The following is a 70665-nucleotide window of genomic DNA, read 5'->3' as shown; positions in this document are numbered from 1 at the left end:
AATCTCTGCCTCAAGCATGATGAACTAAGGGAGGAATCTGAAGGATTTGTGTGTGAAAAGGAGCAACTTTCTCTCCTATTTATGTTAAAAGATAAGGTGGTGGCATTTAATTCGCGCAGCGTCCCAAGAAACGCTACAGACAAAACGTCTCTGGCTCGACTTCCAACGTCGTCTGCAACCCTGAGGTTAAAGGAGTCTCGAGAAGGTGCACCTCGAACACTGGGACGCCAAAAGGTACCGCGTGATCAGAAGTTATGGAAACACCTCTTAATTTGTGGGCCCAGTAAATTCGCGGCCCAGGCTCGTTCGGCATATGGGCCCAGGGACAGAACCAAGGCCTTGTATGGTCCTCGGACTCAAGCCTATGGGGAAACCAAGTACGAAAAATTATAAAAATTACAAGTTTTTGGGCAAAACCAAGGCCTTGTATGGTCCTCGGACTCAAGCCTATGGGGAAGCCAAGTACGAAAAATTATAAAAATTACAATTTTTTGGGCAGAACCAAGGCCTTGTATGGTCCTCGGACTCAAGCCTATGGGGAGGCCAAGCACGAAAAATTATAAAAATTACAAGTTATTGGACAGAATCAAGGCCTTGCTTGGTCCTCGGACTCAAGCCTATGGGAAAACCAAATACTTGGATAAGAAAAGGTTTGACTCTCATAAGAAAGGTTACTTGGTCAAAATGTCAGGTCACTTCATCCACGGCTTAAACACCATAGAATGTTAAGGCCAATAAAGGTGTAAGGAAAGGGGTGGAACGCCCCAGTATTTAGTCGTATAAGAGGGCTATTCATTTGGTAGGGGATATGTCCTCGGACGGCTATTTCTCACACGGCATCAAGCCTTCGGTTCTCTCCTCGGCTAGTTCCGGGTGAGTACTATTTTTTACGGGTCGGCCTTATTGTGCCAAGCACTTCTATTAAAGCTATGGCGACATCATTTTATTATCAAATATTTTGGTCTTAGTCGTCATTGATTTAGATGCTATATTATTGTGCCGAGCAGCGCTTGCAAATTTATGAAAACATAGAGACATAACATGCGAAATAAGGTAGACAACAATTTTTATTAATATAAAAAAAATCATTACAACATACAAAAAGGGGCTCAAACGAGCCTATACAAAATGTAAACTGCCTAAGCAACCATTACATCTGTAGTACAAAAAAGTAAACTGTCAAGCGTCTTTTAAACTCGTCTTCAAAGTTTCTCCAATCTCTGCCTCATTGCTGCTCATACTGAGAGAGGGACTCACTTTAAAAAAGAAAATGAATGAAGAAGAAGGAAATAGTAAGGAAGAAATCAATGACGAAGATGAGGGGGATGAATAAAGAAGATGGAGGACATGAGTAAAGAAGGAGGAGAAGAAGAGAGAGAGATGAAGAGACAAAGAGAGGAACAAAAGATAGAAAAGAAACAGCACCAGGGCGGAACTGGTGCTGGGAAGACAATAAGAAGAGGGAGGGGAAGGGCACCAAGGAGCAAAAGAGGGAGAAGCAGAAGCACTTAGCCCCTGCCTCCGCCCTGACTCCTAACACGCCGGTGCCATATTAGGTACGCTCGTGAGGAGCCGGATGGTAACGATCTTGGGTGTTCTCGACTCAGTCACGTCGAAAGTTTGACGTGACGAGTCCCTGCTTCGGATTTTGACTGAAAGAAGGATGAGGTTGATTTTGAGTCTTCGCCATCCTTGTCCCGATCGAGCCATGATAAGCTTTATCGGAACGTGGCGTTTTTGGGAGGGGTGGGACTTTTGCATCCCTTGTTGTTATGGTAAAGTATTTTACGATTAAGTGTATAAACCGGCGAGTAAATCGAATCTTAAGGGAGGCTAAGTATTCCAGAGTCGCAGGAGAATGAAAAGGGATTTTTGGTAAAAACAATCACCTCCTCCTGTCCTACTTATACAGAGGGCGGAGCGGGGGGCATTTAATAAGTTCAGATCTCCAAAGGAATCAGCAAACCCAAACACGCCGGTTTCGCTTCTCCACCCCATCAAAATAAACCGTCGAATTAAAGTAGTCTCGTAAATAGTGATTATTCAAAGCGCGTTTTGAATACCCCAAGCGATAAGAATGCATCAAGCGCGAAATTAAAAACTATCTCGTAGACCGGTGAATCTCTTGGGCATATGAGGAACCGCCAGCATGTTTAATAGGCCGAATAGATTGGGCCACAGGAGAGGTTTGGCATCACCAAAACCCCCCTTTCCAACCAAGAGGTTGGACAGCCGGGTTTTGAGGGGCTATTGTGGGGCCCAAACGATTTACGGGCCGGGCCCATTTACCTGGGGAAAATCCAAAGGCCCAAGCCGAGGAGGGCTATGGCCCAAACTCGACCAAATAGCCTATGAACATCGCCGAGGACGGCTCAGTCCTCGGCAGACCCAAAGTTCCCCCTCTGAAAGGAGGGCAGAAACGGTATAGGACCGAAACCAGGACAAAAGATCTAAAATATCCAGGGAAAGCTGCTGTTATTGCCATTTAATGCTCTGAACCTGACAGAGCCGCATTCTTTGGCTTTTACAACCATCCCCAACGACTTTGGGGGATAGGCTGATGGGACAAGTATCAATTTTGGAAAGATTGACCCTATACGTGGACGAAGGACAATGAACGCAGGCGAAGATAAAAGGAAAAAGAAGTAACCTAAAAGGGGGTTGGGAAAAATGGCCAGAAACCAGGGCCTCCCAGCCCACCTCCAGGAGAAAGACTCCAGGGGTGTAGGAAAGCTTAAGTTCATACGAACACCGCGAAAAACCCACCGCCTATCGAACAAGGCCTAGCCTTCCAAACCCACGCTCTACAAATGATATTGTTAGGGGCCTTTTCACGTGCGAACCCGACACTGTTACGGTCCGTCACGAATCGCGTCCTTACAATATATATATATATATATATATATATATATATATATATAACTTATTAAAAGAGTGCAATAAATATGTTTGTTTTAGAATGCATAAGATGATTTATTCTTCTTTTTTTTCGTATATTAGTTTTTGCCAATATTATGAAGCAAAATTTGTAAGCTTTGCTTCAAACTTATGTGGATTTGAATTTGTCATTATTTTTATTTTATTTTATTTTTGCAAAATTTGTCATTATTTTAAATTTTTAGTAATTTAGATTGTTCTTAATTATTGTATTGAAGTTTTCACTTAAATATGATTTCAATTATTGTTTTGGATAGTTTTTAATTATTAAATTCAAGTGTTTTTCTATTTAAATATATGTTGGTGATTGATTGAGCCTTAAAGCTCAAAAAATATATATATATATATATATATATATATGTATGTATGTATGTATTTTACAAAGTCTTAGTTTTACACAATAAGCATTTATTATATAACTTAAAAGTGAAATAACAATTTATTTTTATTACCTATTCTATTATCTAATTTTAAGTAAATTAATAAAAAAAACTATTTATATATGAATTTTGATTAAACCTTGCATCGCACGGACATAATGCTAGTATTATATAAATTTATAAGCTTATTTGAATGTGTCACGATGAGTTATCTACTTTTTTTTGGAATGGATTTCTAAAGTGATATTATTTATGGGGACAACTACAAAACTTTATGGTTTGAACTTTTATTTATTTGACTTAATAGTTAAAACAATTTTTTTTTTAGCTTTAATATTAAAGATGGAAAATTTTATTCTAAGGTTATTTTGGGCCTGTGAACCCATAAAACGGTTCATCTTATTGGTTTTTTTTTTTGAGAATCAAACGGTTCATCTTATTGTGGTTTTACATTTATCTCAATTTCCAAGTCCATTCACGAACTTCAATAATAATAAATAAATACTAGCCTCTAAGCACGCGCGTGCTCAGAGGTTCTTCTATTTTTTGGATAAGGATTAATTTAGAGCATTTATTATACTTTGGAATTACTACATTTTTCAATCACAAAAAAACCTAGGGGTGTGATGAGTATTATGTTTGGTGAAATAATTTTTCATCACACTCCTAGGTTTTTTTTGTGATTGAAAAATGTAGTAATCCCAAATTATAATAAATGCTCTAAATTAATCTTTACCCAAAAAATAGAAGAGCCTCTGAGCACGCGCGTGAGCGCATGCTTAGAGGCTAGTATTTATGACAGTTGTCAAGTTTTGTTCAATTCTAAAATATAGTGTTTTAATCCTAAAATTTAGCCATATATTATACGTTCATAACAAAAAACTAAAAAGAGCTTAAATTTAAAATTTAGTAACTACCATTTTTTTTCTTTTACGGTAAAAGCTCAAATTTTGGTTGTTTTGATTTTTTTTTTTTGGTTAAAGGAAAGGCTCTAGGATGCTTAAAAAGAGCTTAAATCCTAAAATTTAGATCAATGCTGCATCCACGTTTTTTTTTTTTTTTTTTTTTTTTAGGTGGTGTTGTTCCCTTTTTTTTTTTTTTTGGTTAAAGGAAAGGCTCACAGTTATCAATTTTTGTTTAATTCAAAATTTTAGTTTTTTAATCCTAAAAGTTAGCCACTTACTACACATCCATAACAAAATTTAAAAAGAGCTTAAATTTAAAATTTATCAACTACCTTTAAATTGAGAAAAGGTACGTAACATTTTTGATGGAGTAGTAAATTAATAATTAAAAAATATATATAAATTGAATTTCACAAAGAATTATACAAATGATAAATATAGTTTTTGTTACAAAAGAAATTTTTTTACAACAATTTCTTAGATAACAACCACTTCATGTGAGGTTTGAATCACACCCGAACTTTTCTAATATTCCATTCCAACGCTTCCTCAATGCAATCCAATAAATTTGTGCATACATCAACCCGACTTATCAAAGAATTTTGGAACTTTTTCATAAGACCCAATATTTTATTTTACATCTTCTTTCTCAAAATAAAAATGATATTAAAAATAGGAAATGGACAAAGTAGAAGTTTGCAAATATCTATATTCTAACCTGGAATCTGATTACAGAAGCCAAAGAGTTCTTAGTGTGTGCAATCTATCTATCAAAAACAGACTCTTAGAGAAGTAATGGTTCCAAGGGTTAAGGTACAAAGACACAAACTGAGGGCTGCAAATTAGTCTATTTAGTAAGAATTTTGTTTTTTGTTTACAAAGACGTAAACCATTTGAATTTTTATATAACTCTGTTTTTAGAATCTAATTTATAATAACTATGTGAGCAGGGTTTACTATACACTCTTCTGCGCTTTGGTTGACCTTAAATCATTCCAAATGTATTCCACTTTCTTTGTTGCACTTCGGGCCCTTCTTCCCTTATCTAGATTGATACCACTCCTGATAGCATGAGTATCTTGAATAGGGAATATATTAAAAGGATTGGTGCACGGAACATCAAACACATCACCCTTATCTTTCAAACCCAACTTATTACTTAAATCTTAAATAAACTTGCTGATGCAGTTAACATATTTGTTTTTTAGAGCTCTTCCATTTTTTTCCCAAAGTACAATACTTTCAATTCAACATATTTGTTTTTTAGAGCTTCATAAGGACTAAGAAATTGTAACAAAGAGAGAAGATGTTAACAATAAAAAGTAAATCTCAACAAATGCGCGCTAATAATCAGATAGAAACAACCCAGTTTTGAAAAATTTTCACATCAAGATTTTTTATAGAGAAGCAATTCAACTACACTGTTTATCACAAAGAAAGAGAGGAAGTGCAAATATTTATAAAAACCGGCTAAGAAACACATCAAAATCATAAAGTAAATACCTAAAATCAATAATTTAATTTTCTCACCTCTATTACTTAGATTCTTTAACAAATTAGCACTGGGGCAATTCATCGAAAACTTACCTCTTTTTCTGTCTTCGAATAAGCAAGGAATTTTAGCTTTGAATTTTGATTGATATACTGCAATCGTCTTTTATAGTAGAAAATGGTAGCTTGGTTGGATAATGTTTTGGGAGTTAATTTTTTTTTTTTTTTAATTTTGAAATTAACAAAAAAAAAAACTGTTATAAAAAAGAGTGGTAACTGTCTATTAAATCGTGGATGAGAAACTAATTGTAAGTGGATAATTCAGGGGAAAAAAATGGAAGTGGGAATGTGGGATAACCGGATAAGGGGATTGAGGGAGAAAACCTAGACATGGATTTAGATGGCTACTAAAAAAAAAAAGACATGAATTTAGACGACTATAAAAAAGAAAAAAGAAAAAAAAAGTTGATTAAAGAAAGAGCAGAGAGAGCAGAGAGAGAAATCACTGCATGATAACATGATCCATAAATAAATAAAAAATAAAAAAAGATAGAAAGTTAAAGACAGAATACCATAAGGACAAAGTACATCATGATGTATATATATATAGCAGAAGCTGAGAGGAAGTAGATTCCTATAATTAAGGAGGTGCTGACAAATAGAATAACTGTCTATTTAAAATTCAGATACGTATAACTTAACTAGCCTCTGAGCATGCGCGTGCTCAGAGACTCTTCTATTTTTTGGGTAAGGGTTAATTTAAAGCATTTATTATAATTTGGGATTATTTTATTTTCCAATCACAAAAAAAACCTAGGGGTGTGATGGCCAAATAGAGAGAGAAATTGAAGTCAGAAAGAGCTTAACTCAAATCTATCTGCTGTTGTTATTGTTGTTTGTAGTGAAATCTAAAGCAAAGAGGTGAGTGAGAAGAGTTTCTTAACAATGATGATAATGGTGAAAAGAAGAATAACACAGAATTGAGAGAATTGGAGAACTGAAGAAGAAGCAATTTGAATTTGAAAACCAACGTGAGTATACTGGGAGTGTGTTCCTATTTTGTAGATAGTGTTTTACGTGGAAGTTAAAAAAGTATTTTTATCAAGTTTTGCCCCTACTTAAACATAGACGGTAGGGGTATTTTGGAAAAAAAAAATCGAATTAGCAATTTGAAAACTAACAGGAGAGTAGTAGTGTCTAAATTTAAGGGATATGGATGAAAAGTTATAGTAATAATTGTTATAAAAAATAATAAATAAAGAAGAATTGATTTGAAAAAAAAAACGTGAAGGGAGTATGAGTAAGGGAAACGTGAATTCAAAAGAGAAGAGAAAAAGAAAAAAGAAAAAAAAAGAGAGAACGAAAAAAAGAGGAAAAATAATAATAATAATAAAATAACCAACTTAGGGGAAGTTAGACATGGGTTTAAAAAAATGAAATAGATAACGGAAAAAAACAAATTAAAGGATAAATCTTAATAGCATGGTAGATAACTTTTTTTTGATAGATACGTAGGTTTTTATTATTATTAGGTTTTCTATTTTTAATTTTTAATAAAAAATAATAAATAAAGAAGAATTGATTTGAAAAAAAAAAAACGTGAAGGGAGTATGAGTAAGGGAAACGTGAATTCAAAAGAGAAGAGAAAAAGAAAAAAGAAAAAAAGAAAAGAGAGAAAGAAAAATAGAGGAAAAATAATAATAATAATAAAATAACCAATTTAGGGGAAGTTAGACATGGGTTTAAAAAAATGAAATAGATAACGGAAAAAAAAAAAATTTAAAGGATAAACCTTAATAGCATGGTAGATAACTTTTTTTGATAGAAACGTGGGTTTTTTTTTTTTTCATTAGGTTTTCTATTTTTAATTTTTAATAAAAAATAATAAATAAAGAAGAATTGATTTGAAAAAGAAAAAGAAAAAGTGAAGGGAGTATGAGTAAGGAAACGTGAATTCAAAAGAGAAGAAAAAAAAAAGAAAAAAAAGAAAAGAGAGCACGAAAAAAAGAGGAATAATAATAATAATAATAAAATAACCAACTTAGGAGAAGTTAGACATGGGTTTAAAAAAAAATGCAATAGATAACGGGAAAAAAAAAATTAAAGGATAAACCTTAATAACATGGTAGATAACTTTTTTTGATAGAAACTTGGGTTTTTTTTTTTTTCTTTAGGTTTTCTATTTTTAATTTTTAAAAGGAAGTTAAGAAAATAGTTTAAATAAATTGTAATATATATCTTTTTTTTTTTTTGGATAACCTTGAGGATGTTAAAAAAAAAAAATTGATTTGAAGATAACTTTTTTTAAAAAGAAAAAAATAATAATTACAAACGTATAGTTGCTTTGAATAAGTGGGTTAGTGGGAGAATAATCCTATTTTGTAGGAAATGTTTTAGGTGGGAGTTAAAGATATATTTTTACTTTGTTATCCTCAAGTTTTAACCTTACTTAAACATAGATTGTAGAGGTATTTTGGAACTCAAAAAAATCCGGTCCAAACAGGTGCAGCCCCTTAAATAGTAGTATATTATTACTATTTATTACAAAAACAGTTAACCAAAATCACAATACTTACCCCTACCTCTAGATCACATATAAAATTCTTTTTTTTTTTTTTCTTGTTTTTCGATTGTGGAAAGTACCGTCAATGTTGAGGAGTACTGCACCTCCATATTACAAATAAAATTGATTTTTACGGTCGTAGAAAGCGCCTTGAATGTGTGAAGAGGGGTACTTATCATGTGGTTTTACATTTATCTCAATTTCCAAGTCCATTCACGAACTTCAATAATAATAAATAAATAAAAGTCCATTCACGAACATTCAGATGAATCATATTGAATATGTAATTATTTGGTTAAGAAATTGGAGCATTGGTTGAAGGTTTTTAAATTCGTGGCTTGCCTTCCCGACATGGTACCGCAGCAATTTTGGGTTTCAAACGTGACCAGGCTCTCTCCTTCTCTAGAAAGCCCCACAATGCTCGACGTTATGTACCATGTGTCTCCATTCCATGCTTTTCTCTCCTTCTCACGCCAACATGAAACTTCTACACACCACGTGTCACCCAAATAACACACCCAAAAAATACTAGCTCTATATAATCAAAGAAATTTGGTACATATTGACAATTAAGACTAAGCAAAATTGTCAAATTTTGGTAGATATGGCTAGCGATGAGTTCAGGCTGGTATCACCTGCAATAAACCATGAAGGAAGGTTGCCTAGGAAGTACACAGATGAAGGTCAAGGTGCAAAGAAAAACTTGTCTCCACCACTTGAATGGTACAACGTGCCTGAGGGAACCAAGACCCTAGCCCTTGTGGTGCAAGATATTGATGCACCAGACCCCAATGGTCCAATTGTGCCATGGACTGTTTGGGTTGTGGTGAACATTCCTCCAACCTTGAAGGGTCTACCTGAGGGGTTTTCAGGGAAAGAAGAGGAAATGGAAGGTGACTATGCTGGGATCAAAGAAGGGGTCACTGATTTGAAAGTGCCTGGATGGCGAGGACCCAAGTTGCCTTCTCATGGTCATAGGTTCGAGTTCAAACTTTATGCATTGGATGATGAGGTGCACCTTGGTAATAAGGTATGGACATGGTTATATATTTGGTTTCTATAATTCTTTGTGTAGATTATATATTTAGAAAAATTTTTAACCTTTGAAATTTATTTCAAATTCGTTCTTATACTTTAAAAAGTCCCTATCATATTTGATGCATAAAAAAATTTTAACATGGAAAACAAAATTCATGAAATTGATGTCTTTTTTTTTTTTTTTTTTTTTTTGGGATAAGTATGAAATCGATGTGACATTAACAACATGGTGCCTCTAATGTGTTATAAATGGCATGAATTCTGTTTGTCATGTTAGAATTTTTTATCTATAAGTATGATAGGAACACAAATTTTTTATTGAAGGTATAGGGGCTACAATTTTTAAATCAAAGACTACGGAGTAAAGTGAAACATATGAAGTATAATTTTGAAATAAAAGTTAATGTTTGAGAACCAACCATACAATTTAACATGTTTCTTTTAATTGTTGATTAAAAAAAAAAAAAAAAGCAAGTTTATTCTTGATTTTAAATCTTCTGAATTATTATAGGTCACGAAGGACAAGCTGTTGGAGGCGATTGAAGGGCATGTGCTGGGAGAGGCGGTCTTGGTGGCCATTTTCTAAGAGGAAAAGTATTACTTTGGATGCAACAATAACATTTACTAATATGCTCTTCGAATGTGAAATTAATTAGTATCAGTTTTGTAAAGTTCACATTTTCTCTTGCAGATGTTGTTGGTTTCGTTTTTGACATTTTAGAAATCGCAGTCTCTCTTAGAGCATTAGCATCAGAAGATGCTAAAGCCATATCTAAGGGTATTTTAGCATAAATGCACCAAATAACCATTGCATCAGAGAATGCTATCAGTAAGTATTGCAAAAATATTTAGAATTGTGCTACAGTACAATTCTAAAGGTAGAATAGTACTGTAGCACAATTGTATAAGTTATATTAATTTTTTATTCCCTCTCTTCTTACTCTCTCTCTCCCTATGTTTCTCTTTTCATTCCTCTCTCCCCAACGGCTCTCTTCTCTCTCTCATCACGTCTCTCTCTCACCACAACGGCTTCTCTCTCTCATCACGTCTCTCTCTCACGATGGGTTTTTCTGGCGTGGGTCGTGGGTCCGGCGTGGAGGTGAGACTGGGAAGTCCGATCGGCGTGGTATGGTGCGATTTCTGGGTATTTGATTTGCAGCAGCGATTTCTGGGTTTCCGGTGTGGTTTGCAGCGGCGAGATCGGTTTGTAGCTGGGTTTCTGGGTCATGTGGGTTTCTGGGTTTCTGGGTCATGTGGGTTTGTAGCTGGATTTCTGGTCATGTGGGTTCGTGGTGGTGAAGGTGGGGGCTTGCCGTGGAGATGGTGGTGGCCATGGGTTTCTGGGGTTGCCGTGGGGTGGTGGCGTGGTGGAAGGGGGTGGGGTTTTTATTATGGGTGAAGGTGGGGGGTTGCCGTGGTGATGGTGGTGGCCATGGGTTTCGGGTCTGAGGTTTCTGGGTTGCTGTGAGGTTTCTGCGTTGCTGTGTCTGGAAGAGAGCTGAAATGGAAGAGAGGAGAGAGATGAGAGAGAACAGATATAATTTTGATATATATTATTTTATTTTGTAAATATATTATTTTAATGAGTGAAAGAGGAAAATAGAAGTTTGGGATGTGGAGGTATTGTAAAATTAGATGGTATAATGATAAAGTGAGTTTTTAGAATTGTAAAATAGAGTAGCATTAGCATTTCCCAATGCTAATGCTCTTACAGATACTGGCGTTTTATACAACTATATATACTCTTTGTAACTCGTGTAATTGCGATTTGGCTCGATTTGCTGCGACTCTTGTCGAGCTTATACTCTAGCCCAATAATGTATTTCCCACATTAATCTAATACTCCACACAATTTAGGCAGTCCAGTTCAATCTTGCACATAAGCTTGTCTATGGTCAAGCCCAAGAAAGGTTATTATGGCATGCAATCTTCTAGACCGTGACCGTGACCATGAGTTCAATACAAGTACAAGATCACTATCAAGCCAGCCATCTCAACTAGCTACATGCCCCATTTCAAAGCCACTTTGCTTAGTTTATGACAACTTTTTCATGTATATATTTATAATATGGCTTGTTGGATTGAGATTTGCTGCAATACTTTTTTAAATTCGACTCTAACGCCTGACCTAATTTAAGTGTATATATGGGAGTCTCCTTCTTAGAGATTTGAGTTCCGATCTTTGCCTTCCACACCTCCAAATATTTATACTTGTAGAGTGATTATCACGCTAAGGTAAGTGAGCGGTGGTTGCAGTATTGGCTTAGCGCGAGCGGTGGTTGCAATATGCCAATACGTATTAATTTGTGCTGGATTTTTCCCCTAATCTTATTGCATTGGATGTAATAACAAAGGTATTACATACATCCAGCCTCAATTCTTTTTGTGCAACATATACAAGTGTAAAGTATCACTAGTGTCACTGATGAAACACATTTTTACATTTAACTTATATAATCTCTTCTAACATTTTGGTGACATTTTTGCCTTATTGTACTTCCTCGTAAGCAATTGATTAGTAAATAGTGTTATAGGAATTGGTATATAAATACCTTATAGACATTAACTGATTTATTTATTTTATTTTATTTTATTTTTTTCACAATTTTTAAGTTGGAAATTAAGTAGTTCACATGCATGCACATTGAATTTTCTTTAATACTATTAATATCATTTTTATTATCATTTTTGTTATACATCAATCACAATTCATTACCTCATTCACTAACTCAAAAATTACATCAATCACAATTCACTAACTCAAAATTTGTGAAAGTAGTAGTTGAAATTTGTTGTGCATCCATACTCAGTGATGTTAAAATAGCCCTGGCAAATCTTTTAACACTTCATTAAGATGGAAAAGGAGAGAGACAGAGAGGAATGAGAGGAAAGTAATAAAGAGAAAAAAATTCTTTATTTGGTTAAAGTGTAAGAAAGAAGAAAATGAATATGTAAATATTATAGACAATATATATATATATATATATATATATTAATATTTAAGTTTTAGACTGATTAGTACAATATCATATTCACATTTTTTTTATGACAATATCATATTCACATTAAATATTTATTAATATCATTTTTATTGTATATCAATTACAATTTATTAAATCAAAAAAATTGTGAAGTAATTGAAATTTGCTGTGCATCCATGCTTGGTGATGTAAAAATGCCCTGGCACTTCATTAGGATGGAAGGAGAGAGGAGTGAAAGGAAAGGAATAAAGAGAGAATGTAAAATCTTTTCTTTGCTCTACGTGTTGGAAAGAAGATAATGGAAATGGGGGAAACACTTTCAGTTGGACCCAACCAAAATTCATTTTTTTGTTTGTCCCATTTGGTTGCATGGATAGGAAATGAGAAAGAAGATAATGGAAATGGGGTAAACACTTTCAGGTGGACCAAACCAAAATTCACTTTTTTGTTTGTCTGCATGGATAGGAAATGAGAAAGAAAGGGAAAAGAAAACATTTATCTTTGGAAATAAGAAGGAAAAGAGGAAAATAAAAAATAAAAGGGGAAGAATTCCTCCATTTGGTTACAAAAGAAAGGGAAATGGGGGAAAATTGTTTTACTTTTATGTCCTGATCGGGTAGAGAGAGGGATAGAAATTTGTGGGCACAAATATAAATTCAATAATTATGAAAAGTTAAATAACATATTTTGAGGGGAGATTTATGGCTAATTTTCGGTCAATTTTTCTCTACTCCTCTATTCTTCCTTCCATCCAAACTAGTCATAAGATTTTCATCCACTTTCATTTGAATTAGGCGGAAAATAAATGTGGGCCCAATTGAATTTTGCTCCTTTACATTTTTTCCCTATCACAGTAACTTAAACAACATATACCTAACCATTTTCTACCCATAGGTGCTCATTAGATTAGCCTCCTAGTGACGTGAAGGAGAAGAGACTCTTAAGTTATGCATTATTAACATATATTCTATCGTTTGATTTTTTTTTAATATATAAAAAAGGACTATCACCCTTAAAATTTTCTTTCAAATATCAAGCTTGATGGTGTTACAAAAAAGCACAAACTCTTGAACTTGTCCATATGGCTCGTCCAATGAAAGACCGACTAGGGGGAACCAAGCACATGAGGTGATCGTCCCAAGCATCCTTGATGACCTCGTTCGTCTTTGGACGGATGAGGTCCCATGAAAAGTCTGTCCATCCTTAGAATTGTTTGGATGGACGAGTTCTACATGAAATTAAGAAAAAGTGAATGCACGAGGAAAAGTCATCCCTAATAGCCTCGTCCGTTCTTAATAAAGGACGGGCGAGTTCATTGGGTTGAACATGTTAGACTATAGACGACTTTGATCTCCACCAAATGTAAGGGACGAGTTGACCTACCATGTGTCAAGTTCTCCATTAACCATTACGGAACACAAGTCCAAATAAGGTAACTTCCATGGCGGTTATGGAAGTTACCTCCGAATCCTCCGGACTCCTCAACAATAGGAACGGTTATTTAATAGATAACCGCTCCGCGTATGCTATATAAGCATTGATCAATGAGAAGGTAGGGGACACTCAAAGACTTTTCTCAGAAATTACTTCCTTTTTACTGGGAATTGCAAATCCACTGACTTTATCATCGGAGGATTTTTGGCCGGTCCCCTCTGACTTAGTATTTGTTTTCAGGATCAAGCCTGAAGATCATCAGCGCCTGAGACTTTCAATCTACTGATTTCCAAGGAATCATCAAAGCTTTCTAGTGGATTTTAGTTAGCTCAATTGATAAAGTCTGATGATTGAATAAGAAATTTAAGATTCAATTTCTGTCTACACCAAAAAATCTATTAGTTTCTTAGTTTGATAATAAAAACTTATCATCAAGAGTGGATGTTATAGGTTGAAATTCCCTAAAAAAAAACAATCAAACTCTCTATAGACTATTTTCACGTCTCATTATTTTTTTCTCTTTCATATATTCATACACTTATAGAATTATAGTTCTATATTTGTAATTAATTATATACAAATACAAGTATCATTAATATTAATTTATTCCAATCAATAAAAATTACTCAATAATTTTTGAAGCATCTTTCATAGTTCAATTTTACAATTTATGTTTTGTGACATGGTTTTTTTTTTTTTTTTTTTTTTTTTTTTTTAGTATTAAAATTTTTAAGCCCATTAAAAACTTGTTAAAAGTCTAAAACTTCTTAAAAGCTCAATAGGTTCGGGTCATCTGTCCAGTTCATTGAAGGCCCAATAGACATTGTTTATGGGCTGGGCCATTGCCTACCCTTAACTGCGTACTTGTTTTCAACTCCTAAACCACAAGTTTCATCAGAACTCGAGAAAAGTGTAGTAAAATTTAAATGACAACACCACAAAGTACAAGATGTATATGAAAAAGAAAGGATAAAGTACAAGATGTAAATACTTCGAATTTTCAAAAAAGATAAAACAGTAAAAAGGATTTTATTTTTCATTAAAGAAAAAAAAAATTATCTACTTCAAAAAGTAAATTAAAAATTAAATTAAGAGACGAGAATATACTTAGTTTAATGCTTTGGTATAAATTTATTATTCTTTTTTTTATTTTTTTATACAAGATAAAATTTTTACTTTAGCTTAATCTAAATGTATATGTGTATGAAACTCCCTCTTGTAAACTTGAATTCCGGTCCTTACCCCCCACACTTCACAAATATTTATATTTGTAGAGTGACTATCGTATTAAAGGTGTGCGGTGATTTTTTATTTATTTATTTATTTTTCATTAGGAAGACATGTAATTGTTTTCTAACCTTTTTCCATTAAGAAATTATAATATCTCCTCAAAAAAAAATTATAATATTTCAATAAAAAAATCATTGCTTTCTTCTTCTAATTGTAAACTTCCCTTATCTATGTTTTATTATTATTTATTCATGTCTTATACTTTGCTCGAATGGTTATTGTTTATAAATATGAAAATTTGTTTTGGAAACAAGAAGTACTTGAGATCACAAGTTATCTTTTATAAATTATGGTATTGAGAAATTTAATTTTTGGAAATATGAGAACATGGAGATTTTTTTTTAATTTTTAATTACAATAGGAGAGGGAGGATTTGAATGTTGATTATCTTCATTGAAAACACTAAAAAATATCGCCTGATTGAATTACAAGTCCTTTGACAAGAACGAACATAAAGATAGTTCCGTGAAAGAAATAACTATATAAAAAATAAATTTATAGTATATACATTTTAATATTTTTGAATGTGGCTAAACTTTGGGCATTTAAAATCTATTATTTCTTTAATTTGATTCACCAATTTTCCAAAAGATAAAGCATTTTTTTTTAGAAAAAAAAGGCATTCATTAGAAAAATAAATAAATAAAAGATTTTTTTTATTAAATGTTTGACTTTGTCTTAAAATTCGTAACTTTAAAATATTTTTAAAAAGTCATTATTCTAATTTGATAGATAACAAAAAAAAAAAAAAAAAATACTAACCTAACAAATATATAATTTATGAAACCAAGATAACTTTGTTGACACACGTGGGATCTCCATTTAACACGTAAAACATTATTCATCCGCATGATGATTATAATAACTTTTATTTTATTATTATCCAAAACAAAAACAAAAAAAAATCAAATCAAATATACAATTTTTTTAACTAGGATTTTTCTCTCAATCTCAATAGTTGTCTTTTTCACCGGGTTTGGTGAGAATCCATTATTGGGTCGGAGCCGACCACATTTATTTATTATAATAATTTATATGCGCGGTACAAAAGTACAAACAAAAAGGAAATAAACAAATAAAGGTCATCCACATATTCTCGTTTCTCAAACGACCAACCGTTCCATATATAAAACAAAACGCTTTCAACAATTCTCTCCGATCTCTTTCTCTCTACTCCAGACTCCAAACTCCAAACCCAGTCACTGTTTTGCACAGAAAGCTCTCATATCAACATCCCAAAAAAAGGCCTACACTTTCCTCTGGGATTCTTTGTTCGATTCGAATCGAGATGAGGAAGAGCTCGAACCAGAAGCAGCCAACGGCGTCGTCTCACGTCGAGGAAAATGAGGAGATCGAGTGGGAGATGAGACCTGGCGGCATGTTAGTTCAGAAGCGAGACGACGTCGTCGTTGATGATGGTGCCTCTGCCGCTGCTGTAGCTGAATCCACAGGTGGGCCCACCATCAAGGTCACCGTCTGCCACGGCCCGGCCCACCACGTGCTCCATGTTCCGGCCCATTCTACTTTTGGTAAAAGCTTCTTCTTCTATTCTCTTCCTTTGTGTTTATATTTTTATATTTTTTGTGGGTTTTATTTATTAATTTATGCTGAGAGAATTTGAAGTGTTGAGATTTGACATTATTGTTAGCTCTGATATGTACTCAAGCTCGTATTTGTTGACATTTTTGTGTGCTTTTTTTAGTAAATAGGAAAATTTAACAGATTGTTTTGACAACTTTTATATTTTCTATAAAAGTATTATCAAAATTTTCTTAAAATCTAATGTTAGTAATCAAAATGGTTTTTTTTTTTTTTTTTGGAGAGAAACAAAATGGTCTTTATATGGTCATTTTGTGTGTATGTTTAGAACGAAGAGTTAAACTTAATTTAATCAAAGTTGAAGCACAATCAAAGAGTCCACATTGGTTTCTAATTGTCGTCTAATTTTTGCCAAGATGATCATCTCATCATCATATTTTTTTTTTTTTAAACACGAAAAAATAAGTAAATAAAAAATGTATTCTATGTTGTTGATATGGCACCAATCGCGCTTATTGACACATCAATTTGTAAGGTTTTTGTGGTACAATTGATAGTAGCGTTAGCATTTTCCTTATTTGTATTTAATATGTAATGTTTATGAAGTAAAATTTTCAGTCCCCAGTGGCACTCTTTGTGAAAGGAAAATGTCAAAGGAAATACTAATTGTACAACAAATGACCTACAAACTTAACTGGCAATGAATGTGATGATGCCACAAGGCAACATAAATTAATTAATTACTTTTTTGTTTTGTGTTTAAAAAAGTTGACATATTGGTTTGTAAGGCTTATCTTGTAAGATGTAGTGCTCTTATTATCATGATTTTATTGTATTTTTTCTTGTGAAAACTTTCAGTATCGTACTAGTAATTCTCATAAAGGTAAGAGAGGTGAGAATTGCATACTGAATTCTTCTACACTCATGTAGTCCCTAAAACTGGTGTACTAACAATCGTACACAAAAGTTAGATGTGCCCTTCGACCTGTTTCCATTTATATTTTCTGGGAAAGTTTCTATTCTGCTGCATAATTTTTTTAATGGTTTTCTTAATTTTTAATTGCTAATCTGTATTTTCTTCTAGTTGATTATGGTTTTATATATATCATTATTTTTCTGAGTGCAAATGTTTATTTTTATGTGCTGGTGTATGTCTGTGTAAAACTATAACTTGAAACCTTCTAGGCAACCAGTGTGAACTATAATCTATTCTGATTGAAGTTTATATATGTTTGCGTTAAGTGTTTCGTTAATGACAGGGGATATAAAGAATGCTGTTGTCCAGAAAACTGGTTTAGAGGCTAAAGACCAGAGACTCTTGTTCAGGGGAAAAGAGAAAGAGGATGAGGAGCATCTCCACATTGCAGGTGTGAAGGATAGGTCGAAGATTTTGCTTTTGGAGAACCCTGCAAGCAAAGAGAGGAAGCTTGAGGAGATACGAAAAAATAATGAGATTTCAAAGGCATGTGAAGCAGTTGCAGGAGTCAGAGCAGAGGTTGATAAGCTTTCGGAAAGGGTGAGTCCATATCTCCTTTGAAACCACTTATTGTTGAAGGCTGCATACAACTGAGACTCACTTAGGTTATTTTATTTTGCATAGGTGGCTGTCTTGGAAGGGGCTGTGAATGGTGGGACAAAAGTTGAGGAGAAAGAATTTGTTGTATTGACAGAGTTGCTTATGAGGCAATTACTGAAATTGGATGGCATTGAGGCTGAAGGAGAAGCAAAAATGCAACGGAAGGCTGAGGTTAGTTTTTTATGTTGTTAGTAGAAATGTTACTATGTTTTTACTTGTGGATTACAAATTCTTAAGTCATGATGATAATTTTTTATTTTATATTTTATTGTGATTCAGTTAACATATAAAATGTTGCACTTCATGTGATCCTTGTTGCTAATGTGTGTTTCATCTCATATCCTATATTATGTTGTGCCATGTATCTGAAGATGTGCTTTGAAACATATAGAAAATGTGTGTATATGTATCAGAAGACTTTTATTGAAAGACTTAGGGAAAAAAATTATTGAAAGAATTAATAATAGCCATTTTTGTAAACAACAATGACCACCAAAAAGAAACCTGCACCAGTTTAAAGTTGTTTTGTATTAGTCGTAATTATTTTTTTAATTCAATACTTTTCATTGCATTTTAGAGCTAGTAGTTCTGTTTCTTTAAAATTTGTTGAGAACGGCTACTCCAAGGTTCTAATAATGGGTTCTCCAATCTCCACATTAGTGGAATTATGCATTAATAGTGAACCATTGTTGCATTAAATATTGGAATTAGTTGTAATTGGTGCAACACAAGTGGTGTTTATGTAATTTTTAGGAGAATTTTGTGTAATCATCCTGTGTACATGAAGTATATCCTCCATTCTCATAAAATTTTATTATTTATTTATTTTTAAAAAAGTAATTAGTGCAAGCACAAACAAATTATTACACTTGCTGGAAAATTAGACTGTGAAGATTAATCTTATCTTCATCCTGGGCTAATCCTTTATTTTCTCTTTGGGATGGGGGGCTAAAATCTTTGGATGTGTATTATATATATGCTGTATGTATTCTATTTGTTGCAGTAGCATTTTTGCTTCTTTGCATTTTTTTTATAATGATGATCTGGCAAGAGATCCAATACCTGTCTTCAAGTTCTATGATATGGCTATTGCTTGCGATATATGTTAACTCTGTATTTCTGATTGATTACTTGATGGTCACATTATTAGATTCAGTAAGACTCACTATCTTTCATGGTAGAATTGTGTCTAGGACACATGAAACTGGAAGTCACGTCATTTTTTCTTTAAATGAATGAAGTTTATTGTTGTGAACCAAAGCGACTGTATATTTCTGATAGGTTTGATTCATCTAACACTTTGTTAAAAATTTGATTCTTGCAACTAGTGGACTGGGCATGTAAATCTGTTGTGGCTAGGTTTTAAGCTTTTATGGAACTATGAACTTGCTTGAATGGCCTTGAATTTGAGTATTTGAAGGCTCGAGGAAGACCAAAAATAACATTCATAGAAGCAATAAAAAAGGACATGTCATTTAAGGAAGTATTAGAGAGTATGACTTCAGTAGAATACAATGGAAGAAAAGAATACATGTGACTGACCTTAATTAATCTATTGAGGATCCATAGCCGATCTCAAAAAATTTTGGATTAAGGCTTTGTTGTTGTAAGGCTGCTGCATCATCTCTTAACTTCCTTGGACAGGTACGTCGTGTCCAAAACTTTGTGGAGAAACTTGACAGCGTGAAGGCCAGAAACTCCAATCCAAATATCAACAATAGCAATGCTGTCTCAGTAACAACCAAATGGGAAACCTTTGACTCTGGAGTTGGAAGCTTGAATGCCCCAACCTCATCATCATCAGCAAAAGTAACTGAGGATTGGGAAAAATTTGATTAGGTTAAAATGTGCTTTACAGCATGGTCTATAGAACAAGGTGTGGAACGTAAATTTGAAAGAATATTTTCTTTGGGTGCTTCATTTCAAAGTTCTCCTTTTGCATTGTGTTACAGAACTCATGAATGTAAGGGAACTAAATTTCTTGAAGAACAATTGTAATTTACCCCACCTTTGGTTCATTTGCAATTTCTTTGGCATGGTTAAGTTGCTTTTCTACAAGTTTTGATCTCTGCATTCATTTTTCAATCTCTTATGTGGTACATGTGATTGCCAATGAATGTTTGTACATTTCCTTTAGTCCTACAATAGAATCAGTGTTATTCAATCAGGACAGTACAACTACCATTTTGAATAGTTCGGTCCCTTCGTCCTTGCCCTTGAAGAGCATAAGCTTCTTCTCCATGAACTGCATCATCCCCAATCTTGATATCTTCGTCAGTCATCCGAAGGGGTATTAGAAGTTTAATGACATTAAGTATGATGGACGTAGCTACTACATTCCAACCTATTATAAAAGCTGCCCCCACCAACTGCTTCCAAAATTGAACTCCCCCATCATCACCATAGAAAGAGCCTTTTGAATTGGGGACAGTTAGGAACATGCTACAGAGGTATGGGTGAGCAAAGAGTCCAGTGAGAGCTCCACCCAAGGTTCCTGCAACTGCATGAGTTTGAAAGATCTCAAGGGTGTCATCAACCTTCTGCAGCAATGACAGCTTCTTGCTCAAAACCATCATTGTGTACCATGGAATAGTCCCAGAAGCTATACCCATTACCAGTGCAGCCCAGCCCTGAACAAGACCTGTGGATAGGGGAAAGTTTGAGAATGAGAAAATGAATAAGGTATAGAGTAATGTTAAGGGTGCTACAAATTTTACTATATAAAACTTACAAGATGATGTGCCATCAATCATAAAAAAAGTAATTCAATCATTGACTTGTAGAAAAAAATTAGGTATAGTTTATGTAATGTTATCTTTTCCAAGGACAATTGTATTCAATGCAATTTCGTGTTCGAATTTATTTGGAGAGCCTAATCCACTGCCTCTAAAAGGAATTATATGTAAGTTTTACCCTTTACATTCATCGTTATGTTAATTTATTGTAAAAATTATAGTGAATTTAACATTTTCCTGATGTATATGTATAAGGTGACAAATTTTCTTATGAAGTGTTCTCGCCTGCACCAGGAGTTATACAGACCAACCCAGTCATCATCCCCTGGATAGCTCCAATCACAGAGGGTTTCTTGAAGTATATCACATCCAAGTATGTCCATACCAAGAGACTAGTGGCTGTACAAATGTGAGTGTTGATAACAGCCATGGAGGAAACTACGTTAGCAGCAAAAGGATCTCCACCATTGAAACCAGTCCATCCCCCCCAAAGAATTCCTGCCCCTGTAAGTGCTATTAATAGATTGTTAGGTGGGAATTCTTCTCTGTCCTCCTTCGATCTTGGTCCAACCTACAGGGAAGACCAAGCAAGTCAATGTTACTACTTACTGTGATTGGTGGATACGGAGGTCATCCATTTTATATATAAATGATTTCCATCTCACTTTAAGTGGAGGATACATTTCATCACAGTGAAAAGAGCATTGAAAATACTTTTCATTTCATTAGAATTGAAGAGAGTCTATTTCATGGTTAAGATTTTATTTTTATGGATTTAACCGACAGTCAAATAATTTAAAGTTTTAAATGACATGGTAATCTATACTATTTAAAACTTCTAACATTTAATATTAATCATAAATGGGTTAATTTTAGATATAGAGTATAATTTTTCCCTCTGAATTTATAATATCTAATATTAACCATGAAATTGATCAATTTCAAATGGAGGGAATCAATTTGAAATGGATTTTAAAAGTATATACTGTGCAATTTTATTTAAAATTAGACTGTTACATCCACCAAATAAGATAAGAAAAGGATCTTGTATTGGATCGATTTCCTTACCCAATAAGCTGCTGTGTATCCTGCTGCCCCAGAGGCTACATGGACAACATAACCACCTGAATAATCCATGACACCCCACTGGAAGAGGAAGCCACCACCCCAAACACTGAATGCGCTAACAGTGTAAGAGAAAGTGAGCCACAGTGGTACAAAGGCCATCCAAGCTCTGAAGCTCATTCGACCCAGAACTGACCCACAAAGCAGTATCACAGTCTCAGCTGCAAAGGGATATTGGAAGAAAACCATAGTAGCCATGGGGAACAAGGGTGTAGCTGCTGAAGTTATATTTTTGTACCGTGTAGAGGGTAAGATGGTTTGTGAGATCAAAAAGTCTTCAGAAACAGCAAGCCCAGCTTTGCCCCAAAATGGAAGGAACTTTTCACCAAATGACATGTTGTAAGCCCATAATACCCAACAAGGCATTACAGCTGCAAAGGCAAATAGAGCCATGAAAGCTGAGTTTAGAGCCCATTTCTTCTTTACTAGACCTGCATAGATGATCACTAGCCCAGGCATGCCTTGCATGCAAACTAGTGCTCCAGATATCATCTGCCATGCATTGTCACCCTTGTTTAGCCATTCAGGCACAGCAGGAGTGAGGCCTTGAAGGTATGCCGATGGAACAACCGAAGCGTTTGCCATTGTTGGTTGGTGGGTCTTCAAGCTTGTTGCCTTACCCCAAAACCTTATTCTTCTTTTCTTTTTTGTTGGTAAACACCCAAAACCTTCACTAATGCTATAGATTCCCAAAAGCTTAAGCTAGTGGCTATAGATTCGGGACGCATATAGCTATATAAATTTATAAAAGAATAATACTATGCAAGTATATGCTTTAGTTCCCTTTGTAATGCAATAAAAAAAAAAGTTCCCTTTGTCATGGTGTTTTATTTTATCTGAAATATGTAGGACCCACTTTTTGTAATAAGGTATTGATTCAGTTTGCATGATTTGATCAATGTTATTTAGACATGGCAAACAAGCGGATCGGGTCAGGTTAGGTCAATCAGGTTACGAGTTAAAAACGAGTCATTTTAAGTGAGTTAAAATGGATTCGGGTCAGTTAGGTCGGGTTTACTCATATTTTTCACATGATTTTTTTTTAATAAATTAAACAACGTGTGTTTGCTATTTGGAAAGTCATGCAGCAAATTACTTGATGTAAAATGTATTACTTTGAATTCACCACTTATATCAAGAATGAACTCAATTAAATTAATGAACTCAGTTAAATTTATTAATATTTATTCAATAATTTTAAAATTATACAAATCCCAACATTGCTAACCAAAATAAAATAACATAAAGATAAGTAAAACAAATACACAAGTTTTATTTCTACACATTATCAACATCCTAAAATATAAAACAAAATTACAAATGACTTATTGGATAACTCATTTGACAAAGAATAAAAACATATAAGAAATTTACAATCTTGAAAATTGATTTTATAATTTATTATCAATTGTGGTTGACACTCTATTTTAATTTAAGAATATACATTAAAGTTTGATTATTTAATTATTTATACATAGTCTCTTTTATGAATATCTTATCATTGTTAAGACACACATACTCTAAGAAATATCATAATTTATTTTGACAAGCTGTTTATTTTGGACGTAAATTGTTAAAAAATAGGTTTAAGCATTTATAATTCATGCTAATTTGATACTTTAGCTTCACTATTTTCACACTTATGAATGTTTCTCATACATGTCTACAATTTTAAATCTACATTTTTAACTCTACTATAACCAGATTATCTTGACATGTACTTTGCTATTTGATATCTAAAAATCTTTACTCATTACAGAATGCTCAACTATTTATCTTTCAATTATGGATGGCAATTTAAGCCCAATCTGTGGGTACCCGGTATAGCCTGACCCTAATGGATCGGATTTTACTCGGCCTGATAAATAATAGGGCCGGGTATGGGTTTTTTTAAAAAAAAACCCGAAACGGGTCCAAGGTCGGGTTGGGTTCGGGTTTAGTCATACCTAGCCCGAACCCGACCCGGCCCGAACCCAGCCCGAACTCGGCCTGTATACATATATAATATTAAAAAAAAAAAAAAAAATTAAAACCCTACTACCTTAATATAATTACTCTCTTTCATTCTTTTCAGAATTCATTTTTTTTAACTCTCAACCGCCTCCTTTCTCTCTTTCTCAAGCTCTCAAGATCTCTGCCACCCTCTCTCTCTCTCAAGTTCTCACTGCTGGTTGCCCTTTTTCTCTCTCAAGCTCTCACAGAGGAGCACGGATCTCGTGGTGGTTGCTGTTTGTCATGAAGGAGCACGGGATTGTTAGATCAAATATGAGGACGGGATTGTGTTTTCTATTTGTGATTTGTGTTTATTTTTTTTGAGTAAAAAATTTGTATTAACAGAGAAAGCAAAAAAACAAGCTGATTTGTGTTTCTATTTATGTTTGGGATTGTGATTTGTATTTTATTTTATTTTATTTTATTTTTTTATGAGTGAAAAATCTATATTAACAAAGAAAAGCCAAAAAAAAAAAAAATGCTTTTTGTGTTTCTATATATGTTTGACAATCCAGTATAAGTATATGCATCATGGGTTCTTAATTATGCCATAATGTAAGATTTTTATTTTTTATTTTTTATCATATCATATCATATCATATTTTAAGTTGATTGGGCCTATTTTTGGCATCTGGGCCTTAAAAAAAATAGATTATGATTGGGCCATGATTTGGGCTGAGAATTAGGCCCAAATCTGGCCTAGCTGGACAGGGCTCGTGGAGCTCGGCGAGCTGGATCTGGAGCCCAAATAAAAAATCCGTTTAATAAACGAACTGGGTTCGGGTCACAGGTTTCAGCTCTCGGGAATGGTAAAACCCGGCCCAAACCAGACCCGTTGTCATTCCTACTTTCAATTCATTTGCATGTAGTTATGTAAATGTCTCAATTGTTTCCTTAAAGCTCACAACAAACAATTAAACCAATATTGTCTTAATTTTATTTTTTTTTTAAAATGGGTTGGGTCACGAGTCAACCCGTTTTTGCTCTAAGTAAAAAAAATTGGGTTTGGGTTGGGTATTTTTCAAGCCGGGTTGGGTTTGAAAATTCTAACCCGTTTTCTCATGTCTAATGTTATTCCCTGTCATCATTTGCATGTGAAGGAAAGGGAACCATATCACTAATCCAATTACTTTGTTACTATATATATATATATATATATATATATTCTGCCAACCTAGGTTACCTAATACTACCTCTTTTAAATCATTTCAAGTCTATTAGTCTTTGTTATATGGTAGAAGACAATTGCTAAATCTTGATTAAGACCTATTACTCTATTAGTCTCTTAGTGTCAAGATTAAGACCTCTCATCCTTCATTCCCGGAAAATTATTTACAGAAAATGAGGTGGTAGTGCCAGAAATGTTGCATGGCTTTACAAATCAAGAAAAGTGAAAGATGGGCTAATGGCAGTAAAATTGGACTTGCAAATTAATAGCTTATTTTAAATGATAATTTGGAAACTTTTCTGCAAGTTGAAATGAGGAACTTTGGGTTAAATGAAGCATTTGTGAGATGGATTATGGAATGTGTGACATCTTTGTCATCTGTCGTTCTCATCTATGGGGAGAAGACAAGAGATGTCAAACCTAATAAAGGGCTCCTCTTACCTCTTTATTTTATGTCATGAAGTCCTCTCAATGTTTAGAGCACTCCAATTGAAATAGCAACAATAGCAATGCTGTCTTAGTTAACAACCAAATGTAAAACCTTTGACTCTGAAGTTGGAAGCTAGAATTCCTCAACCTCATCATCATAATCAACAAAAGTAACTCAGGACTAGGAACAATTTGAATTGGTTAAAATGTGCTTTATCAAGGCAATGGTCTATAGAACAAGGTGTGAAACCCAAAATTGCAAGCATGCAGAATATCTTTTGGTGCTTCATTCAAAGTTCACCTTTTGCATTGTGTTATAGAATTCATGAATGTAAAGGGAACTAAATTCCTTGAACAACAATTGTAATTTCCCCACCTTTAGTTCATGTGCGTGTTTAAGTTGCTTATCTACAACATTTAATATGTGCCTTTCATTTTTCAATCTCTTATGTGGTCTATAAAATTGCTAATGAATGTTTTTACATTTCCTTTAGTCCGACAATAGAATCAGGGTTCTTCAAGTTCAATCTGAGCATTGCCATTTCCATTTTGAATAAATTTTTCCCTTCGTCCTTGCCCTTGAAGAGCATAGGCTTCTTCTCCATGAGCTGCATCATCCCCAATCTCGATCTCTTCATCGGTCATTCGAAGGGGTATTATAAGTCTAATGACATTGAGTATGATGGATGTAGCTACTACATTCCAACCTATAATAAAAGCTGCTGCTACCAACTGCTTCCAAAATTGAACTCCCCCCCTACCACCATAGAAGGACCCTTTTGAATTGGGGACAGGTAGGAACAGGCTCGAGAGGTATGGATGAGCAAAGAGTCCAGTAAGAGCTCCACCTAAGGTTCCTGCAACAGCATGAGTATGAAAGACACCAAGGGTGTCATCAACCTTTTGCAAAAATGGCAGCTTCTTGCTCAAAACCATCATTGTGTACCATGGAATAGTCCCAGAAGCTATTCCCATTACCAGGGCAGCCCAGCCTTGAACAAGACCTGTGAATTGCGGAAAGTTTGAGAATGTGGAGAAAATTGAATAAAGTATCGACATAGCATAATTTTTAGAATACCATAAATTTTAAACTAATGTATTATCAATCACATAAAAAATATATAAGTAAATAAATAAATTCGAGACATTTATTTATTATGTTTTAAAGTGATATCAATCATATTCATTATTACATCTACTAGTAAATCTTATATAACGAAAATTGATAATAACTTAAATTTTGACTTTTTTTTTTTTTTTTTTTTTTTCATGGTATATGAAAGCAATAATGATACAACATTTTTTACAAGAAAATAGATTTCACAATTATTGGGTTAGTCAACTGTTTGTGGTGGACCCAATTGTTACTAGCACACCCACCATTATTTCTTTGACCAAGTCAAATCTTGCAAACGTAGAAATTTTGTGCAACTTTTTAATGGTCGACTAACTTAGCAATGATGAAATTTATTTGTTGTGAAAAAAGTTGTTTTCATAGTTTTACTAATACGTAAGAGGGAAAATTCTCTTATAAGAATGTTCTCACCTGCACCAGGAGTTATACAGACCAACCCAGTTATCATTCCCTGGATGGCTCCAATCACAGATGGTTTCTTGAAGAATAACACATCCCAACATGTCCATACCAACAGACTGGTGGCTGCACAAATGTGAGTGTTGAGAACTGCCATAGAAGAATCCACGTTGGCAGAAAAAGGATCTCCACCATTGAAACCAGTCCATCTCATCCAAAGAATTCCAGCACCAGCAAGTGCTAGTAATAGATTGTTAGGTGGGAATTCTTCTCGGTCCTCCCTCGATCTTGGTCCAACCTACAATGAAGACCAAGCAAAAGTCAAAGCTACTACTTATTTTCGTTGAATAATTTGATTCATTGGATGCTACACTATTGACTACTTTGCATAAATTCGTACACCCTTACTTAGATTATGATCCAGTGCATATGCAATTGCTTTTAATGGCTGAGATTGAGAATTAAACAAAATATCTTTCAATATTGCCCCTTAAATAAAAATTACACCCCCATACAATATCCTAGTTATTAGACTAGGATCATAATCCATATTCCTTCATTTAAAATTTCACACAATTCTAGAATTAATATCTTTAAAAATGGATCGTGGTTCATACTAAATATTTACGGGGAAAGTTAATGGATGCCCTAATGATATTTGTTTAATAAATATTTTTAGAATTAATATTTTTTATGTGAAAAGAAAAATAGAATTAATTAATTTTTTATGTTTCCAATAAAAATAGTATCAAAACTTTCTTAAGATAATCTATTAACAACTACGCGCCCATGAATGGGCGCAATATATATAAATCTAAAGATGTATTATGTATCTAATGTCAGAGCATTTAAAATTTTAAATAATTTATTGTTGAAACAAAAATTAAATAACATGGCACTTTGTACTTCGTTAAATCCATTAAATATTAAAATCTTAATGTTAAATGGAATCTCTTAATTGCCAGTGAAATAGAAAGATTTCCTTACCCAATAAGCTGCTGTGAATCCTGCTGCACCAGAAGCTAAATGGACAACATAACCACCTGAATAATCCATGACACCCCATTGGAAGAGGAAGCCACCACCCCATACACTGAATGCACCAACAGTGTAAGAGAAAGTGATCCAAAGTGGTACAAAAGCCATCCAAGCTCTGATACTCATCCGACCCAGAACTGAACCAGCAAGCAAAATCACAGTCACAGCAGCAAAGGCATACTGGAAGAACACCATAGTAGCTGTAGGGTATAAGAGTGTAGCTGCAGCAGTAATATTTTTATACTGTGTGGAGGGTAAAACACTTTGTGAGATCAAATAGTCTTGAGAAACAGCAAGGCCAGCTTTACCCCAAAATGGAAGAAGCTTTTCACCAAATGACATCTTGTAAGCCCACAATACCCAACAAGGCATTATAGCTGCAAAGGCAAATAGAGCCATGAAAGCTGAGTTTAGAGCCCATTTCTTCTTCACTAGGCCTGCATAGAGAATCACTAGCCCAGGCATGCCTTGCATGCCAACTAGTGCTGCAGATATCATCTGCCATGCATTGTCTCCTTTGTTTAGCCATTCAGGCACGGCTGGAACTAGGCCTTGAAGGTATGCCGATGGAACAACTGAAGAGTTTGCCATCTTTGGTGGGTCTTCAAGGTTGTAGCTCTGACCCCAAAGACCTTCACAGGGGGAGATTTAGGAGACCTCTAGTTATATAAAGAATACAGTGTTTTTTTTTTTTTTTTTTTTTTTTTTTTTTTTTTTTTTTTTAATGTGGTTGGATACTTAGATGATTCAAGATTCTATTTTCATAGTCAAAAGAAGCACCCGTTGCCATGGTGGTTTTGTTTGAAATATCAAATATGTAGGATCCACTTTGTTGTCATCTAAGCATGATTTTGACTATTTTGTCAAAGTGATTGAATGAGATGATGTGCCCGCACATACACACATATATAAATTGCATCTAGCTTAGAGTGGAAGTTGGATTTCTCATATCATATCTTTTTAAGGTAGATTATATTTTGATGTCCACTTAAATTATTTGTGATCTAGAATTCCAATACGTCAATACCAATTCTTTTTAAAATAAATGGTTAAGATTTTAAAAATTCCATAATAAAGTTAAGGGTATGTTTTTGGATTAATTTTTTTTTTTTACTTTTATGTTTGATACTAATCAATGTTGTACATCTTTCTATCAATTATATTCAAAGTTTATTGATTATTCCAACCATATCATTGAATTAGTTTTAACCTAAAGTTTTTGATAATTCAATTATTACAATAAGAGAGGAAGTATTAATATATAAATCATGGACATTATGATATAAACATGAATATGTATCTGTATTCTAACATGTGATCGGTGCGCTAATGCACCGAACATGATCCCAAATTTAATAAAAGATATTGTGATGGTGAATGCACAGAATCTCTCAAGCACATGAGGGAAGATTCCACCAGATTCTTGTCCAATAGTCTTTGAATTCATAGAAATTTTGTTTATGCTAAAAGTCAAGATCTGAACTCGCGCGAAGTTACGCATACAAGGACAGCGCCCATAAATATCGGTGGGATCTACAGTACCAAGAATTTTCGCACCATATTCATTATTCAAAGTTTTCCAAGCAGCTTGGGGTGTGAACATGGAAATTTGCGCATAAAACAAATGTGGGTTTATCGATTTTGGCGACTAGTAAACGCTGTTCATAGTCCCCACCTTTGAAACTGGATCTTATTATCAAACTGTTGTAGATGTCCTGATGTAATGCTTTTGTATTCTTTTCTTTCTTGTTTACTTTTGTTTGAATTGTCACACGATGCCGGCTAAGAATTGAGCTGTTCGAGTAATGTTACTTCAATAAATATGTGTGTGATGTAAAATGGATGAGTTCATGCCGAAAATTACTTTTTAATTATTTAGAAAAATAAAAAGGAATTATCACCTATATATGTTTATAAAAAATATATGTTTAGATATGGTCTATAGTGTAGTTTTTTAAAGCCTACTTGTCTTTTATATAATTATATTACATGCAGAAGTGACCAGTGGAATCTGAATTTTGAATGTAGTAGGGCTGTAGTGGTGGTAAAATATGACACCCACAAACGAAACCCCCACGTCATATAATTTTTTTATTTGTTGAAATTAAGAATTGGATAAAACGGATTAAACTTATGTGGATCTCTCTTTGGGATCTAAAATTCATTATTTTATATATATATATATATATATATATTAAAAAAAAGGATATTCATCATTTTATAGTGTTGTTGTACACTTGTACTAAGAGCATCCACATCAGTAAATGCAAAATTTTTGTAAATTTGCACATCTAAAATCTACTTTTTCTATTTTACACTTCCATTTTTACAAAACATCCACGTCAGTTTGTTTATTATACACAATTATTCAAATAAAATATTCAATCCACACCCACCATCAACCCACAAATCTTCAGCTAATTTATTCCTATCAAACACATAAACAATCAACAAAATTAAAAAAAAAAAAAAAAAAAAACACACACACACACACGCGCACACACAATTCTAACTTTTTGAGCAGCCAAACAAAAACCCAGATAGACAAAAAGCAAAAGAAAGAAAGCAAAATAAACCCAGGTAGAGAAGGTGTAGATGAGTCTCATGGAGCCACCCCAAGCGGCTTGCTTGGACTTTGTTAGGGTACTTTTTTTTAACACCTAATTTTATTTGAGTACCACCTATTTATTTTCAAATACCACTAATAAGTTATTGGATTTTCCCAAATATTTTTTGCTCTACTATTATGTTAATGACAAATGTTTCATATCTTATCACTTAAATTGGGTTATGATATAAATTATCACAAAAAGCCCAAGAACTCATATTTTATCCAATTTTATTATCATTATTTAGCTAAGCCCAAAACCGGCCCTATGAACCTAATACACACATCCTATTCTATTTAAAACCCAAGAATACTTATACTTGGCAATATTTGAAAAGCTCATGATTCAAATCCATGGCAAAACAATTTTATCAATGGAATTCAAATCCATAATCAAAGCCCATGGTTTAAACCCATGCCAATTTATTTATCCAAAACCCAATTCACATTAACAATATCAAAACCCAATTCTCATTGGCAATATCAAAACCCAGTTCTCGCTGGCAATATTTAAAGCCCAATTTTCATTGGCAACATCAAAGCCCAATTCAGCCCAATTCTCATTGGCAAAATCAAAAACCCAACTTACGATAGCACTATTAAAAGCTCAAGCTAACTACTTGGCACTTTTTATCAAAAGCCCAAAGTTATCAATGCTTGGCAAAATACTATATCATAATTATTTCACTTAAAAGTCCAATAATGAACAATACTTTAGATCCTTAAACCTATTACCATAATATTACAAGCTTATGGAATTTATAAATTATCTACTCTCAAAACCCATGGCGATCATCTTATAAAAGCTCATGGAAATATATGATTATTAGACCCATGACATTTATTTATTTCATATTATAAACTCATGTTCACTATCCATCTTACATTACAACATTCGTAATATTTATTACCAAAACTCATGGTAATTATTCATCCTACATGTCCATTATGATTATTTATAGAGAAACTCATGAGAACATCACATTATTCCATTATAGTGGTTGTTACCATATTTATTTAAAACTCATGATAAATATCATTCTCAAGAAAAATATTGGAGGCCATTATTTAAAAAAGCTCCAAGGAATATATCATTTACAAAGTAATCCATAGTAAAAATTATGAGAAGTTATTTAAAGCCCATGAGAATTAATACCCAAAATCTATCATAAATATTTATTAAAGCTCATAGATTCATTTTATTTCTACTAACAACTAAAGCCCATGAGAAGTAAAAAACTCATGGCAAAGCATGTCTTTAATGCCCATTTTGCAGGCCCAAGAATCTCGTAGAGAAGGGAGCAAGCCCAAGCAAAGAGAGGGCCATGTGGCCCAACTAAAAGTGTTGAAATGGAGCAAAGTTCCAGCCCAAAAAGGTCCCAACAAGAGGCTTGAAAGTGGGCAACTAGCCCTTGTTCATCCCTAACCAAAGAAACAATTAGGGACCCCTACAAGAGAACCAAGTCTTTGAGGATGAATTAGAGGCTGTCCCATCAGTTTTCTGCCACCCTTTGCCTGACATGAACAGTGCCCAAGGGCTGTCATATCAGCTGAAGTCCAAAGGATGATGGGACTCCATCATCTTTCTCAAAACTGCACCTCTAGCGGAAAAGGGAGCTGAAACCAAATCATCCAAACTTCAACAAATTGATGCTATAAATATTAAAAACGTTCAAAACATGATTCATGAGCCAAGCCCATGAATCCTAAAAGGGAAAATTTGGGAACATGTGGTTTGGAGGGTATAAAGTGATCTCCAACGGAACCCTCTGAAGTGGGCTTAAACTTTGACACCTGGCTTGAAGTGTTGAATTCTACTTCCTAGGGTTCAAATCTCAGTTGCAGCATTATGATTCGTTCTTGATACTTGCCTTAATCTCATTGGCTGAACACAATCTCAGCAATCTTAGCATTTAATGCAAGATTATCCCAAACACTCCAAAATCCCACCATTACCCAAAGAAGTAAGGTAACCCCAAAAGCAAATCTCCCATTTTTAGGCCAAATCCAAGTTATTAATGCAGCTTTCTGGCTCCCCTGAATCAGGCCTACATTTTTTTGGATTCTTGTTAATTAATACTTCTCCAAAACTCCATTATAAAAGCAAAAGCATCTCAGCCCACAAAGGGGGGGACGGACTCCCTCTGAAATTCTTGATCTATTTGCCATTTTACTGGTGGTTTAGCTCTCTTTAAGCTCACTACTCATCCCTTTCAGCCCACACTCATCTAACCTTAGATATTCTTTTCTCTCCTTTACACAATCATAACTTATAAATGTCTCCCAATTAGTCACAGATAGCTACCCTCTTTGAAACTCTTGATTTATTTTCCATTTTACTTGTGGTTTAGCTCTCCTTAAGCTCACCACTCATCCCCCTTTAGCCCACTACTCACTAAAGCCTTAACCTCAGTGTTAATCCCATCTCACTCACTCAGAACAGCCCACATTACCTCATTCATACTTTATGCACACATACTCATCAAAATCTTAGTTTAATACTTGCTTCACTGAGTTGGGATCTCTCTTTCCCTTCATTCCATCCTATTTTCCCTTTTGTATTTGTAACTATAAAGCCTTTAATCTTTATTTAGTATTATTATGATGAAGGCTGAAAGCTCGAAAATGTGTTAAAAACACAAGAGCTGTTTAGACCCCCAAATAAAATTACTGCTAGATTGCTTTTACTCTAACTTATCTAAGTGCGGAAACAAGAATAAATAAAGCGCAATAAACCGATACTACTCTAGTGCATAAACATGAATAAAAAACATTAAAAGTAAAGCACAAGAGTAAGGGAAGAGAGAATGCAAACACAAGATAATACGCCGATGTGTTATCGAAAAGGAAACTGAAGAACTCGGCGAAAAACCTCTCCACCACCCTCCAAACGGTAATCGATCTACTAGACAATTAGTTGGGATACATGGGTTAGCAAGAGACCCTCCAAGCCTAATCTACTCGATGTACCAAAGTCTTTCAAGCTCCTACTCCAACAAGGTTTCTCGGAACCGTGTCTTGTCTAGCTCTCCGGATCCCGCAATCCACCCGATTGCATTCGCCAAGCCTTACCGGCTTCTTTTGGCAATTCCCCAAAACTTCTCAAGTTCCAAAACACTCTCTACACTCCGAATAGGTGTGGGTTTTGTTTGGGTACAAATCTCCTCTCAAAGTATGACAATGAGTGAGGGATGGAGAAGAGGCTACAATGATTTCTCACTAAGGATGAGTAGCCATCTCTCAAAAAGATGGGTGTGTGTTGTAGAAAACCTATCTAGGGTTTTTCTCTTTGAATGGCCTCCTTTACATTTGTGAGTAATGAGGGTATATATAGTATGGGTGAAGGGTAGGAAAGTCACACTTAAAAATCCTCCAGGCAAAATGTTTTACGACTGTCTCGCGAGAAGGCCTTACCCACGAGACACTCGCGAAAACGATAGTCTGGCACAACTTTTCAACTTCCAGTCATGTGCTTCTCACGTGGCTCTTTCGCGGCTTAACTTCTCGCGAGCTTCTCGTGAAATCCACTAATTCTTCATTTAAGCTTAAGTCTTCACCAACTTAATACTAAACCCAATACAATAAAATCCCACAAAGTACAAGGAAATAAATTAAAGCAATTACAACACTTTTTGTCATGGAATAAAGCCAACAAAACACATAGTTATAAATTACAACTTTACAAAGGCTATAATGTTTTGGAAACTATGGAAGTTTTCCCTTATGTTGACTTAATAATAATAAGGAAAACATATGATTTTTACCACGTAAACACACTTATTAACTTGAAATTACCCTACTGTTGGAGATAATACCGTACCACTAGAGGACTGATTTGAACTATGATGCTGTAAAAGGACTAATAATATAACAAACTAACAACAGTAACGTATTTATTGTGCTTTATTGTTATCTTCTTGTTAGGGTGCAGCCTTCATCTCTTGCTTGGGCGGGCTTACACAACACCAAAAGCCTTTGGGCTTTATTTCAAGGGTCCATCGTTTTGTTTCAGCTTGGCTACCCCATATTCTATTTGGAAACATCAAAAAATTTCCCCTCAACAGACTTTGACTTGGTAGATAGGTCTCATGGGTTATTGAGAGTTTTTGAGCGATCTTGCAAATGGGTCTCAACTGATGTTGCTGAGAATCAAGAGTTTTTGAGCAATTTGGAAGAGGATTTGAGTTTTTGAGCGATCTGGATGTAGGCGAAGGATGTTGGAACGGGGGCATCATTTTGGCTCGCCGGAATATCAAATTAAAGAACGACAGCATCATTCAGTCAGTCATGGACTTAAGTCACTCAAGTCATGGTTGCTAAGGAAGAAGAGTGTTCGACGGCAGTGGAGAGTGAGGTGAGAGTGAGCAACAGAGACAAGGAGAGAGAAAAAATTATTAAAATATTAAATACAAGTGCTACAGTAACCATGCATATATGCATGATTACTGTAGTAAATGTGCAAATATGCATACTTATAGAAGCACTAATGTGGAGCATTTTTTAGGCAAAATGTGTAAAATTTGTGTCTTTTTCTATTATGCAAGACTTTGCATCCACTGATGTGGATGCTTTAAGTTTTTATTCTGGCCAGCACTTGAGTTTGGTATAGAAGTCGAAATTGGTCAAGCTATTTTGGAATGTGACTGCGAGGTAATCATTAAAGCTTTGGGAGAAGATGGAAGGGCTCTAGCCTCCTTTGATCCGTTGATTCAAGATTCTAAGTTTTTCTCTAGATTTTTTAATCAAATACTATACTCTCATGTTAGGAGAGATGCTAATAAACTTGTCCATAGTCTAGTTAAGTATTCTTTTAATGTCACAGACTATGCTGTGTGGATGGACGATATTCCACCATAGTTTTATTATGTTTTTTAGGTTGATATAGTTGGTCTTCATTAATAAAGTTTTTAGGTTTTCTTTTATAAAAAATAATAAAAAGTATAATTTTTTATTTTATTTTATAAAATTGGTGGACAAAATTAATATATGATTTCTTGTATATATTGAATTTGTCAATGAAATTTAATCATGTAACTTATCCATGTAGTACAAATTATATATCTTCTTTCAAAGATAATTAAATTAATGATATGATTCTTTTAAAAATATAAAGAATTAATGATACGATTCATTGATCAATAGAAATAAGTTGGTAGTATTTAATTGAAAAACTTATCATACAACATAAAACTAAATATATATATATATATATAAATAAATAAATAAACTAAAATCTTTTAAAACTTGTCAGATATACGTGGTTTAATATTTCCCTGAGTGTATGGAAAGGGTGAGATTTAGGGAGTTTTAAAACTGTAAAATTTAATTTCCTTAAACAAGCATTTAAGGTATAGTTTAGAGTGATAAAATATAATTTTCCCTAAAAACAAAATGAGAATAAAAAAAATGTGGGGGCTATATATCCTTGGATACTTCTTTTTCTTTCTTTTGATACCATCCTTGGATACTTCTTCTGAATGTATTATATGCTATTAATTTCGTACCAAACGACTTAGGAGTAGAGTACGGATTACGGATTACCAATTCTATTATAGGTATGATTAACTAACTTTTTTCAGAATCAAAGGTATGGTTAATTTCGTATATCATACTTTTCCCTTACACATCTGTAAACGTTTACTTTAATTTAAAAAATTGGATTTGAAACATTTTATATATATATATATATATATATATATGTATAATTATGGTAAAAAAGTCTTATAGTTTAATTAACAAATCCTGATATTTCTAACGTCCAAAGGATTAATCCGTCTTTTTTATTGTAATTAATCAAATTATACAAAAGAAAATATATATTGGAGTTAGGCTTATGGATAACAATTGTAGGTACGACATCTCAAATATACAGATTGCTTGGCTTGCAACCAGATTTATATCCACACCTGGGTTTTTGAGGTTGGAAATTAACTCAAAAGCAAGATGGTGTGGCTAATGGCTGTCAGCCAATAATTTTATACAAAGGAATTGGTAAATATGGAGTGAGGGGACAGAGCCAATGAGGATTTTGAACAAGTTGACATGTGATGTGAGGGGTCATAAAGAAGAATTAGACCCATTTAGAATCAAAAAGCAAAGAATTTATGAGGTTTTTTCAATTAAGGAAATCTTGCACTGGCCTTGTTGTGACAATCTTCTTGTCTTTTTGTTATTTGGTTTCAATTTCTTTGCGGTATTGTTCATTTGTTTGGCATATATGTACATGCCACACTTGGATGACTTTTCAATTAGCGCGTTAAACTAGACTCAGAAAACTTTGTTCTATAAGTAAATTCCAAGAGAGTAATTAATGGACCTAATGGTTTTTCTGTTTTTATGTGTAGCTCATAGTTAGGCTCCAATTTTTCCACAGAAACGACGGATGCAATGTCTTCCTCAAGGATATATGTAGTATTTATATATAGCTTAACAAATGTGGGTGGAATTTATAAAAAGCTTGGCCTGCACAATCAAGCAGAACGAAAGGCAAACTCCAGTAGTGCCATCATTCAGAAATTAATTCATTCTATTGATTGGTTACTTCTTTGGATACAATCCTCCTATCTACTTCCTCAAAAAAAAAAAAAAAAAAAAAAAAAAAAAAAAAAAAAAAAAATTAAGGGGGAAACACAAATTTTCATTCTAGTTTCTCCTTGAAACATGAAATTCCAGAAAATTTGAGTATATCATCTAATCTTATGTGGTAATGTTTTATACGTAAATCATTAAATATTCATAAAAACAAACAATGAATTAATCATATGATGATCCCTATCATTATTATTTTCATATAAAATATAAATCCATCACATGTGGACTTTGTATTACGCACAAAAAACCCCATGGAGGTTAAGTGCTATACTTAGAGCATTAGTATTGGTGGTGCTAAAAAGTTATATTGTTATATTTAGGTGCGGTTTGGGTTTGCGTCCACAGCGTTTTTTTTTTTTTTTTTTTTTTTTTTTGCTTCAGCAGCACCTTATGACTAAGAGCATCCACAACAGTGGAGCTAAAAATTTAGCTTTTTAACTCCACCAAAAATTACTTTATCTATTTTACCTACATACATGTCACAGCAGTGGAGCTATTTTAGCTTTTAACACAATAAAATAATATATCTACTACCAGTGCTGACTGAATAGTGGAGCAAAAAATGCGGTCGCCTAAAGTCCCAAGTAAAAAAAAGGCCCCCAAATTTTAACCAATAGGGTTATTTATAATCAATTAATAAAATAATATTTTTTTACCAGATGAAAAACAAATAAAAAATAGAGAAAAATGCAACGTCCACAATATTTTTTATAACACTTTTACAATTATGCTAAGTAGTACGTTGTTACAACCTGTTATTGATGGAAAAAAAATAATTATAGTGATATTTTCAAAGAGAAAAAAAAAAGTAACTTAAAACCTAGGATGTTTTGTAAAAAAATATTGTGAATGTTGTACTTTAAAAAAAAAAAATAAGAATAATAATAAGAGTTTAGTTAGCAAACTTTTACTAGTTCTCATTTAAGTCCACCACTAATACCACTCTTTTACATACTATTATCAATTTACTATATCAACAAGTATGAAAAATTTTGTCAAATTTTTTCTGTTTATAAAATTTCTAAAAAAAGAAAAAATTCTACATAGTTTATGTTAATTAGTAGTAATTTTGCATTTAAAACAAGATAATCAATTTTCGCCTTAGGCTCCCAAATACAACAAGCCGCCCCTGTCTACTACAATAAAATAATATATCTATTACAATAAACAACAATCACAACCACCTGCAACTGTCACCACTACCGCCGCCGCCGCCGCCGCCGCTGCCACTGCCACTGCCACTGCCACTGCCACCGCCACCACCGCCGCCACCATCGTCGTCACCACCGCCTTTTTTACTGTCACCGCCAATAAATTGTGAGTCAATTTCTATATCCCCATTCATGATTCCCGTGATATATGTTAGGTTTCTACGTAACTCTGTGTCTCTACATGACTCCATAAAATTAGAAAAAAAAAAAAAATATAAACTTCCCTGCACATAGAAAATTCCCAAATTAACATTTATATCTACACAACAAATTACAGAGACATTTATAGACATTTACAGAGACATTTATATCAACACAACAAATGTAAACTTCCCTGCACACAGAAAATTCTCAAACGTAACTCTGTGGTTTTGTACAACACAACAAATTACAAAGACAACAAAACATATAAACTTTCCTGCACAAATTACAAAGACCACAAGAACTTCTATTACAAGAAAACCACACAACAAATTCCTACAAACAGAAAATTCTCAATACATTCTTCCATTCAGATGTTATACCCAGCAAAAACAGCAAAAAAATAACACCATTTGCCCGAAACAACATAGCGATAACACCATTTTTCACCACAAAATAACACTAAACCCAGAAAAATTAAGCCAAAACAACAAACACCCAAATGAAAAAATTCACTACAAAAGAAGAGAGAGCACTGACCTGAAGTGGATCGGCTGGGACGACATGGGCTGAGGCGTAGGTTGGGACGGCGTGGGCTGGGACGGCGACGGCTTGGGCTGGGAGATGAGAGAAATGAGAGCTTGAGAGATGAGAGAGATGTGAGCTTGATGAGAGAACTGATGAGAGCTTGATGAGAGAACTGAGCTTGAGAGTGATGATGAGAGAGAGCACGGTGAGATAGAATAAAAGAAATGAAAAAAATAAAGTAAGTTGCATTATTGTAATCGGAGGTTAAATAATTTTTTTTTTTTTTTTTTTAGATGTCTGCTATAGTGCACATCTATAGATAGATGTGCACTGTAAAAAATTAGCAAAAAATTATAACTTTTCCTCCACTACTGCAAGGCTTTTTTGGTATATTGGTGGAGCTAAAATAGTATTATAGCTTTTTAGCTTCACTATTGCAAGTGCTTTAAGTCAGCAGTTGTCCACAGATTCCACAAATTACACTTTTTAGTAACTTTTTCATTAAAAATGGGTCTCACGATACTATTCACACATTTAAAAATTATTTTGTTACAGTATTTTCAATTTTCAATTTCAACAAAATAAGTTCTATCTAAACAGACCCTTAGTACCACTAATTACAAAAGTGAGAATCCAATGGTGGAGGTATAGTGTATGTTTGGATAGCATGTTTAAGTGATGCATCTGCGTTTTCTCTTTTTTTTTTTTTTTTTTTCAACCGCAACTGTTGACCGGTCTTTTTTGAACAGTGCATAAATGCATTGTTCACGGGTCTCACAAACTTCACTTTTTATCAGTTTTTTCATTAAAAATGGGTCCCACAGTACTATTTACACATTTAAAAATTATTTTACTACAGTGTTTTCAGTTTTCAATTTCAGTAAAATAAGTTCTATCCAAATAGACTCATAGTTAAAAATTTTAGCTTTTCAACTACTGTATACGGCCAAAAATGACTGTATACAGCTAAAACAATATATTATATTTTATTGCTCCCTCTAATTAAATAATATTTCTTCCTCTCCTTTTTTTTTTTTTTTTTTTTTTTTACCTTGTTTCCTTTTTCTGCTCGTTGGCTCTCTCTGTTCAGTTCAGTCTCACTCTCTCCACTTTCCATTTTTTTTCTCTCTTCCTCACTTTCACCGACCCAAGAGCCTACCCCTGCCCAGCGCCGACCCAAGCGCTGCCTAGCGTCGGCGTGGTTGCTAGGTAACTTAGAGTGGATTTCTGGGTGTGGTGGCGTGGTTTCTCGGCGAGGGATTCTCGTTGTGGCGGCGTGGGTTTCTCAGCGTGGGATTCTCTGCGTGGCTGTGTTGGTGGTGGGGTTTGTGGGTTGGTGTGGCCACGGTGGTGGTGGTGGATGTGGGTGGCAGTGGGTATAGGTTTTTGGGTGTTGGTGGTGGTGGTGGTGGGTTGTTGATTGGGTTGTGGATTGTTTCGATTGTACCATTGTTACGATTCGTGGGTTGATTTTTTCGGCTGGTTTTTTTTTTCCCCTGTTGGTTGCTTGTTTTTTCGTTGAGCTTGAGGCTACCGTGATGGTGGTTGTGGTTTGTTGGTGCCGTGATGGTGGCGGTGACGGTGGTGGTAATTGATTTGGGGTATTGGGTTTCAGGGTTTGGTGGCTTGAAGAGAAGAAGAGTGGGTTTGGTGGTGATTTGGCTGGGTTTTGTGGGTCAGTGGTGGTGTGGCTGTGTTGGTGGATATTTGTGCGGTGGTTTGGGCTAATTTGGGTTTTTGGCAGTGGTTGTGACTTGTGTCAGATTGGTTTTTTTTTTTTTTTTTTTTTTTTTTTTTTTTTTTTTTCTGCAGTTATTTGTTACCGTAGTTATATTATTTTAGTTGTTATATATTAATATATATATATATATTTTTTTTTTTAATGAAAAGACAGTAACTTTATTAAGGAGAAGATAAGAGCCAAAGCGGACTTAATAAAGTCTTCCTCTATCCAAGTTACATAATTGTCAATATTCTTGGTTGAGCCAATATGTGCGCTGGCCGGTTTCCTGTTCGCTTAACATGTGAAAACTGGAAAGACCTGAATGCCTGTGCCTTCTGACCAATGCCTATAATGATGTTATAGATGGATGCTTGAGGACAGCTAGCACCGAGCATAGCATCTATGATCATTTTTGAATCACATTCAAAATGAACATCCCTTATACCAACATCCCAAGCGAAGTCCACAGCTTTCTCCAGAGCTTTAGCCTCAGCTTCTTAAAATAAAACCATTTACGGAGAGTGTTTTATAAAGTAGGAAGATAAAAAAGATAAAATAACTTTTTATAGTACCAAATAATTAAATTTAAAACTTCACCAATGTGATACTCTTATAGCCTCTAGAGTTAAGTGTTACACAATTACTAGTCACATAAAACAGCTCTACAAAGTGATAAGTGTACACTCAAAACAAATAATCAAAATAAGACTGAACGTGGGGGGAAAACATCAACAGAATTTTGTACGTATATATTTTCTCCTATAAAGATGTTATAAGTTCACTTAAAAATTATACTCACAAAATCAAATAATTACAAAACATTTTACACCAAAAAAATTATTCAATACTCCATCGATCTTCTCACATGAATTGCAGATTCCATCATACATTTAATTACTGAATCCGCTATTACATAATAGAAGTAAACATTATTCTCGGAATATTAAATAATTACCTCTTACACTCAATGTCCTACCAGCATGTTTTCTCATTGTTTTTTGTGGCCTATGATACACTAGTTGGCTTACAAGTTGATGGTCACACCTCTTGCTCCATTATTGATGTTTGGTGACGGTGCAATGTCTGAGTGCAAAGATGCATGCCAACCATGCTTTGTAGGATCATATTTTTCCCCATCTCCCCAAAGAGCATAAGCCTCCTCTCCATGCACAGCATCGTCTCCAATCAACAGCTGCTCGTCAGGCATTCTTAATGGAATAAAAAACTTTATGCCTAGACAAATTATTGTGGTGGACACTATGTTCCAACCAATCACAAACGTGGCTGCAGCCAATTGCTTCAAGAATTGCACCCAACCCTTAGAACCATAAAATGCACCCCTTGTGTTGGGATTTTTCAGTATGAGAGCACAAAGGTCTGGCTCCGCCAAAAGCCCGGTGAGAAGCCCGCCTAGTAGCCCTGCCACCGCGTGCGTGTGAAATACACCTAAGGTGTCATCCACCTATAACCATACAATAAATAAAGCAACTCTTAGGTAATTTGAACTCGAAAAATACAAAAATTATTATCAATTTTATTACAAAAGACTTACAAATTTAACATGACAAAGAATATATATGATTGGTGTGCTGATATTTACGTATTCAATAACATAATAAATAAATATTTATATAACTTTTTGTGATAATTTATAAGATTTATAGTATCTCAACGTTACTCTTTGAAGTTTCCTCATATAAAAGTGATATGCTGTTGGATATGCTTCATTTGTTTGAATGAAACAGTTTCCTGCCCTTGTTGGTCAAAGTTACAAGAGACTTAAGGGAGTGAATAATGATTCCAAAACAAAGAAAAGGTTACAATTAATTGAATTTGTGGTGATAAATCACTTGAGAATTTAATCATGGCAATACCATTAGGGTCCTTTCAAATTATGCAATCAAGATACTCTATAAGAGAATAAAGTCGATGTGATTACTATTTTATCGTTGAAAACAATGGATGGTATAATTACAATGCTTGCTTGCTATTGAAGCGAATTAAAATACTAGTATATTAGTGAAAAGGACAAAATAAGAAGAAGATATATATTAATCGAATGTTATTTACCACTCCACTACTATGTAAAAGAAGATGTATACATAATAGAATGAGTGGATTGAATTATACCACTCCATCACTTTGTAAATTAACATTATTTAATTTGGAGTCTTTAAATTATAGATTTTCAAACAAAATTTAATATTCTATCATCCATACGGATACTATACAGTTTACCTTAATTAAGAACTCTAAAGGATGTCAGTGATTCTCTTTTATTCAATAAAAGTTCCTCATGTTAATAATGGAGAAGGTTTATATTAATAATGCTAATTAATGATGATGTTGCATGAGACCTAAAAGGGATTGAGATCCCTGCAATTCTCTCACAACATTTTTTACCTTTTTCATTTTTTTTTTTTTTTTTTTACTTTTTACTTTTTAACTCTTTTAAAATTCATTAATCCAAGGTTTAGATTAAAAGCAACTTTCAATATAAACCATTTCAAAACTTTTACACTATACAATATTCGTGTGGTATTGCATGGGATTTGGATCCACCTAAAGGAGCCCTGCAGGCTAATTCTAGGTCTTGATCAGGCCTATTAGCTAAGAGATTATCCCTGATTACCATCCTCAATCTTCTCAAGAGGTTAATCAAAGGCTTGAGAAAGTAATTTATTTCTGCCCCGTAGGAAATAGGAATGGAGAAAAAAAGGGCATATAAGGCCCACGCTTAATTTTGTTTTATCTGTCTTTTAATATCGTTGTATCTCATTGGTTAAAGAGAAAAGGCAGAAAAGCCGCCTTTGAAGATAAGATTATATCCATAAAAAAAAAAATAAATAAATAAAAATAAGAAAAAGAAAAGAAAAGAAAAGAAGAAGATAAGATTCTGGAATGAAAATGACAGAAGGGATTGAATCATGTACATGGGAAAGCAACTTAAGTCTTAAGTCTTAGGATGGTAATAATACTTCTATGGATATATCACTGTATTAATGGAAATATTACGTGTAAGTGAAGGAATGATGTGTATTTGTTAATAGGTCATTGTTGAAAGAGATTAAATTCTATAAGGATAGGGTGTAAAACATGGGTTTTACACTATCCAATAAATAATTGTCACATCAGTATTTTACTTAAAATTCAATACATCCTACCACACCTAATAACATCTTAATAAATTCTCAATTTGGTTGGATTTATGTATAGATATTAAAATTGATTGAGTGTGATTGTGTTTATTCTTAAATATGTAATAAGATGATGTGATATGTTGAGATTAAAAGGATAAAACATAAGTTTTACACCATGTCCTTACAGAATTTAATCTTTTGTTGAAAATGATTGATGTTTTGTACCATTATTGCAATGGTAACTATTGAAGAAAAATTGTAATTAAAAAAGAAAAAGAAATTTACCAATAAAAAAACCCCAAAAGAATGTATTGTATGTTAGATGGCTAAGTCGAAAGGCAACACTATCTCTTAAATAATAAAAAAGAGAAGAGAGGCATGAAATTTTGTGTCTATAAACTTTTTCATTCTAAATATTAACATAAAAAAAAAAAAAAAAAAAATTTAAATTCATTGTAAAGTTTCATAAGCCAACATCAACATATGACACTTCTGCACTAAGTGGATTTTCAAATGATATTTTTGAAACACAACTTTTTTTAGGGAAAGAGAACATCTCATGCTTTATTTTAATACATGGATTTTCATGTCTTCATAAATCTCCTTACCTAGTTATAGCAAGTGGACCTAGTGGAGACCAAATTGCCTTGATTCGAGCTTATTATCTTTCAAACATATTTCGGGTAAATTAAGGTTTCATAACCATATATAAGGTATAATGAAATCCTCATTTCATTTGCAAAAAGGAACCTGAAAAAACCATCCTGATTAATTCTAGCTTGAATATTTTTGATCACATATGACTTATTTCTCGACTTTGTTAGTGGCAAAAAGTGGTGGGAACAAGCTAGCAAATTTGTCAACTCTATTACCTAACATGTTTCACGAGTATAAAAGAGAGATAAGCACAAAAATAAAAAATAAAAAATAAAAAAAAATCTATAGTATAAAAGCCTCACCTTTTGTAGCAAACTAGACTTTTTGTGAAGGACCATCATGGATGCCCATGGAATACTACCAGCAAGAATTCCATACACTATAGCCGCCCATGATTGCACCAACCCTGCAACAACTCCCAATATAATAATGTCACCGACTCACCGTGACACCTATCTGGCTATCTTATATATTGAATATATATATCTTCTTTCGCAATATGCGATTATATGATCTACAAGTTGATAGATGAATGATGCATAAGTCCAATTCATGAGATTTGTTCTCTCAATCTCGCCAATTTTTCTCAGGTGACTAAGTGAATGAAAATAATAATAATAATGAGACTTATAATAAGGGTTTGGTCAAAAAAAGACAAACCTGCTCCTGGAGTAATGCAAGCAAGCCCGGTCATCATGCCCTGAACAGCTCCAATCACAGAAGGTTTCCCAAAGAACACAACATCTAGAGATGTCCAAACAAGAAGACTAGTGGCTGCACTTATGTTGGTATTTATGACTGCTATTGAAGCGTCAACGTTTGCTGCGTAGGGTGCCCCACCATTGAAGCCTGACCAACCCATCCACAATAGCCCAGCACCAGCAAGCATAAGTAAAACATTGTTAGGAGGAAACCTCTCCCTATCACTCTTCAGCCTAGGCCCAACCTATACCAATTTAGCATTATATTAGTGTGACAGGAAAAACACGGTATCTCTTCTGATGAAATCTTGGAATTAATATCTTGTTTGATTTTATATTTTAATACTCGATTCTGTGGTAAAAAAATACATGTCACTTAAGAAAATAAGTATGATTTTGGATAGATTTAAATGACGAAAAAGAATAAATTTATCATTTTCTAATTAGTCTGTTGAGAATTTATAAATGATTCTAATTTTTTTTTTGATAAGGATTTGTTAAGATCTTGTGTGTGTGTGTGTGTGTGTTTAAGGATTAAGTCGATTTGGAGTATATAAGTGATCATGAAGATTGATTAATTGTATATGATTAGCTCTTAATTCTTTGGATTATCATTTTTTACCCCTAAGAACTTAGTTAACTAAAGACAAAAGGAAAAGAATGGTACCCAATAAGCTGCAGTGGAACCAGAAATCCCAGAGGAAAGGTGGATAACATAGCCGCCAGAGTAATCAATGGCACCCCACTGGTAAAGAAACCCACCGCCCCAAAGACTGAAGGCTCCCACAGTGTAGCAAAACACAAGCCAAAGAGGCACAAAAACCATCCACGCCTTGATGTTCATGCGCCCAAGCACAGACCCAGCAAGCAAAATGGTGGTAATGGCAGCAAAAGTGAATTGAAAGTACACAAGAGAGGCCATAGGATACCAAGGCTTGATGAGAGTCTCAGGGACTTTTGCTTGGTGGACAAGATACTTTTGGCCTAAAGCTGGTGCACCTTTACCCCAAAAGGGAAGGAGTTCATCACCAAAAGCCATGCGAAAGCCCACAAGGACCCAACAAATAAGCACTGCAGCAAAGGCATAAAGAGCCATGAAAGCTGAGTTCACAGCCCATTTCTTCTTGACTATACTGGCATAGAGAATAACAAGGCCAGGCATGCTTTGAATGCCCACGAGAGTGGCTGCTGTCATTTGCCATGCGTTGTCGCCTTTGTTTAGCCATTCAGGCACTGCTGGGCTAACAAGGCTATAGGCTGGGGTAGCGGCCATTGCTCTTTGCTTCTTTAGGCCAATATGTATCTGTGTTAATAAAGGTTTGTTTTCCTAAGCTAGTTCATTTATAGTGGGGTTTTTTGTTTTGCCGTTTTGGTGATCAATTCACAAAGTGAACATCCATGGAGTCGTCGTGGTCGTCTCTTTGGCTTACTAGTCTGAATTATTTGGAAGCTTCCAGTGAACTGTCACACAAAATTTAGGTACAGTTTGTATAAGGTATTATTATACTTTTAAGTTCTTCAAATAAATTTAACGATATAATTATATTAAACAATGCGATTAAAAAAAAAATAGAACAAGGTCCTCTCAATTTTATACATTTAGTAGTTGAGAGCTTTTTATTAAAAAAAAATAAACAACGTACAAACTAACATGTCATATTTGTAAAATTTAATATAAATTGAAATAAATAGAACCACTTCATTTAGAGAATATAATTTTCCAATAGGAAGAGTAATATATTTTCTAAGAATAATTAAATTTAACCGTATAATTCATTAGTGAATATAGGCATATAATTGATTTTTATTTTCTTATATATATATATATATATATATATATATAGAAAATATCCATTAATTTCATAAATGAAAAATTAAATCGGCTTAAATTACAGCGTTGAGACGTGAATGAAATCAGCTTAAACATCCTCCATCCATACCATAAGTCACATAATTGAATTTAATTGAGATTTGAGAAAATAGAAATCGGACCTAAATTTGATCCCATTTGACATATTTAGGCTAAAGTTTGAAAAAAAAAAAAAAAAAAGGCTATAGTACAGAGAATAGCATATGTGAATGTAATCGGACATGGGAGGAGTTGAATAGTATGAATTTATAAATAAGCGGTCGGTCTCTTCCACACGTGTGAACTTGTGGTGAAGCTGCTTTTGGTTGATGGGTCAACTGGTCAAGGCTACAGCTGCAAGGTAGTACGGAACATGTGGAATGGAAATTTGTACGCTTGCTTATTATTGTCCTCCATGCGGCTCATACTTTTGACTGACTTTATTAGCAATCAATTTTTTTCTTAAGAATAAAAATAAAAAAACAATCAAATTTTTTTCCCAAGGCCCCGCGTTTTGTAGTGCCTTATTCATACAAGATAAGGCTATTTCAATACTTATTTAGCTAGAAAACATTTAGATTGTGCCATTGCAATCCTTCTATTCAACAAGAGGTGCTGAAAATTGTATTATTAAATTATATTTCTTAACAATTTGGTCAAATTTTGAAGGGACTAAAAGATGGTTAATTGATTCAATTCTCATCAAGTCTTCTTGTTTTTTTTTTTTTTTTTTTTTGCAAATTTCTTTGCAAATACATTATAATTATGCGGAAGAATTGTTACAATGAATTATATGCATTATTATTTTATTATGAGCGCAATTAGGGTTGAACTTGAGTAATAAATTAACTCGTGTAGATATATATATATATATATATATATATATATTATCTCTTTCACAATGTGTAGACCTTATATTTATGTTGAATCTACAAGCTATGAAAGGAAATATGAAAATATTCTCTATGTGAAAGTTGTTGTGTGATTGTGTGTGATGATTAAATGATGAGTGGAAATATGATAGAGAAGAACACACACAAAAGTTTACGTGGTTTTTCCTAACAACCTACATTCATAGTGAGAAAGCTATTGATGGCTATATATTATATTAAGTACTTGTGTTACAACGAACCCAATATAGGGTTTATATCATAAAGAATATTTAACTAACCCTAGGCTAACCATATACTAACCTAAGGTTAATATGCTTATTCTAAGATTTGAGCCACTTTAGCCATAATATATCAACACTATGTATGAAATACCTTCTCGCTTTCTGCATTTCCATTGTCACTTTTTAAGTGACATGCATATTATACAGCAAAACATATATGTACGTGTTATGCTAGAATATGATACAGTGATCTTTGCAACTGTTGAAAGTTAGGGAGGTGCCCTTTGAAAAATGGAGACCGCTAGTAGATTATAGATGCGGCATGAATAAGAATGATTATAGATTATAGATTCTGATTTGAACTCAAAAATATGAAGATTAGGGGCTATTGGTTTTTTGAAAACCATCACTCATCACTCCTTACTCAATTTTTGTTATTCATCACTCATCACTTAAAATACCCCAATTTCCTAAACCCCACCCGTTTGGCACATATTTTTAGCTTCTCATCACTCAATATTTTCTACTTTTTGTGGGACCCATACCTGACCCACTGCCTAAGCACCATACCTTTTTTCTTTTTTCTTTTTTTCCATCACTCTCCCCCAATACCCAAACACACGGTTCTCTCTTCCTCTCCACCCCTCCATTCTCTTCCTCTCTTATTAGCTCCAAAAAAATCAAAGCTCAAAAAATAAAAGGAGAGAGCAAAGCATAGAAAGCAAACTCAAAGTTTTTTTTTTTTTTTTTTTAAGTTTTGTTTCGATATCGGCACAAGCGCGTGTGGATGTGCGAGGTCTACGAGCAAGTTCCGATGTCTCTCCCTGTTTGACTCTGTCTCTCTTTCTTCTCTTTCGTGCTTCCCCTTTTCGATATCCCATTTTCTCCTCTCTTTATTTATTTTTTTTTTCCATCACTCTCTGTTTTCAATACCCAGACACCGGCTCTCTCTTCCTCTCCAAGTACAAACAGCATCGATCTCCAGCTCCGATGGGTAGCAGCGGCACCGATCTGTGGGTATATCGGTTTGGTGCTTGTAATCTTTGGGTATATGGGCTTCCTTTGCTTATAATTTCCTCTTTGATTCATTGATTTTCAAATTCGGTGAAAAGAAAAAAGAAAAAAAATGCGACCAAACCCAAAAACCCAATGTGAAAAGGAAAGAAAAGAAGGAGAAAAAAAAAAAAAAGAGAGAGAACCCAAGCCTAGAAACCCAATGAAAAGGAATGGAAAAAAAAAATGCAACCAACCAGAACCAATGAGAAAAGGAAAGAAAAGAAGAATGAGAGATAGAGAAAGGTGATCTAGACCCAACGTGAAAGACAAAAAAAAAAAAAAAAAAAAAAAAGGAAGACGACTATGTTGAAGAGAGCAAAAGGTTTGACTGTGGGTCCTTCAATGTGTGTATTTACAAAAATGCCATCATAACTCTATTTTCATAACTTGAAAACACCTAAAATGTGTTTCCAGTTTTCATAACTCATCACTCAAAAATCAGAAAATTAAGTGATAGAAACAAAACTTGAAACAAATCCAAACAAGCTTCTCTCCATGGGTCCTATCATTTTTTAGTGATGAGTGATGGAAACAGAATGATGAGTGATGGAAACACCAAAAACCAAACAGCCCCTTAATTTCTCACCCATCAACTCCCTTTCTTCATATCTATGATTATCTTCCTACAAAACATAGGAATAAAACATTGTAAAATAAAAGGTCAACATTTACAACTTGTGATAAGTGCAATGTAGTACTCATCATTAAGATCAACAGCACACATACCTACAATCCCCCATGGTGAGGTCACGTTCATAAAGAACAAAGCTTAAGTGGAATTGGATATTTTGGTGGTTGGTGTAAAATTTAGAATTTTTAAAGTCTATTCATTTATTGTGTAATTAGTGTATTGAATTTTTTCATATCATCAATATTTAAATAAAAACAAAATAAAATTGTACTAATAAATGTCTATATATATGAAATGATATGCCAAAATTATATTCACACATTTTACAGATAAATAGAATTTAAAAACTCTACAATAAAAATGAGGTGAAAATACCATTTTAGTCCTTACATTTTGGGGTTACAGTCAATTTAGTCCCTACATTTTTGTAACAATCAATTTGGTTCTTGTTATTTTTAATTTACATTCAATTTGGTCTCTGCAGTTAACTTACTAACAAAAAATACCTACGTGGCAAATTGTATGTACTATTGGCACACTTTAAGCTTACGTGACAACTAAAATGATAATATTAAATGCCACGTCATCAGCATTGGACAGGAAAATCAAACCAAAATCCATAAATCTCAGTTCTTCAAGCACAAATCTCTCATCATTCAACACCAAATCAATCAATCAATAGCATATATGAAATCCAAAAGTCCATTTTCTAATTCCTTGGTCACAATTAAGTTTAGCAAAGAACACAAAAATCAAACATAAACAACAAATTCTTTAAGCAAATCCCACCACTAATTCCTCTCTCTCTCTCTCTCTCTCTCTCTCTCTCTCTCTCTCTCTCTATGAGTTTGTTTCAGGTGGACGTTGGGACCAATGTGGTTGTGGCAGCTATGGGATAGTCTAAGAAGAGGACATTCAAGAAGTTCAGCTTTAAAGGAATTGATTTGGATGATCTTATCGACATGTATACTGATGAGCATATCAAGCTCTAGAAGGATATATGAGAATGTAAAGTAATCAAATGGGTTTGATCTGTATTGTTTCAAAGTGATCTGAAACGCAAGCCTATGACCCTCATCAAGAAGCTTTACAGGGTTGTAATTACTTTTTAACCATTTTATTTTTGTTTGATTTTATTTTTGGATTTGCTTAAAGAATATGCTGGAAGTGGATTTGGGTTGGATTTTTCTAGGTTCACGTTCTTCCTAGATCTAAATTCTTTTTTTTTTTTCCCCTTTAAAACTGATAAATCAAAAATTTTCTAGATGATGTGGCATGTAATATTATTATTTTAGTTGCCACATAAGCTTAAAGTGTGCCAACAGTGCACACTATTTACCATGTAGGCCATTTCCATTAGTGAGTTAACGGCAATGATCAAATTGACTATAAATTAAAAATAACAGAGACCAAATTGATTGTTACGAAAATGTAGGAACCAAATCCCAAATTGATTGTTACGAAAATATAGGAACCAAATTGACTATGACCCCAAAATGTAAGGACCAAAATGGTGTTTTTGCCTAAGAATTATATGTCCTTTGTATAAGAATGTGAACACGTGTGAGGAACATTTCGGCTTCATATGGAGAATCTACATGGGTTGGAGTAAGTGTTTAATGCAATGGATAGTGTTAGAGATATGGATACAAGCCCAAGCCCAAGCCCAAGCCCATCATATCATTCTAATCAAGGTCCAAATCCATTGAATGTCCTTGTTTAGATTGTACTAGGAATCCAATACCGGATAGGGGTCTAGTGGTTGATCTTCCTTCTCTTGGCCATAAGCGCTCAGGTTTGAGTCACCATTAGCACCTGGGACTATGGAGCCATACATTTGGAGAGATTTATCTCATCGAATAGGTAGTAACTAGCCTCAAGATCCTACATTTTTTTCAACTATTAAAAAGAATCCTATCTATACTACTGTAACCCTAAGGTTATCTTGCTATGTGTACTCTTCAATGAGTATATTTATAATATACAAAGTTCAACAATAAAAAATAAAGATCAAGTATATCAAGGATTGTATGACCTATTTAACATTGTTACTAGTGGTATACTATAACCTTCACACAAAAGTTATTTTAAGACTTCTGTCCAATACACTAAATAATTGTACGAGACACAATCTTAACACGTATTATCACTGGGTCCCATCTAGTGCTCCAAAGCATTGGACACAAGCCATACCCTAAAAGTTAATGACTCAAGATCAAGTGAGAAGTACAAGAAACATCTCCATTGGAACATTGAAAATAGCATCAACTTCATTAATATTGAGTAAAGGTCTGAAATCTCCTTTCCTAACAAGTAGGCCTACAACAGGGAAAAAACCTTGAGTAGGTGCTACAACCATATTGTAATAGTAATTAGCTTGCATTGAACATGAAAATGTAAAACAAAAAAATACCAAATGGGAAAGAGTGATAATCATAGAACCTGGGAAATAAAAGTCTCTAAAGTGGCAACAACTTGAACTAGATTAGGTTCCAAGCCAATTTCTTCATTGGCTTCTCTTAAGGCAGTAGTAGAGTCATCTGCATCTACTTTCTCCACTTTCCCACTTGATAATGCTACATCCCCTGTTTGCCAAATGAGAACATAAATTAACCTTCAATCTTGTTTTCCTCCACCTTTTTGCATAAAACAATAGACTTAAAGAGTATAATCTATTAATAAAGAATTATAAAATTATTTGACACATGGAGTATTTAGAAAATGCCAATTCTGCCACATCAAAAAATGTTGTTTCTTTTTGGAGGAGGAGACAGGGGAAGGGGGGCAGATCTTGTTAGTAATCACTGTTAACTAGATTTGAAGTTAATCCTGTCTATTCTCATGAAAAGGACCTGTCTATTCTCATACACAATTATTTCTCTAATCAAGTAAAGGCTCAAGTATTCTCCAAAATGGAGAGATTCCATTTCATGCTTAATCTGAAAATGTATAGTGTCACATCATTTAAAATTTTAAATGATGTGGCACTAAACACACTTTTATATTTGTAATACTATTATTTAACCTCATCAAATTAAAGGATTTGTTTCAAAATGAAAGAATTCGTCCTATTATCATTTCTAAAAAATAGGGGATTATGATTCATGACTCTCACATAGTCACACCATCAAACTCTCAACATGCTTCATGCATTAAAGTTTGTATGTAAATTAATTTCGTGAGTTCCAGTTAGCTTATTGATAAAATCTCGTCATCAAATAAGCGATATGGAGTTCAAATCCCGCCTACTCCATAAATCAATAAGTGTCTTGACCTGATGATGATAAAAAGAAATCATCATGAAGCAAACGTCAGAAGATGAAAAAATTCTATAAATCTAAAATAAAAAACAAAAACAAAAACAAAAAAAAAACAATTGGATTTCAATTTACCTTGGTGAGATGACAATTTCATGGGTCTCTTTGTAAGAATAACTCGTAATTCACCATCTTGGCCTTCAAAGAGGCATATCAAAACTGCTGCTCTCCTCTCCCTCCAATTGACACAAGAAGACTGATCATTTTTGACTTCCAGTGACTTGAAAAGTCCAAAATCTGAGCCAATACCACAACAATCCTTCTTTATTTCTTCATTTGCTCTAGGTAATTGGTTAAAATATTGAAGCTGCTTCACAAGTCTTTGGAGTGTTTGGCTTCCCCAGACTTCTTCTGTGAGGCATGGTTGAGTTACAAGATAAGCCATGTAATGGAATATAACTTTTGGCAAGCCATACACATGTTCTGTAACATTTATAAAGAACAATTGTAAAGGGGGAATCAATTTTAAGGGTTACCACTTACCAGTTGTGAATTGTGAGTATCATTCTATAGGAATTATTCTGAAGGATTTTGTTGTGAAACCATTGAGTTATAAGAATCTTTACTTTTCCCCTTATTATTCTTTTTCCTTAGTCTTTTTATCCTAGAGATTATAGTAATTTATCTCATAAAAAAAAGAGCTTATATAATTTATTATTAACCGTATTATATAAGGATACAATGATAGATTCACCAAACAATAGACTAGTGAAATCTTTTGATTATGTTATATAAATCGTTAAGCTAATTAAATATTTCTTCTCAAATTCACCTTGACTATCACTTTCTATGTCCAAAAGATATCAATTTGATATGACTTGCTAAAATTATTATTACAATATTTCATGTTGTCTGCTTCATTTTCTGGCATAATCATTTTCATTTCCTGTCAACTAGAAATGTATAACTTTTTGGTTATAACAAGTGGAAGAGGGAGATTTGAATCCGAATTCTTTTAAAAATTAGAAGAATCGAGTATATATAATATATGCCACTAAACTACAAGATTGAACTGGCATTTTGGTTGCAGATGGACAATAATGGAGAGAATGGTCGAATAAAGTGGTCACATAGATCTACATCAAGGACACCCCAAAAGTTGGGATAGGGGACAGAGTACCTCCCACAAGTGAAGGGCACCCCTAGCTTTTTTCGGCCACCTTTTATAAGGCTAAAATCAATATTTGAATAATCAATTAAACGTGCAAAACTAAAGTAACATTAGTATTGATTTTTTCATAATACCTGAGGAAAAAGAATATCTAGCCGACAAAACAGTTCGGAATTTTTCCAAAGAGAGAGTCTATCTTTGGATGGAGTCAATTCATAGATCACCAAAGAACCTTGCCCTATGTAAAAACCTTAGATTTATGGGTCATTGGACAGAATTAGGCCGGATTTGGACTTGGGAAACCACTAAATTTGGACATAGAATACTACAAATAAACCCTAAGTCTAGCCCAATCAAAGGCCTAGACATTAGAGCCCACGTTACAGATTTTTTCTCTTTGTTTTACCTTTTTTTTTTTTTTTTTTTTTTTTTTTTTTTTTTTTTTTTTTTTTTTTACTTTAATCAAGAAGGTACTAAAGGTGGATTACATATCCGAACCCATTGTTATTGAGCTTAGCTCAGGTCCAACTTCAATAACTTGTATTTTTTTTTTCAGAATTAAGGTTTAATAACATGAAGTTGCAAAGCTTTTGAAGTAATTGTAGTAATTTGGTTGTGTTTATTAGTACTGCTACTTATGTTTGACAACCTGTAAAAAAAGGCCAATGATCACATTTGAAAATGGTATACATTGGTTCAAGTATGAGACTCAAAATAGAAATATCAGAGGCATGAAAGAGTAGCCCTTTCATGTCTAAGTTTTAGCTACAATACAATAAGTTTAACGTACAGTGCACTACACCAAAAGGATCAATAAACTGCAACAGAGGCTTTGCTGCGGTACTATTTGGGAGGGATAAACCAAAAGGTGTTTGCCTCTTGTATCACTTGCGTATGGAGATGGTGAGTTGAATATGTAGTGATGTTGCATGACTTGATCAAGGCTATTGATATCACAATAAATGAATAAATATATAAATATGTAAAAGCTCGTCAAATCGTTAAAGCTACTATAGGAATGAGTAATACAGAAAATAAAGACAAATCGCAAGTTCATTTTAGGAGTTCCACCAATGTCTAACAAGAAAGATTGGAAATATTTTGGGACAAATTAACATGCAACAAGCTCTTTACCTTCTAAGAGTTTATGGTGGATTGAAATATTTAAAGTTACCTTAGTTTTTAAGGTACAGCCCACCCTAGAAGTTTATCATTCATTATTAAATAAATGTGTTAGATTTCGTCATAATTATTAACATTTAAACAAACATTGACAGGAATCATTTTGATATTTACTTTAGTTCAACAAACAAAGACCTCTTGCTACACCTGGAGGAACCTTAGTTGTACTCCTGGCTAACTTAAAAATTGAAGATTGCCCTGAAATTACTGAGCTTTCAATGCTTCTTGAACATGCTATACCTGAAATAATGCAAGGAATTCAAATCAGAAGAGAATATTGCATTAGGCAGAGCCGCAACTTTCCCAAACTAGAAAAACTGGAACTCACAAGCCTATCACAGCCAAAAAATGGCCTAAAAGAGATTTGTGCCACAAAGGTACTCTTAAATGCTTGATTATGGAGCTCAAACTTTGAAAATACACTTTCTCATTCTGCACCTGCAAAACCTTTAAGTAATTTAAAATCAGATTCTGTGTAATGTTGAAGAAAATAGCAGCAACAAAAGGGATATTTGGAGAATTTTTTCATTAATAAGCATTACACTGTGAACATAATCGAAGTTCTAAGATTTCTGCAGCTGGAGTGTCTTTTTTCTCCCTCTTTTACCAAGTCAAGAAAATATTTATGAAAGCGTGATTGCAACAAAAATGAATTTCCGTACAGCAACAAAAAAAATATTTCTCCCTCTTTTTTTTAATTAATTTTACTTTAAAATGAATTTTTTATAATAAAGCAATTGGGTGCATCACTTCCCATCCATCACAATTGATAGAAGTGCAACAGAAGGAGCAATTTCATCATTTCTCAAACTTCATGGGTTACACTAAATTGATGGTTGTACATACGGCAGTGTCTTTGAAATAGGCCCAAACCACGAGGTCTTTTTTGCATTTTGCTCATTAATAAATGAAGATGGAAGAACGGGGATGTACCCTGATAAAGCACTTAACAATGGTAGCACATAATGCTGATGAAAAAGTCTGATGTATATCCATCGCTCTAGTAGCAAAAATAACACCCATTAGCTTCCCAAATGCTCTTGACACTCAGGTGAAATGTGTCCACGCTCAACAAAACGTATCATAAGCCTATCTGCCTCCTCACATTTTCCTTCTAACATCAGTCTTTTACTCACCTCTCACATAACTTCAATTCAGGAATCAGATTCCAGTTGAACATCCGACTGGCCACTTTATATGCTGACAAAGGAATCCCTTTGCTCAAATAACTCTCCATAAGTATGTGACATGTTTTAGCTTCAATTCTTGAAGCTGTTCTCAACACCTTACCTAAGAGTTTATCTGCCTCCTCAAGATTTCCAAAACTACAAAGCTTTTCAATAACTTGATTATACACTGTTTTGCATGAATGGCTTGAGAGCATTTTTTCCAATAGTTTCAACAGATCTTCCACCCTACCCATCTGACAATACCGGTGAATAACTGTCCTGTATGTAACAGGAGTAAGATCCAAACCCTTCTTCAGCATCTTCATTGTAAGTTCAGTTGCTTCTTCTATTCTACGTTTCATCCCCAATGCATCATCACTGTAGTATACGTGACTACATCAAGGTGCTTCTTGTTAAGATACATGTCATCAAGCAATGATAGAGCAGCTTCCAAATCATCCTTCTGGCAGTATCTATGAGTTAAAGTGGTGAAGTTTACCACATTAACAGCACACCCCTTGTTCAGACACTCCTGCATGAACTTTTTAGCCTCATCCGTTCTTCCCTCTCGGCAAAGAGACTGAATCAGTAAGTTAATTTCAACTGGGGTTGGAAAAAAGCCTTTTCTAATCATCTCCCTTACAATATCACAGGCCTCAGACAACTTTCCTTCCCTACGTAGACCATGCATCACAACACCATAAGTGACGGCGTTTGGGGTCCACCATTCCTCCTCACTCATTTTCATCATCTCCCTAGCTTCTGATGACTTTCCACCCTGACAAAGCCCATGTAACAAGGCAGTATATGATACAGTGTTTGGTTTGCAGCCATTCTTGTACATCTGCTTAAGCATCTCTTTAGCTTTGTCCACCTTTCCTCCCAGACAAAACCCATTAAGAACAGTAGTGTAAGTCACAACATCAGGAATGCAACCCTTTTTGAACATTTCATTTACTAATTCTTTAGCAATGTCAATCCTTCCAGCCTTACAAAATGAGTGAACTATTGCACTATACCCAACCTTATCAACATGAAAACCCCTCTCCTCTGCTTCCCTCAAAAACTCCAAAGCCTCATCTCCATGACCATGCTTGGAGAGCATGTGGATAAGAGTGTTGTAGGCAACCTGGTCTAGTATCAACTTACTATCCTTCACCATCTTATCCATCAATTCCCTCACTTCTTTAACCCTTTTCTCCTTACAGAGAAAACTCATCACTGTATAGTAGCTAACCTTATCCGGGTAGCGTCCCTTCAGAGGCATTTCAGCGATCAGCTCAATAGCATCTTCAACACGATGCAAGTCACAATACCCCTTGATCAAGCTATTATAAGTGACAACATTAGGTGTGATTTCAACAAGTTGCATCCGGGCCAAGAACCTCAATGCCTTTTCTAGTTTATTCCCCTTCACCAAAACATTGATTGCAGTGTTACATATTGACAAATCAGGATCAACTCCTGCTCTTTGCATCAAAGTCAAAATTTGCATTGCATTCCTCAACTTGCCTGCCCCACTATACGACAACATCACATAACATAACCAAATGCTTCAGGCCGGCGCACAATACCCCTGCGGGCCATGAGCTGAAGAACCCGTCTAGCACCCTGACACAATTTAGTCTTACTAAGGACCTCCAGCATTGTATAGTAAACAATCGGGTCATGTCTGTACCGCCACTGCCGATCAGCCCAATAGAATAATTTCAAAGCAACCTGTTCATCCGCCTGAGAGCGCAGAACAGCACAAACTTGGCGAGGTTTAAGGCTTCTTAGTAAGTGCCTTAATTCCCCTTCAAGCTTTGGATTCCAAGCCAACCTAAGTTCAATCAACCTACAAATCTCTCTCACCAAAGGGTGTCCTATTTCATCCTCATCCAACTCAACTCTTCCAATACCTTCCCTTTGTTCACCATCTCTATTAACTGAACTCAAAACCATAAAATCATCGTCATCATCGCCATCATTACCGTCCTCTCCTACTTCTTCATCGTCATCATCATCCTCATTATCTCAGGAACCCATTTGCCTAAATCTGCCGTACCCATCATCAGTATCATCAATTTCACTTTTCCCAGCAGGTTGACCTCTACTACTAGCAAAAGAGGTTCTTGATAAAAATGAAGAATAATATGCAACAAGTCCAATACAAGCTAATGGGTTTTCAAGGAAATAACAGCTAACCTCTTGCCCATAAAACTGACCACTATTGCCACAAACACATGTATGAAAGTGTAAGAAATCAATAAACTTATGAGGTTTTCGAATTCTAAAGTAGGAATTGAAGTTATATAACATGGCAGTATAGTTTGGAATCGGAAAGTAACAAATGTAAAGAAGTAAGAAAGGAAGCAAGTGGGAGATTCCTTCTTATCAATGCTTGAGGCTGCTTCTCAAACCGAACAAAGACAAACAGAACAGAGCTCAAAACGTCACAGTTTCTGCTGAGAGAGAGGTTTTGGGAGGAGAGAGGAGCGGAAGCGAGAGTTATTTTTAGAGAGTCTGAAATTATAAAATAGATTTTTTTTAGAGAGATTACTTTACCAGATGGCTAGCTAAACCAACTAGATTATTTAAATAAAATAGATTATATCTATGCTTACTATTTTATCTATTTATGTTATTATTATTATATATGCTATTATTAAAAAATATATGGTAAATTGTGATTGGTAAAATATAAAGTAGAACACAAAAAATAGTACAGAATATTTGTATTCTTAACTCTCCTCCTCTTACCTATTAAAAAAAAAAACCTCTTTTTTTTAAAAAAAAAATCTCTTTTGCAAGTACAATTATCTATTATCACAACTATTAAGCTATTATTCAATAAAATAAAATTTTATTAAAAAAAAAAAACTCTTAGGATAGGATAACTCTTATCAAATTAATGTTTACCTATATACTATTAGCTACGTTTACCATTAAAAAAATTAATGTTTATTAAAAAATAAAAACAATTGGATAGGGTAACTCTTACCAAAAAAAAAAAAAAATTGGATAGGATATCTCTCCCACCGAAAAAACTGTCCGATATAGCACTCTCCATCCGTATAAAAAATTACAAATTGAAAGTTAAACGTTCAATCAATTTCTTCCGATTAAGTCTGTTTCAGGACTCTCATCTTAATCTATACAATCATTGTCATCTCCTCTCCAATAAAAAATCCAAGAAAAAAAATATATGTATCGCAAATTGTACACAGAAGAGTTTTGGGATACTATCCAGATTTGTTTAGATCTCTCTCTTTAAAATTTTTTAATTTAAAACTAAACTAATTATTAACCTGTGTTTTGCACGGTTTTTATTTTATTTATAAATTTGTAATTATTAGTCCTTAAATAACTATTAAAAATACTATTACATTTTTAATGTGAATTTCATAAGAAATGTAACGAGTGTTATCATTTTTTATTGATAATTGTAAGGACACGATTCGCGACGGACCGTAACAGTGTCGGGTTCGCACATAAAAAGGCCCAAACAATATCATTTGTAGAGCGTGGGTTTGAAAGGCTAGGCCTTGGTCGCCAGGCGGTGGGTTTTTCATGGTGTTCATACAAGGTTAAGTTTTCCTTCACCCCTAGAGTCTTTCTCCTGGAGGTGGGCTGGGAGGCTCTGGTTTTTGGCCATTTTTCCCAGCCTCCCCTTTAGGTTACTTATTTTTCCTTTTATATTTGTCTGCGTTCATTGTCCTTCGTCCACGTATAGGGTCAACCTTTCCAAGACTGATACTTGTCCCATCAGCCCATACTCAAAGTCGTTGGGGGTGGTTGTAAAAGCCAAAGAATGCGGCTCTGTCAGGTTCAGAGTATTGAATGGCAGTAAGGGCAGTTTTCCCCGGATATTTTAGATTTCCTTTCAAACTTAGTCCTATGCCGTTTTTGCCCCTCTCTTTGGTGGGGCTTTGGGTTTGCCGAGGACAGAACTGTCCTCGGCTGAATCTCAAGGCTATCCCGCCGAACTTGGGCCACAGCCTTTCCTTGGCTTGGGCCTCTGGTCCCCTTCACGGGTAAACGGGCCTGGCCCATAAATTATTTGGGCCCCACAATAGCCCCTCAAAACCCTGCTGTCCAACCTCTTGGTTGGAAATGGGGGTTTTGGTAACACCGAGCCTTTATTATGGCCCAGTCAACTCGGCCTGTCAACAATGCTGGCGGCTCTTCATCTGCCCAGGAAATGCACCGGTCTACGAGACAGTCTTTTGATTTTACGCTTGATGCGTTCTTATCGTTTGGGTATCAAACACGCGCTTTTAATGACCTCTATTTACGAGACTACTTTAATTCGACGGTTTGTTTTGATGAGGTGGAGAAATGGAACCGGCATGTTTGTGTTTGCAAATTCCTTTGGAAATCTGAACCTATTAAATGCCTCCCGCTCCACCCTCTGTATAAGAAGGAAGGTAGGAGGTTATTGTTTTTGTAAAAGAGTCCCTTTTCATCCTTCTGAGATTTGAAATACTTGGCCTCCCCTAGAGTTCATTTTACCCACCAGTTTATACACTAAATCGTGATACACTTTACCATAACAACGAGTGATGAAGGAGTTGTACCCCTCCCATAAACGCCACGTTCCAATAAAGCTCGTAATGGCTCGGTCAGGACAGGGATGGCGAAGACTCAAAATCAACCTCACCTTTCTTTCAGCCAAAATCCGAAGCAGGGACTCGTCACGTCAAACCTTCGGCGTGACTGAGTCGAGGACACCCATCATCGGTACCATCCGCTCTCTCATGAGCTTACCTAATATGGCACTAGTGTGTTAGGAGTCAGGACTGAAGCAGGGTCCAAGCGCCCCTGCTTCTTCCCCTCTTCGTTCACTGGCGCCTCCCTCCGCCTCTCTTTCTTAGTCTTCCCAGCACTAGATCCATCCTGGTGCTTTTCCTTCTCCCTCTTTTGCTCCTTTTTCTTTCTTTTCATCTCTTCTCTCTTCTTCTCCTCCTTCTTTTCATTCATCTCCTCCATCTTCTTCATTCATCTCTTCCATCTTCTTCTTCCTTCTCCTTCATCTTTTTTCAAAGAAGATTCTTCTCTCAATATGAGTAATACTGAGGCAGAGATCGGAGAGACTTTGAAGACGAGTTTAAAAGACACTTGACTGTTTACTTATCTGTACTGCGGATGTTATTGTTGCTTCGGCAGATTTCCTTTTGTATAGGCTTGTTTGAGCCCCTCTTTGTACGTTGTAATAATTTTTCATATTAATAAAAATTGTTGTTATTTTACTTCGCATGTTCTGTCTCTATGTTTTTACAAATTTGCAAGCGCTGCTTGGCACAATAATATAGCATTTGAATCAATGACAACTAAGGCCAAAATAGTTGCTAATAAAAAGATGTCACCATAACTTTGATAGAATTGTTTGACATAGCAATGCGTACCTGTGAATAACGATACTTGCCCGAAACAATGCCGAGGTTAGAACTGGATGCTCTATGCGGTGTAGGAAGTCATCATTCGAAGACATATCACCCGCAAAAATGAACAGCCCCCTTAGGCCACCGAATAGTGGAGCGTCCCGCCATCATCCTAACACTCTTATTGGCCTTAACATTTTACAGTGTTTGAGCCGAGGACTTTCCCCATAGGCTTGAGTCCGAGGACCATAATTCAGTTTCTCTCTTTCCTCAGGTATTTCACAAGGTGCCGAGCAGGAGGTTGCCCTCGGTAACGGTTATTCCTCGGCATGGGCTGTAGTCCCTGGGCCCCCATGCAGAACGGGCCTGGGCCGCGAATTTACTAGGCCCACAAATTAAGAGGTATTTCCGTAATCTTTGGTCACGCGGTACTTTTTGGCGTCCCAGTGTTCGAGGTGCGCCTTCGCGAGACTCCTTTAATCTCATGGTTGCAGATGGCGTTGGAAATCAAGCCGGAGATATTTTGTCTGTAGCATTCCTTGGGACGCTGCGTGAATTAAATGCCACCACCTTATCTTCTTAAATAAATAGGAGAGACAGTTGTTTTACTTACGCACAAATCCTTCAGTTTCCTCCCTTAGTATATCATGTTTGAGGCGAGGGTTGGAGAAAAGGAACTCTCTCTGCCACAGAGGCGCCGTGTCCTCCTGAGACTCAAAATAGTGAGGTACGGGCAAAGGAGGCATAAATTCAAGGGAATATTCCGTTTCGACAGAAGGGAAAGGGTGTTTCTCCCTCTTTTAGTCAAAATCCGAAGCAGGTTCTGTTCATGCCAGAATTTTGGTGTGTCAGAAGAAAGATTCTCCGCCATCATCACCTCTGCCTTGTTGCAGGCAAATTTTTGGTGAAGGCTCCTCAACTCCTGGCTCCCTGCACCTTTCCTTCAGCGGTGTGAGGCTCAAGTTGGGTTCTTTTGCTGCCTGAGTTATGGGCATGCAAAAGCATTGAGGAAGAACAAGGTCTTGAAACAGTAGCCAACCTCTCCTATGTGCTAACTCCTCGGCTTTATTTCATTCTCTTGTATTCAAAACAAGTATCATTGATTCCAGCTTTTCATTGTACGCTGTACTATTTCTTTGTTTTAGTAAAAAGGGAAATTTATTTACTTGTTTTGAATACTATTCTTTTCGCAACACTACTTTGTGAAAGGGTGTGCTCCATGTGTGTGTTTCTTCAATGATACTTAGAGCGGGAAACCTTGAAACATAACCCAACTAATTCTGATTTACCAACACTACCAGGCATTACGACGATAATTCATAGTAAGTTAAACTTAGGAAACTAACCGAGGTAACACTTGAATATTCTGTGATAAGTGCGAGAATACCGTCCGAGAAGTTGACTAAGCAGTAGAGAACTCAGATTGTTTTTCAGGCGACATATTGCTCTATATTGCATCGATCCCTTTGGTGCTGCAGACCCGAAAGCAGACTTGAGAATCCTCGCAATTTAGGAACTAACCCAATTGTTAGTGGATAGTTTTCCTCGGATAAATCCTAAAGTCCATGTAATGTAGTTTTTCCTTACAAGTATTTGGTTTCCTCATAGGCTTGAGTCCGAGGACCATGCAATGCCTTGGTTCTGTCCACAACCTAGTTTTCCTCATCCCAGTAGTTGGTTTCCCCATAGGCTTGAGTCCGTGGACCATGCAATGCCTTGGTTCTGTCCAAAACCTAGTTTTCCTCATCCAGGTAGTTGGTTTCCCCATAGGCTTGAGTCCGAGGACTATGCAATGCCTTGGTTCTGTCCAAAACCTAGTTTTCCTCATCCACGTAGTTGTTTTCCCCATAGGCTTGAGTCCGTGGACCATGCAATGCCTTGGTTCTGTCCAAAACCTAGTTTTCCTCATCCAGGTAGTTGGTTTCCCCATAGGCTTGAGTCCGAGGACCATGCAATGCCTTGGTTCTGTCCAAAACCTAGTTTTCCTCATCCAGAGTTGGTTTCCCCATAGGCTTGAGTCGTGGACCATGCAATGCCTTGGTTCTGTCCAAAACCTAGTTTTCCTCATCCAAGTAGTTGGTTTCCCCATAGGCTTGAGTCCGTGGACCATGCAATGCCTTGGTTCTGTCCAAAACCTAGTTTTTCTCATCCAGGTAGTTGGTTTCCCCATAGGCTTGAGTCCGAGGACCATGCAATGCCTTGGTTCTGTCCAAAACCTAGTCCAAGTAGTTGGTTTCCCCATCTTGATCCAAAGTAGTTGGTTGGTTTCCCCATAGGCTTGAGTCCGTGGACCATGCAATGCCTTGGTTCTCCAAAACCATGCAATGCCTTGGTCCTCATCCAGGTAGTTGGTTTCCCCATAGGCTTGAGTCCGAGGACTATGCAATGCCTTGGTTTGTCCTCATCCAGGTAGTTGGTTTCCCCATAGGCTTGAGTCCGAGGACTATGCAATGCCTTGGTTCTGTCCAAAACCTAGTTTTCCTCATCCAGGTAGTTGGTTTCCCCATAGGCTTGAGTCCGAGGACCATGCAATGCCTTGGTTCTGTCCAAAACCTAGTTTTCCTCTAGCGCTGGAACTTGGCTTTAAGGGAGTTAGTTCCTCGGCCAAGCCCCTAGAATTATTCATACGATTAACGCTGACAAGCATAGCCCCTAATCAAGAAGCATAGCCCCTAACGGAACTTTATACTAAAACTCTATAACCAACCGTTAGAAATGACAAAGGAAGTATCTCGACCTATCGCCTACGCCAATACACAAGTCTTTCCCACAGACGGCGCCAATTGTAAGGACACGATTCGCGACGGACCGTAACAGTGTTGGGTTCGCACGTAAAAAGGCCCAAACAATATCATTTGTAGAGCGTGGGTTTGAAAGGCTAGGCCTTGGTCGCCAGGCGGTGGGTTTTTTGTGGTGTTCATACAAGGTTAAGTTTTCCTTCACCCCTGGAGTCTTTCTCCTGGAGGTGGGCTGGGAGGCTCTGGTTTTTGGCCATTTTTCCAAGCCTCCCCTTTAGGTTACTTATTTTTCCTTTTATATTTGCCTGCGTTCATTGTCCTTCGTCCATGTATAGGGTCAACCTTTCCAAGACTGATACTTGTCCCATCAGCCCATACTCAAAGTCGTTAGGGGTGGTTGTAAAAGCCAAAGAATGCGGCTCTGTCAGGTTCAGAGTATTGAATGGCAGTAAGGGCAGCTTTCCCCGGATATTTTAGATTTCCTTTCAAACTTAGTCCTATGCCGTTTTTGCCCCTCTCTTTGGTGGGGCTTTGGGTTTGCCGAGGACAGAACTGTCCTCGGCTGAATCTCAAGGCTATCCCGCCGAACTTGGGCCACAGCCTTTCCTTGGCTTGGGTCTCTGGTCCCCTTCACGGGTAAACGGGCCCGGCCCATAAATTATTTGGGCCCCACAATAATAATTATAAAATCTTATATTGTCTATTTCAAGAAATTCATTGCTTAATAGAAGTCTATATTAAAGTTTTACATATGAATCAAGTTAAATAAAAACTAAAAAAAAAGATTTCAACGGTTAATCAACATGAAGGTAATATTCTATAATTATATATACACCGTCTCCCATTTAGCAAATTAAGGGAGGTTTGAGAAGATTTGTTTATATTTAAATGGGATATATAGTTATATTTTATGCTACATTTTTCTCATGTTAATTGTAAGGGTGCGGTTTGGATCCTATGCCCAAGAAGTAGCTGGATTAGGGTCCAAAGGGCCCAACACAATGAATTTGTAGAGAGTGAGCTTAAAAACTAGGTTTTATGGATTGAACACCGTGCACAGTGGATTAAAGATAATAAGAAAGCAAAGAAAAACAAATTCTATGCAAAGAAATCTTTCTTTAGCAAAATCCAAGGAGAGTAGTACTTGAATATATTTTTTTTTAGACTTGGATACAATTTCAGTTCTTGTTGCTACAATGTTTTCTCTACAAATTCCCCGATCCCCCAATCCTTAGAGGATCTCTCACATTATATATCCTCTTTTGGCTAATCCTGGTCCTTTATTTGTTGATTATGCAGGCCACTACTCGAGTGCTTGTTCCATCAAACGCCATCCCTAGTCTTCTGTGAGTGGCGGCAACCAAGACAGCACTACTTAGAAGTCTTCTCCACATAAATGCGGCCAAAGGGTTTGGTGAGGCGCAATAAATGTGGTGGCAATTAACATCCCTCCAATCACGTCAGGGTTAACCCCCTCTCTGAAACTCTTCCCCCACAGTGTGGCCCCCCTCTGGTTTTACCGTCCGAGTGTATGGACTCCTCAGCACAGTAATAGCCTCCTTGGCTTTGGATATAACACATTGCACTATTACTTTATTAAATTTTTGTACCCCACATTAATTATGAGTAATTTTTTTCTCAAACTTAGACTTCCCAAAATGTCTAAGAAAAATTTGAAATAATAACATATTTTTATATACATTGTTACTTTTTTTTTTTTTTAAAAAAATTATTCATACTTAGACTATCAAAAATAAATTTGAAATGAAAATATAATTTCCTTTGTCATTGGAATCTATAGTTATATTTTATATTTCCATATTATTTTTTTTAGAAACATGTTTGTAGGGACTGGGATTCAGCACTTCTACTACTAGATGAGTGGACTGAAGCCCAACTAGTCCAATACAATAAATTTATAGAGAGTAGGTTTAAGAACTAGGTCTTAGTGAGGATTACAACAACTAGACACGGCTATAAATGGATTGAATAACAAGAATATGGACTAAAGTATGAAATTCTGTCTTTAGGCATTTCGTCCGAGGAATTTAGTGTTCTTATTATTTCTTCAGTGCTAAGTTACAAAGGTTTTTAAGATCATGCAAATTGCTACCGTATTTTCCTTTTTCCCCCCCCCTCTTTCCTGGAGATTTCTCACATTATATATCCCCCTCCAGTCGATTTGGCCCTCCATCTGTTGATCATACAGGTCACTACTCGAGTGCTTGTCCCATCAGCCACCTTTCCAAACCTTCAGTGAGTTGCAGCAACCAAAACCGCACTGTTTAGGGGTCATTTCCTCATTAATGCGGCCAGAACGTTAGTTGTGGGCATTTAATGCGGAATTGACAGTTTCTCCTTAAACTGTTCCTACACCATGCTCCCATGGCTATCCTATAGTACTTGTCCTTTTTCTTGGGACGCTCTGGGAGGCTGTCGTTGATGGTGGGCCGTTCTTCCCTACTAGGATCTAGATTGGCCGAGGACAAGATTTTCCTCGGCTATGTTTCTGAGCCATTTGTGTTTTCTTTATTCGTCCTCGGCCATTTCTTCCTCCTCGGCGTGGGCTTTGGGCTTAGTATAAGGTGGGCTGGGGTTGTCAAATTCTTTGACCCCACAATAGCCCCTCAAAATCCTGCTGTTCAGCTCCTTGGACGGAAAGGAGGATTTTGGTGTCCTGAGGCCTTTATCATGGCTTGTCAAGTCTTGTCCTCCGTCAATTCCAAAGCCTCTTTGCTTGTCCAAGGCTTATTTCTGGTGCTTCGATATACGGAGTGCGCCCTCATTAAATTCTGGTGGCTCTGTGCTCCCCACGTTTAACGGTGTGATGGTAATTTAGCGGTGGAGATTTTCTTTAACTTTATGGGCGGGAAAACCCGCACGGTTATTTTTAATTGGAGATATAAATATCCATTTGAACCGATTTGTCTCTTTACTTTTGCATTCAAGAGTTCTTACGCACATATCCTAAGTTCAGTCAAATCTCCAACCAAACTCAGGTCTCTTTTCAGCATAAAAAGCCTGTCCAAGGAGCTTTTCTTCATTTCTGTAAGTTTTCTTCTCTCTCTAACTCACGTTTTCTCTCTTCTAAGTTTCTTTTCCTCTTACTCCTCTCCTTCTTTCGTCCTTCCCTAAGTCTTTTTAACCGTTTCTAGGGATGGGTAAATTAAAAAAGTTGGTTGAGTCCGAAGAGGCGATGGAAAAATTCATCGCTGATTATAGGATACCGCCTAATGTAGGTTTGAGGTCCTGTGAGGAAGGGGAGTGGCATTTTAGAAGGCAAGAGGGTGAAGTAGTGATTCCCTTAATCGCCTTTATAGAAGGTGGCGTGAGAATCCCTATGGGGCCAGTGATGAGGGATTATCTTAGGCATTTTCGATTACGTCTCACCCAGTGCGCTGCCAATGTGTTTAGGATCCTGAGTTGTGTGGACGCTTTAAACGAGAAAATGGGGTTAAGGTTAACCCATCACGATGTAAACTGGTGCTACAACCTGCAACATCTGAAGGGTAAATCCTACTATATGAACACGAGGGATGATAAGGTTCGGCTTATTCAGTGCCTCCTCGAGACCAGCAAATGATTAAATAAGGACTTTCTCATTATGTCTGGGGAGTGACACGACGGCCTTCATTGCCCAACAGAGAAGGGGGAACTAGGTGGAGTATCGAGAGTAGCAGAGGGCTACTCTTTTGTGCCATCATAATTTGCATTGTTCGGTTACTAATATGAATATGTTTTCTTTTTGTAGATCCACACGCCTTTGAGCGACACTTTCACCTAGTCAATCGGGAAGATTTAGAAACTATTCTCAAGGCGGCGGTCTTTGTAAACAAAGCTGACAACCAAGTCAGGGCCGCTCACAAGATCCTAGGGTACAATCCCATCCAAAAATCATTCCCCGTTCCGAAGCACGTGATTAGAGCTAACGATCCTCGACTTCAATAATTTACCGTAGCAGAACACGGGTTTTTACTTCCCGAAGGATCTCCTATCCCAGAAGGCATCCCGTTGATAGGCCCTTCTTCATCCCACAAAGTAGCGGAGGCTAAGGGCAATTTTGGTCTGTCAAGGACGAATTTGGCACATTCGACCAAGTTAATCAATCCGAGGATCCCTCTGGTGACTTGGGCAAACCCGATTTGACTGAAGCGGATCTCCTATTAGTAGGGACCTCTTCTCAGGTTGAAATGGGTTTTAAGAGAAAACCTCCAACCAGCCTGTTCGACTTAATTGAGGGCTAACCGGGAAGGACATGCCGGGGAAGTCACAATCCAAGCTTCCCCCTCCTCCACCCCAGCCTCAGCCTGCTCAGACCAGGTCGTCTTCCACCCAATTACAGCCATCATCTCCACGGTCCAAACTTCCTCCTCCTTCTCAGTCGACCTTGCCTCCTCAGCCTAAGCCCGCCGATTCGAAAAGGAAGAGGGCTTCCAAAGGCAAAGAGCTCATGGATAGGGGGAAATCTCGCTCTTCTTGGGAGGAAGATGAAGCCTTACGAGCTTCAAAACAATTGAAAATTGGGCACCAGGGCCAAGAGAAGAAGGTTGCCCCCCAATCCGAGCCCTAGGCCTGGCTTCCTGCCCCAATACTCCATGGGGAGCCATTGACGGACAACGCCTCCCTTAGGGACTTCCAAGGGGGTAAAGGCACCTACGTGGCCAATGCGCTGGAGAGGACCTTGCTACTTCCCGCCAATATGGCCGAGCTGGGGAATTTGAGGAGGCAGGATGTCTTTCTCAGCATCAAGAGATACCTGGGCATGGTAAGATTTCTAACACTAGTGACTCCGTTGGTTTTTTTTCCTTGGTTTCCAATTTACCATGTACTTGTTTCAATTCGCAGGCTGTCCAGGCCACTTATAGGCTAGAAGAGGATGCTAAGGAGTAGAGCAAGTCCCTAGAGCTCGAGCGTGACAAGCGCTTGGGCGCTACACGAACCCTTAAAAAATCCGAGGCCGATCTCTTGAAAGCGAGGAAGGAGCTGAAGGAGATGACGAAGGCCCGAGATATTGCTGAAGCAGGCCTAGCTGGTACTCAAAAACAGGCCGAGGACCAGACGAGGCGCCTACTCGATGCCGAGGATCAGTTGAAGATTGCCAACGAGCAAATCATTGATTTGAAGAAGAAACTGGCTAAGGCTGAATAGGCCAAGGATGAGGCCTTAAGGGCTAAGGCAGAGGCAGAATTCGCCAAGACAGAGGCTGAAAGCTCCAAGGAGAAAGCCAAGGAGGAGGCTTATGACTTAGGAGTGGCTGAGACCCAGGCCACTCTCAAGGCTCAAGTACCTAAAGTATGCAGGCTCTATTGTTCCCAGGTTTGGAATGAAGTCCTTAAACAAGCCAGGTTAAGGCTTCATCCGATCTGTGGAAGGTGGAGAATGTATACTACCCTCCGGCCATCCGTGAAACTGCCCCTACCAGCTCCGAGGCTGAGGTTACTCTTGAGGAGGCTGAGGTTGCTCGGCCTAAAGCTACTCTGGCCATAACCACTCATAATGAGCCAGCCGAGGAGGGTAAGCTTCCTGGGGTGACAAAAACACATGGAAATCTGAAACCTAAAGCGCCCCAGAAGACCTCAGAGTCTACAGCTGATGCTCAGGCCCCTCATGCCGAGGAGCCGGCTCTCTCGATTCAGTCCCTTCAAACCGTTCCCCCGAGTGAGGGCTCCAAGGGTCCTGA

General features: G+C 35.6%; 6 protein-coding genes and 1 pseudogene across 8 annotated transcripts; 2 read left to right on the top strand and 5 right to left on the bottom strand.

Annotated features, from left to right (window-relative positions):
- Positions 1-8843: 8843 nt before the first annotated feature.
- On the top strand, positions 8844-11174 carry LOC115953909 (UPF0098 protein CPn_0877/CP_0992/CPj0877/CpB0906). Of its 2 annotated transcripts, XR_004083799.1 has the most exons (4): positions 8844-9306; positions 9826-9908; positions 10006-10047; positions 11020-11174. XR_004083799.1 is itself a non-coding variant. In XM_031071735.1 (2 exons), exons 1-2 carry the CDS (start codon positions 8881-8883, stop codon positions 9898-9900), a joined length of 501 nt encoding a protein of 166 aa, XP_030927595.1. In that variant the 5' UTR covers positions 8844-8880; the 3' UTR covers positions 9901-10050. The 2 variants fall into 2 exon arrangements, 1 of the variants encoding a protein (XP_030927595.1); XM_031071735.1 differs by lacking the exon at positions 11020-11174 and having other exon boundaries at positions 9826-10050.
- Positions 11175-16108: 4934 nt separating this feature from the next.
- Positions 16109-20159, top strand: LOC115953178 (BAG family molecular chaperone regulator 4). Its single transcript, XM_031070711.1, has 4 exons — positions 16109-16548; positions 17818-18074; positions 18159-18305; positions 19779-20159. Exons 1-4 carry the CDS (start codon positions 16308-16310, stop codon positions 19971-19973), a joined length of 840 nt encoding a protein of 279 aa, XP_030926571.1. The 5' UTR covers positions 16109-16307; the 3' UTR covers positions 19974-20159.
- Positions 20160-20271: 112 nt separating this feature from the next.
- On the bottom strand, positions 20272-22803 carry LOC115953177 (ammonium transporter 3 member 3-like). Its single transcript, XM_031070710.1, has 3 exons — positions 21938-22803; positions 21155-21440; positions 20272-20775 (listed from the first exon to the last, which is right to left on the bottom strand). Exons 1-3 carry the CDS (start codon positions 22577-22579, stop codon positions 20291-20293), a joined length of 1413 nt encoding a protein of 470 aa, XP_030926570.1. The 5' UTR covers positions 22580-22803; the 3' UTR covers positions 20272-20290.
- A 3045-nt stretch (positions 22804-25848) lies between these two features.
- On the bottom strand, positions 25849-28832 carry LOC115951266 (ammonium transporter 3 member 3-like). Its single transcript, XM_031068451.1, has 3 exons — positions 28105-28832; positions 27130-27415; positions 25849-26587 (listed from the first exon to the last, which is right to left on the bottom strand). The coding sequence occupies exons 1-3, from the start codon at positions 28744-28746 to the stop codon at positions 26091-26093; spliced, it is 1425 nt and encodes a 474-aa protein (XP_030924311.1). The 5' UTR covers positions 28747-28832; the 3' UTR covers positions 25849-26090.
- Positions 28833-41725: 12893 nt separating this feature from the next.
- On the bottom strand, positions 41726-46925 carry LOC115953822 (ammonium transporter 2-like). Its single transcript, XM_031071620.1, has 4 exons — positions 46123-46925; positions 45415-45700; positions 45057-45160; positions 41726-42419 (listed from the first exon to the last, which is right to left on the bottom strand). The coding sequence occupies exons 1-4, from the start codon at positions 46726-46728 to the stop codon at positions 41982-41984; spliced, it is 1434 nt and encodes a 477-aa protein (XP_030927480.1). The 5' UTR covers positions 46729-46925; the 3' UTR covers positions 41726-41981.
- A 3054-nt stretch (positions 46926-49979) lies between these two features.
- LOC115953823 (nudix hydrolase 15, mitochondrial-like) lies at positions 49980-53807 on the bottom strand. 2 transcript variants are annotated; one of them, XM_031071622.1, is made up of 3 exons: positions 53498-53807; positions 52548-52690; positions 49980-50097 (listed from the first exon to the last, which is right to left on the bottom strand). In XM_031071622.1, the coding sequence occupies exons 1-3, from the start codon at positions 53805-53807 to the stop codon at positions 49987-49989; spliced, it is 564 nt and encodes a 187-aa protein (XP_030927482.1). In that variant the 3' UTR covers positions 49980-49986. The 2 variants fall into 2 exon arrangements, with proteins under 2 accessions (XP_030927482.1, XP_030927481.1); XM_031071621.1 differs by lacking the exon at positions 49980-50097 and adding an exon at positions 52171-52424.
- A 2678-nt stretch (positions 53808-56485) lies between these two features.
- LOC115952630 lies at positions 56486-59354 on the bottom strand (annotated as a pseudogene).
- Between the last annotated feature and the right edge of the window lie 11311 nt (positions 59355-70665).

Source organism: Quercus lobata, chromosome 7, assembly GCF_001633185.2.
Source record: "Quercus lobata isolate SW786 chromosome 7, ValleyOak3.0 Primary Assembly, whole genome shotgun sequence".
In the NCBI taxonomy this organism is placed as follows: domain Eukaryota; kingdom Viridiplantae; phylum Streptophyta; class Magnoliopsida; order Fagales; family Fagaceae; genus Quercus; species Quercus lobata.
The sequence above is the reverse complement of the archived record's forward strand: the minus strand, read 5'-3'. Positions and strand labels throughout refer to the sequence as shown.

Excerpts from the sequence above, each read along its gene's own strand:
- LOC115953909 (XM_031071735.1), top strand. The coding sequence starts at position 8,881 with ATGGCTAGCGATGAGTTCAGGCTGGTATCACCTGCAATAAACCATGAA. Across the intron at positions 9,307-9,825 it reads AGGTGCACCTTGGTAATAAG|GTCACGAAGGACAAGCTGTT; the intron begins GTATGGACATGG and ends GAATTATTATAG.
- LOC115953178 (XM_031070711.1), top strand. The coding sequence starts at position 16,308 with ATGAGGAAGAGCTCGAACCAGAAGCAGCCAACGGCGTCGTCTCACGTC. Across the intron at positions 16,549-17,817 it reads TCCGGCCCATTCTACTTTTG|GGGATATAAAGAATGCTGTT; the intron begins GTAAAAGCTTCT and ends CGTTAATGACAG. Across the intron at positions 18,306-19,778 it reads AAATGCAACGGAAGGCTGAG|GTACGTCGTGTCCAAAACTT; the intron begins GTTAGTTTTTTA and ends TTCCTTGGACAG.
- LOC115953177 (XM_031070710.1), bottom strand. The coding sequence starts at position 22,579 with ATGGCAAACGCTTCGGTTGTTCCATCGGCATACCTTCAAGGCCTCACT. Across the intron at positions 21,441-21,937 it reads GATACACAGCAGCTTATTGG|GTTGGACCAAGATCGAAGGA; the intron begins GTAAGGAAATCG and ends TCTTCCCTGTAG. Across the intron at positions 20,776-21,154 it reads CTGTATAACTCCTGGTGCAG|GTCTTGTTCAGGGCTGGGCT; the intron begins GCGAGAACACTT and ends CCCTATCCACAG.
- LOC115951266 (XM_031068451.1), bottom strand. The coding sequence starts at position 28,746 with ATGGCAAACTCTTCAGTTGTTCCATCGGCATACCTTCAAGGCCTAGTT. Across the intron at positions 27,416-28,104 it reads GATTCACAGCAGCTTATTGG|GTTGGACCAAGATCGAGGGA; the intron begins GTAAGGAAATCT and ends TCTTCATTGTAG. Across the intron at positions 26,588-27,129 it reads CTGTATAACTCCTGGTGCAG|GTCTTGTTCAAGGCTGGGCT; the intron begins GTGAGAACATTC and ends CGCAATTCACAG.
- LOC115953822 (XM_031071620.1), bottom strand. The coding sequence starts at position 46,728 with ATGGCCGCTACCCCAGCCTATAGCCTTGTTAGCCCAGCAGTGCCTGAA. Across the intron at positions 45,701-46,122 it reads GTTCCACTGCAGCTTATTGG|GTTGGGCCTAGGCTGAAGAG; the intron begins GTACCATTCTTT and ends AAATTGGTATAG. Across the intron at positions 45,161-45,414 it reads TTGCATTACTCCAGGAGCAG|GGTTGGTGCAATCATGGGCG; the intron begins GTTTGTCTTTTT and ends GAGTTGTTGCAG.
- LOC115953823 (XM_031071621.1), bottom strand. The coding sequence starts at position 53,807 with ATGGCTTATCTTGTAACTCAACCATGCCTCACAGAAGAAGTCTGGGGA. Across the intron at positions 52,691-53,497 it reads GAAATTGTCATCTCACCAAG|GGGATGTAGCATTATCAAGT; the intron begins GTAAATTGAAAT and ends TTTGGCAAACAG. Across the intron at positions 52,425-52,547 it reads TAGAGACTTTTATTTCCCAG|GCCTACTTGTTAGGAAAGGA; the intron begins GTTCTATGATTA and ends TCCCTGTTGTAG.